Raw genomic sequence first — 63,576 nt, forward strand, 5'->3', positions numbered from 1 at the left:
AATTATTTAATGAATAAATAGTATTTTTACCCCCCCCCCCGAACTATGACCATTATATGATCGTGCCCCCTGAATGATTCGCGATGTTAAAAATTCCTCCCGAACTATGCACATTACTGAAATATAGGACTTCTGTTAGATTTCATCCTAGGTGGCTAACGAATTGATCATGTAGCATTTTGTTTGTTGATGTGGCAGTGTCATGTGAAGAATAATTAACAAATTTTCCCCACGAATTTTGACCACTACCAAATTGTGCCATTTTTATTAAATTTAATTTAATTTTTTTTCTTTTTGAAATTAATAATCAAATAATTAAAAATTTAAAAAAAAATCATTTTAAAAGATTAAAAAAAATAAACAATACTAAAAGTTTCAAATAATTTAATAAAATTTCAAATACTCAAAAATTAAATATCTAATTAATAACAAATCATTTTTTTACTTATTCTTTTCTTTTACAATATAAAATAAATATATCTTAGAATAAAAATTACAAATAAATCCAAAAATAAAGTTTTTTCCCCTTTGCCTCCTCCTCTTTAATTAAAAGTTATTTCTTTGTTTTAGTATTTATTTTAAATGCTCATTAAAAAATAGTTTTAATTAACATTGCAAAGGAAAAATTAAAAATGATTTATTTGTTGTTGATTAAAATTTTAATTTTTTTTAAAGATTTAATTATTATTTTTAAGAAAAAAAAATTGATTTTTTTTAATAAAAATGTATTATTTGGTAGTGGTCAAAGTAAGGAGGACAAAATTGATAATTATTCTACACATGGCACTGCCACATCAACAAACAAAATGTTACATCATCAATCTGTTAGCCACATAGGATGAAATTTAATATAAGTCTCATATTTCAGTAATGTGCATAGTTTTGGGGGAATTTTTAACATCGCAAATCATTTAGGGGGCACGATCATACAATGGTCATAGTTCGGGGGGCAAAAATACTATTTATTCTTATTTAATTAATTAAATCAATAGAAAATAATACAAGCCTTGATTTTAAGTCCAACGAGCTTATAATCAAATGGGAAATTTCACGGGCCTAAAGCCCATAATAATTTCGACCTAGGGTTGCTAATTGGCTATTATTTGATTGATTTTTTAATTAAATAAATGACCTAATTGAGTCTATAAAAGGAATATTAAGAGAGAGTTGAAAACACAAGTCAAGTCAGATTTCAGATGACAGACACTGGTTTTTGGATAGGTTTTAGATTCTCTCTAAACATAAGTCATTTTCTAAGCCTTATTGTTCTTTTCTCTTCTTCTCTCTGTATCTATCTCATGTGTTGAGAATTTCTCACTCTAGTCTAGGTGATTCTAAGGATACTTTGGAAGGCTATGAAGAAAATTGAAGATCGGTTCAGTTTCTTGGTAATACTCTGCGACAGAAAGGATACAAGGTTTAGAGAAACTGAAGGAAGGAATCTATTATTTCGCCGTGTATAATGTGAGTATTCTTATCATTATTTATCTTTGAATTCAATTTTAGAAACATGTTCTAGGTTATCTCATATTAATTTGTTTAATATTAGATCTACATGAAAATAAATAAAGATCCTGTATAAGTTTTCCCAACACAAGGTACACGAGGGGTTTTGTAGAGATCACGCTGGGGGGGCAAAGCCTATTAAAGAAAATCCTAAGACAAGGATACTTTTGGCCGATGAGGAATGATGACTCGATGGAGTATGTCAGAAGATGCCATAAGTGTCAGATGTTCTCCAAGATACCCCGGGCGGCACCTAACAAATTAACACAAATGTAAAGCCCTTGGCCCTTCGCTATATGGGGGATCAACCTGATCGGAAAGCTACCTACGAGAAAGGGAGGAGTCCAATTTTTTGTTGTAGCCGTGGACTACTTCACCAAGTGCACTGAAGCAGAACCGCTCGCTACCATAACCTCAAAGAAAGTCTTAGACTTTGTGGTGAAGAATATCATATGTCGAGTTGGCCTACCAAGGAAGATAGTCTCAGACATTGGGACTCAATTCGACAGTGATATGTTCACCGACTTTTGTACAAGGCATGGAATCACAAAGATCTTTTCCTCGATAGCACACCCCCAAGCTAATGGTCAAGTAAAAGCAGTGAACAAGACTATCAAAGACACTCTGAAGAAACGCCTTGAACAAGCCAAAGTAGCCTGGCCAGAGTTATTTCTGGAGGTCCTATGGTCACATCGAGCGACGGCAAGAACTGCGACAAGTCATATGCCATTCTCTTTGGAATTTGGGTATGAAGCCATGTTGCCAATTGAACTCACTCCCCCATCGCATAGACAGGATACATACGATCAGGGGAGGAACCATCAACTGATAGAAGAGTTACTCTATTTAATCGAAGAAAGACAAGAAAAGGCAAGTCTCAGAGTAGCAGCACATCAACAAAAAGTGGCCAGATACTTCAACTCCAGAGTGAAAGATAAAAAATTCCAAGTTGGAGACTTAGTGCTAAGGAGGGTGTTCCTAAACACTAAGGACATTACAGCAGGAGTACTAGGACCGAATTGGGAAGGGCCATACCTTGTGGAGGAGGTGATCCCACCAAGGACATACAAGATAGCTTGACTGAATGGAGAACTAATCAAAAACTACTGGAATGGTGAACACCTCTATCGATACTATCAGTGAAGGACTGGCCACGGTGAAAGTAGACCTCTGCTGGGTATGAAAAAAACTGAACATGTCTGAACCTGCAAAAAATATCAAATGTTAGAAGGATATTAAGCACAGACGAATCATAAAATAAAAATGATAAAGTGTTGAACCTTCTTAATGATATTGGGGCTCAGATGTAGTCTCATCAAAGTCGTCTGAAGCAAGCAATGAGTACAAGACATCTTCACCCACCTCATCACCCTCTTGTCCAGCTAGCACAGGCAAATAGGGTACCTCCTCGACAAGAATGGATCTCGGGGAGTCTATGGCATTCACAGGCTCGGGACTATCGTCATCCGAAACATCGGCTATAGTAGGAGCCCGACCTTCCTAAGGTTCTCTGAAGTAATGAGGGTATTGACATTTTTCTCCTCAGGGGTCATGGCCATTAATATCTTAGCCCTAATTGTCATAGACTAGGTCGAGAGCGGTCTATAAAAAGGCCCAATGTGCTTAAACTTGGAGCAGTTGGCCTCGGCGTCCTTAGTGAAGAAATACTTGTTGGCATATCTAAACGCCTTGCTATTTCCAGAGATCTCTTCCAAGAAAGTGTTGGTACCCTCGCTCATATAATGGTGGGAGTGGAAATACCTCGAGTTGCGCTGAGAAGGGTTCGTCTTCGGGTCAAATAAGTAGTGGATCTCGTGAGGTACTGGAGTAGCCCATTTTCTACGATAATAGATAATGTAGAACACATATAACACCAAGATCGCATTAGGACACTACACCAAAAACTACTTTCCACAACACATAATTATAAGTCTTTTGAAAATGTATTATAATATATACTATGTACAGAGTGGTAAAGTAATAGAAATAAAAGAAAAAGCAGCAAATGAAAAGATGAAATTCCAACAACAAAAAAAAAGACAAAAAGTGACAAATGAAAAAATAAGCCACAAATTTTAATATTCCACTAACTCTCTTTTCCCCACTTTTGATCATTTCCATTTGACCACACAAAGAAAACCCTAGTCATTATCTCTTCAGTCTTTTTCCCCATCGATCATTAGTTCTCTCTTTTCTATCATTTCCCACCGATGGTACACAAAGAGTCATAGCCTTTCTTCTTTTCTTTCTCTAACTTTCTTCTGCTCCACCACCACCTCTTCAACATGGATAGGGCTTTAATCAAGCTTGATTTCTTCAGCATGGAGAAGAATGAGTCCTCTTCCAAATCTCAATTCCAAAAGTTTCTTCATCGCCAACTAAGCTTTCTAGGTCACTATCTCCTCTTCCTCTTCTCCAATTTTTACTTTCCTTTTATTATTTTTTTTATTTCTGGCATTCATAGAGCCATTTCCTTGATTATTCCCGAGGTTCTGAAATCTGGGATTTCGAACTGGAAATTGGACATTAATGACCTTTTTATTTGATATTTTAAAGAAACCATTTTGGGCCCTTTCTATCACCAAATCAGATCATATATTTTGTGTCCTCCTTTGACTTTTGTTGTGCCTAACGCTACGAGGTATCAATTCATTCCTTCATTCGCATATAAAAATGCACACACACGCATATATATATATATATATATATATATATATATTAGCCCATAATCAATAATTAACAAGTGTTGTTCTATATATGCGTATCTTTATAATGGAATATTTTAAGTGCTTTGATTGATAGTGCTCAATAGCTTTACATTATTCTATTAATAATTACATGGAGCTTAGAGCCTAGACAACTTGCATCCCTAAAAATAAATTAATAAAAAAATTATTGAGTCAATATAACAATGGTGTCTTTTTGTTCTATGGTTTCTTTTATTTTTTAATATAATGAAGAAATCTATTTTTAGGTTGGTGATTTATGACGTGTTTGGATGTTCAAATGGCTGTAAAAAATGAAGATTATGTAACTATATGGGTGGCCAAGATATGGAAAGATAGTCACTTAACGTTTATAGTATGCGACTTCTAGGGGCTGGGGTTTGTTTTCTATATACTTAATTTCTCTGCCAGAACATTATTTTGTTATAGGACATAATTTATTTTAGGCATATAAATCTGTTATCCAAAAAATTGGCATTGATGACGTGGCAACTGATCCCTGGACACGTGGCTGACATCTGGAGGAACTCTGCTAGTGCATCGACCAGAAGACGTATTAGAAGCAGTAAGCAGCCCAATCTTACCTGCGACCAGTCTGGTCGATGGTTCCGCATGCAATGTAACATTACTGTGAAGATCTTTGTAAATCCCGAATTTAACTCGCACAATCTCCTGAGTATCCGATTATTCAGGAGAGAATATCTGTAACGATCTTATGTAATTCCCCTTGAGCATATAAATAGAAAAAGAGAGCTCAAGGAAGGGACTTTTGGGCTTTGGAATTATTGAAGATTAGAGTAATTCTCCTTGGAATATTGTATTTTTCTTCAGAGGTTAGTGAAACTCATTGAACCCTTGTTCTTTGATCACTCCTTTGATTCTTATATCAATAACAGTCTAAGTGGACGTAGGTCATTACCAAATCCTCGGGCCGAACCACTATAAAATATCATGTTCTTATTACTTTTTGTCATGGATTCTTCTCAACATATTCATTCACATCAAGCATATTCCGACTCCGTGTCAGTTGACCAAAATTTGGGTCAACATTCTGGTGCTTTTTTTGAGAGCTTAATTTATCTTTGCTGAGAAAACTAATGGCAAAAACTGGAAGGAAAGCTGGACAGGCAGCCGCTGCTGCGCCATCAAACCCACCTCCTCCTCCCCCTGCGAGCGTGGCGGAGGATGAACCACATCTGGACTTTGAGGAAGAAGAGATGGATGATGCAACGCTGAAGAGTACCCTGGGGGCGGTGCAAGAGGAGCTGGCTAGTCTGAAAGCCAGTCAAGAGACTGCTGCCGAAGTTGTGGCGCGGCAGCAGCAGGAGATTGAACGACAGCATGTGGAATTAAGCCAAAGGCAGGCGGAGATGGACCGCCACCAGAGCAAAGCCATGGCAGCCCTTGAGGCGGCCTTGCAACTGGCAAGGAATCAGGCCGCACCTGTTTCGCAGCCTGACCAACCTGTCAATGGGCCACCCCAGAGGAGTCCTAATCCTAGCCCACCGATCCAGCCTTCGAGTCCGCAAAGGCCCGAGCAGCCTCAGGTGCCCCATGACGATGTCTCGCTGGACCCTGAGGCGCAGCCACCATCCCAAGCTGGTCTCGGCAATCCCCTGCAACAGAGGCAGAATGGGGCCGAGCATCAGCCTCGTAGTCCTAGACACCGTAGGGGCGATGAGCCAAACCTACCGAACAGAGGTCAGTATCCCCCTGGTAACAGGAGGGACTCAGAGTTAGGCTCTACGGTCCGGGGTCCCCCACGGCATGATAATGCATGGGGACGCCACGACCAGCGCAGGCCGCCCTCTAACGTTCGGGACGTTTCAGCTAGGGATGGAAATCGAGGGAACAGTCAATCCCACCATAGCCAATCAAGGTTCAGAGATGGCCATGGATATAATGAGACCGACTCAGGCAAGGGAAACGCTAGCCGAAGGAATGAAGAAAGAGGTAAAGGCAGGAGCCAGGTACCTCAAGATGACCAGCCCAATAGACGGGACGCTGGGGGGCAGCCCAAGCAAAATAATGTCTTCAACCAGCTCGGGGGTAGCAAGCAGCGGAGAAGAGACGAAGATTTGCATGACGTACTCAACGATCGCCGTGAGCGGCATGGCGAGAATGTCCCCCCAGCAACAGAGGCCACAGGGATTCCTGCCGCTGTACAAGCCCAAATAGATGCCCTCAACCAAGCAGTGCAGCAACTGGTCGGTGGAAGGACGTCTGACATCAACCATGATAGGAGGAAAGGCACTTCTTTTGTACAGAGGATAGCTAATGCAGAAACTCCGAGCAAGTTCAAAATGCCTACACTTCCAAATTTTGATGGGTACGGAGACCCAGTATCTCATGTCAATAAATTTGAGATACAAATGGACATTCCGAAAGTGTCCGAAGACACTCGGTGAAGGATCTTCCCTGCAACACTTTCTGAAGCCACGCAGGAATGGTTTTTTAAGTTCCCTCCCGCAAGCATAGTTTCCTGGGAAATGTTCGTAAGGGAGTTTTACGGACAGTTCTATGCAGGACGTGTGCATCCGACCGAAGCAAACCAACTGGTTGAAATTCGCCAGCAGGATGGAGAATCAGTGAAGGACTACATCCAGCGCTTTATGCGAGCGGCAGCTGGAGCGAAAACGGTGGGGGATGAAGGAAAAATGATGGCCATAACCGCAGGGGTTAAAGTCGTTCTCCCCTCTGGAAAAGTCTCTGAAAGGAAGAAGTGAGAACTACCCAGGAATTTTTGGACCGGGCTGATCGCTACATCAAGCTCGAAGAAGCCATTGCCGATGATGGAAAGCCCTCAGGCAAGGATAAGAAGGCTTCCGAAACCGCCAAAGCCGCCAATGGGTCCAAGCCTAATGGCAACGGGAACGGCAACGGCAATGGCATGAATGGTGGAAAACGGCCGTATAATGAGCCTTCCACCTCCGACAATAAACGAGCCAAGGGTAATCGTTATGAACCTCGGTTCACTAACTACACTGCCCTCATTGAGTCACAGGGAGAGGTTTATCAGGCCACAAGTTCTAGTGTGCCTTACAAAAAACCTGGCCCCATTCGAAAGGATATTTCGAAGAGAGACACTACCAAGTTCTGTTGTTATCATAACGACTACGGACATGACACCAATGAATGCAACCAGTTGAAAGACGAAATCGAGTTCCTTATTAGACAAGGACATTTGAGAAGATACGTACGGGCCTCGGGAAATTCCCAACGAGAAGCTCCGGGTAGCAACGAGCAGGCGCCCACGCACCAACGCTCGCCACCCTTACAGCATGCCCCCGTGACTGGCAAACTCTTAACCATCTGTGGAGGCCCGCACCTCGCGGGAAATAGCGGAAAGGCCAGGGAACGATATGCTTGGACTCTGCACCACGACCAGGACATCGAGATGATGACTGTGGAGGACCGTGCACCAAAAAAGGCTCGGGCAGAGGAAGGTGAAATAACCTTCTCTGATGGCGATGCCCAACATGTCCGTTTCCCGCATTCCGATCCGCTGGTCGTGGACATCCAGATGGCCAACATGATGGTGAAGAGAGTGCTGGTGGATACACGAAGTTCAGTCAATATCCTGTATAAGTCTACACTGGAATGCATGAAATTGTCCGTTAAGGACTTGGAGCCCTGCCACCAAATGATATACGGCTTCTCTGGAGAAGGACTCGCCCCCGCCGGATTGATCAAACTACCAGTGACGACGGGTACGGCGCCTGCAACAAGGACATTACTCGCCACTTTTGTAGTGGTCGATTGTCCTTCAGCATACAATGCCGTCATTGGAAGGCCTATACTAGTTGATCTACGGGCCGTCATCTCTATGTGGCACTTGGCCATGAAGTTCCCAACAAACGCGGGGGTAGGACGCGTGTTGGGGAACCAGAGAGAAGCCAGGGAGTGCTACAATGCCTCAATCACAAAGGCGAAGAATGGAACGCCGAAGAGCACTACCTCCGATAGGTTGCAGATGACAGTTGATACACAAGCCCAATCCGGTGATGAAGTCACCAAATAGGGTGTTGCCCAAAGTGAGGATAGAGACTTAGATCCTCGCTTTGGGGATTTTGAAGAAAATGTTGGACCCGTTGAGGACCTTGAGGAGGTCCGACTCGACGAAAAAGACCCGACCAGAGTCGTGAAGGTTGGGAAAAACTTAGAGCCTACCACGAAGCATGCACTGGTGGAATTTTTGCGAAAGAACCAGGAGGTTTTCGCCTGGTCTCATAAAGACATGGCTGGGATAGATCCTGTAGTCATTAGCCATGTCCTGAATATAGACAAGACCTTTTCACCCGTGCAACAAAAGAGAAGGCTGCTCGATAAGGATAGATCGAGAGCCTTAAACGAAGAAGTTGAAAGGTTAAAGGAGAATGGGTTCATCAGGGTGGCGTTTTATCCATCATGGGTCTCCAATCCAGTGCTGGTTCCCAAGCCAAACGGAAAATGGCGAACCTGCGTGGATTTTACAGACCTCAATAAAGCCTGCTCAAAGGACTGCTTCCCACTCCCAAGAATCGACCAGCTGGTCGATGCAACTGCAGGGCACGAGATCCTCTCATTCATGGATGCGTATTCGGGCTACAACCAAATTAGCATGCATCCCCCCGACGAGGATCACACCAGCTTTCGGACCTATACGGGTTTATACTGTTACAAAGTAATGCCCTTCGGACTGAAAAACGCAGGTGCGACTTACCAACGGCTAGTCAACCACATGTTTAAGGTGCTGATCGGAGTAAACATGGAGGTATATGTGGACGACATGCTGGTAAAGTATAAAAAAGGAGAAGGACATGTAAGGGATTTACAAAAGTGCTTTGATGTATTGAACAAATACCAAATGAAGTTAAATCCCCTTAAATGTTCCTTCAGAGTTGGATCAGGGAAGTTTTTGGGGTTTATTGTAAATTCAAGAGGAATCGAGGCCAACCCCGACAGGATAAAAGCCCTGATCGATATGAAGTCGCCAGAAAGGATCAAAGATGTACAAAGTTTAACCGGGAGAATCGCAGCCCTAGGTAGATTTATTTCGAAATCAACAGACAAGTGCGTCCCTTTTTTCAATCTACTTAGGGGAAATAAGAAGTTTGAATGGACAGGAGACTGCGAGCAAGCATTCCAAGCCTTGAAAGCCCATATGGCACAACCTCCCATCTTATCAAAGCCGATCAAAGGAGAAACTTTGTTTATTTACCTGGCGATTACTGAAGTTGCTGCTAGCGCGGTACTAGTGCGAGAGGAAAAAGGCGTACAAAAGGCAGTCTATTATGTCATCAAGAGACTGATCGGGGCAGAATTAAGATATCCACCAATCGAGAGGTTAGCATATTGCCTAATCCTGGCCTCTAGAAAGTTACGTCCCTACTTTCAAGCCCATCCTATTACAGTTCTAACTGACCAGCCCCTTCGACAAGTCCTCCAAAAACCAGAAGCGGCTGGACGATTATTAAAATGGGCAGTCGAACTGGGGCAGTTCGATATAACTTATTCACCGCGAGTAGTAGTCAAGGGACAAGTCTTGGCCGACCTTATTGCGGGGTTCACCGAACTCCCAGACAGCGAGCAGTGCAAACAGCCTAGTGCGCCTAAGCCTCAAGAGAAAGCCCCTTCGTGGAAATTATTCACGGACGGGTCATCTAACGAATCCCACACAGGAGCGGGAGTGATATTGATAACGCCAGAAGGGCATCGATTTCACTGCGCTATTAGGTTCGACTTAACCGCGTCAAATAATGAAGCCGAATACGAAGCACTCCTCGCTGGATTGAGGATGGCGAAAGACATGAGCATAAAGACGCTTGATATTTACAGTGATTCACAGCTGGTGGTGAATCAAGTTCTAGGAGAATATCAAGTGCGAGGCTTAAAAATGGTGTCCTACTTGAATAAAACAAAAGACTTGCTAGCCCAATTCACGGAGTACACCCTTCAGCAAATTCTACGAGATCAGAATTCAAACGCAGATGCCTTAGCCAAACTCGCAAGCGCGAAGGATGCTGACACTTTGAATATTGTGCCAGTGGAAAGACTGAGTAAGCCAAGCATACAAGCGGTCGAATCCAGTATGGAGATTCGAATGGAGGATACATGGATGGCACCTTATTTGGAGTATCTGACGAACGGTACGCTACCAACGGATAGAAACAAAGCCAGAACTCTACAAAGACGAGCTGCTAGGTACATACTGGTCGTTGGTGTTATGTACCGAAGAGGATATTCCTTGCCACTACTTAGATGCGTTACACCAGAAAAAGCTAAGGAACTCATGAAAAAGGTGCATGAAGGCTTCTGTGGGGATCACGCTGGGGGGCAGAGTTTGGCGAAGAAAATTCTAAGGCAAGGCTACTTTTGGCCAACTATGAACAAGGATTCGATGGAGTTTGTACGAAGATGCGATAAATGTCAAAGGTTCTCCAAGATTCCATGAGCAGCTCCAAACGAATTAAAGCAGATGCAAAGTCCGTGGCCTTTTGCAGTATGAGGGATAGATTTGATTGGATCCCTACCTACAGGGAAAGGCGGAGTAAAGTACGCAGTCGTAGCAGTCGATTACTTCACCAAATGGGCCGAAGCTGAACCGCTCGCTACCATCACGACCAAGAAAGTTCTTGACTTTGTTATCAAGAACATTGTCTGTCGATATGGCTTGCCTAGAAAGATAGTTTCAGATAACGGAACCCAATTTGACAACAACTTATTCACCGATTTCTGCGAAAGACATGGAGTTATCAAAAGCTTTTCTTCAGTTTCACACCCCCAAGTGAATGGGCAGGTCGAAGCCGTGAATAAAACTCTTAAAGATACCCTGAAGAAGAGACTTGAAGAAGCTAAGGGAGCGTGGCCAAAGCAACTGCCTGAAGTCCTCTGGTCGTATAGAACGTCTCACCGAACAGCGACAGGACATACCCCATTTTCCTTAGCCTACGGATATGAGGCGATGTTGCCTGTCGAATTAGATCCCCCCTCACATCGACGATTAACATACGACCAAGACCAGAACAGCCAACTGATGATGGAATCCCTAGACTCAATTGAAGAGATATGGGAGAAAGCCCAACTCCGAGTTGCTGCGTACCAGCAAAAAGTCGCTCGGTACTTTAACTCCAAAGTTAAAGAAAGAAAATTCAACGTCAGAGATTTGGTGCTACGACGAGTTTTCTTAAACACCCGCGACCCCACTGCTGGAGTACTCGGACCTAATTGGGAAGGACCTTACCAAATTGAAGAAGTCCTTCATCCGGGCACCTACAAACTTGCACGCTTAAACGGAGATCTTGTTCCGCGTTATTGGAATGGAGAACACCTGCGCAAGTACTATCAGTGAACAATCCTTTTTAAAGGACTGGCTTGTATTAATTTTACTTTTTACAAGTTTTGCAAAGAGGGTTAGCCACGCTGTATGGCTAATCGCTCGTATATGTAAGATTCTATTTTAGAATCACTCGTAAAGACATGTTTAGTCCATTATTAATACGAGATTATAAGGGACTGTGCACAGCCAGTCATTCTTGCCAACCTTTGTGAATTTATATTTACAAGTATTTGTTCATTACGTATGTTGTTTTGCTGTATTACAAGTATTACTTTTTCTCCCGAGCAGAAATGTTCGAACAGGTCGTGGTCAAGGCAAGTGACCAAGGACCTAAAGCTCCTCGATCACTTGGGGGGCATATAAGGCACATCGATAGCAAAGCATACCATGAGGTATGTAAACACATGAACAAAATGAGTGAAAAAATGCTAAGGTACTTAGAGTATTTTTCAAAATTTATATTTTGTTAAATCAAGCCAAAGTATTATGCTAAGTTCGGTCATACGGACAAATGTTATAATAAATGAAAATGTTATAGCATCATGATGTAATCTTTTACACCGCAAGCATCACTGCTTGGATGTAACTGTTCAAATAAAAGAAAAAGGTTTGCTGCCCATGCAGCAAATTCAAAAAAAGGAATTGTCTTTACATCACGACCCGTGGGTCGTATAAACAAAAGAAAGAAAAAATATTAAAAAAAAAGCTCAAGAGGCATTGGGAGCAGGAGGGTCTATATCAACATTCTGGTTGGCAGCATCCTCAGCAACTCCTTCTTCCTCTATGCCAGCAATGCTTGGGGAAGCAAGGACCCTGGCTCTTGCCTCCTCTTCAGCCAGTTGGGTAGTGCAGCGAGCCAGCTCAGCAGTCCTGACATCTTCTGAAAGAAAGCTGAAGTCAGCACCCTGATTGTGTTTCCAGAAATTGTAGAAACACCGGAGCATCGTCCTCTTATATCTTTCCAGATTCTTGGAGTTGTCAAGCTCCAGCTACTTTAATTTTCCCTCAAGAGTAGCAATGGCCTCGTCTTTGGACTTATGCTCCTCTTCCAATCTCTTGACTTCGCAATACTGGGTGCGGCTGGCATCTTGATACTCCTCCCTCTGCTTTATTATAGCTGCCTTCGTAGCTTCAGCCTCTGATAGCTTTGTCACCGCGGCATCCCTCTGCTGAGCCAGTGCCTCCAACTCCTTTGCGTGCCTGGCCTCTGCAGCCGAAAGTTCCTCGGCTGCCTTCACCTGGTGCCTCTCGATAGCCTTTGCCCGAGCCTGTTCGATGGTGGCTTGGGTGTGGGTACGAGCAGTAGTGGCAGACAACAAAGCCTAAGGATAGAGGATAAAGTTAGAACCTGTGGCAAAGACTAAAAGACTAAGGCCGAAATGATAAAGAAGTACTTACGCTGGCTATTTCATTCAGGGTCCTGTTCAGAATTAGGCCGACCATCATACTCTCTGCCTCAACCATTGCATCCTTGATGGGGTCATTTTTCCTGATGTGCGCAATACGGTCTTTGGCAGCTCGTACGGCACGGCTCGAGAGTCTGGCCCCAAGAGTTTCTTCCCGTTTGTCTTGTTCCCTGCTGGGCGCAGCCGGAGGAGGATTCATTGGAGCAGGGGGAGTCTCCTTCTCAGCAGGGGCCAGAGGATGAGCAGAAGTTTGCCCAGTTGGCATGCCCCTAGGAGGTCTTCTGTTCGACTCTTTTTGGCAGGCCCCTGGCTCGTCTCGCCATGGTGTCTCTGTGACGACTTTCGCCGAAGCTGAGGAACTTCCTCTTCCTCCTCAGCCTGGTATAAGTCGAAGACGTTGGGAGTGGCCATATATGCACACAAGTAAAAACGTGCAAAGGGTAAATATAAAAGCAGATGAAGACTCTTTATCAAAATGGAAAAGAAGGTCACAAAGTTAGTACCCGAGCTACAACTACTAGTCGCTATACTATTGACTCTATTAGTCACACACTCACTATATGGCATGAAGAAGTCTGGCCCTAGATTTGGAGTATATGTAAAGTTGCCCTCCCCGTCAAACAAATGACAGGGAATTGGCAAGCTATCTAAAAGCAAAATAACTTTACCATTTTCATTAGAGGATTCCCCCAGGTCCACAACTGGCTCTTTGGCCTTTTGTTTCCCCTTGCCTTGGGGAGCAGAAGGCCTTTCTACGAAAGGATTGCCCGTGGGCTCCCTGATTGTAACCCCCGTCGCCCTCCTTCGAGGAGGGAACGCAGGAGGTTGCTGCTCGGGAACCCCCTCGGCAGTGGCATCAGCTACCACGAACCCTCTTGTTTCATGGCGAGGAGCCAGGAGGCCAGACAGCCTCAGGTTTTCATCAGTAACCAGGGACTTGACGCTTTTTTCTGCGTCTGTCATCCTGGCCAGTCTATTGGACCTCAACACCATGTCTGGTGTTGGGGTCGGACGTAACCATGGGCCTGAAAGACAAAGTACAGTTTGAGAAAAATGAAAGGAAACTCCTTGATTAAAAGTATCGACCAGTCAAAGACTATACTTACCTCCTCGGGTGAAGGCCAGGTAGTTGCTGGTTATGTCCGGAGTAAGGAAGTACTCCTTACTGTATTGCCCCACGTTAGAAATGTGCGTAGTGTCACTCAGGAACGTCCGGTTTGTCTCCTGGTGACAGAAGTGGAAGAAACCCGTCCCATATTGTTGCGGGTTGGATTTAAGGTCGAAAAGATAATTGACCTCGTGGGGAGTAGGTTCTGGCCATTTTTTAAGTTTGTACAGGATATAGAGTGCGGCCAGCATTCTATATCTATTTGGAGTAATTTGGAAGGGGGCGACATCGAAATAATTAGCCACCCCCTGGTAAAAAGGATGTAGAGGGAGGAAAGCCCCCGCCTCTATATGATACCGAGACCAGGCGCTGTTGTTATCCAATAAGTTAGCATTGGTGACGTGGCAAGTAATCTCTGGACACGTGGCTGACACCTGGAAGCGTCTGCTAGAGTATCGACCAGAAGACACAGTAGAAGCAAGGTAAGCCCGTCTTACCCGCGACCAGTCTGGTCGATGGTTCCATGTACAAGGCAACATTTATGGGAAGATCTTTATGAATCCCGAATTTATCTCATACAATCTTCTGGGTATCCTATTATTCAGGAAAGAATATCTGTAGCAATCTTTTGTAACCCTCCTTGAGCCTATAAATAGCAAGAGATAGCTCAAGGAAGAGGACTTTTTGGCTTTTGAATCATTCGAAACTATAGTAATTCTCCTAGTAAACTTGTATTGTTCTTCAGAGGTTAGTGAAACTCATTGAACCCGAGTTCTTTGATCACTCTTCTGATTCTTATATCAATATCAGTCTAAGTGGACGTAGGTCATTACCAGATCCTGGGGCCGAACCACTATAAAAATTCTTGTGTGTTTTCTTTACTTTTGCCATACGTTCTTCTCTATACATTCATTCACATCATTCACATTTTGACTCCGTGTCAGTTGGCCAAATCTTGGGTCAACAGCTGTATATACCTCCGGGGAGGTTAGCCCTTTGGTCTGCGGCAGGAATTTTGATGGAAACCCCTGTGAGGGGATACTTCCTGAAATAGTTAGCAACCATCCGAAGGGTCACTATGTTGGTCGGGGAAATATACCACTCGACATCAGGCAGATTCTGATGGCGAGGGCGGGCTCTAATTTGGATATTAGGGTCAGGAACAGGATTGTTTCGACCGCTGGTCAAGGGAACCCTAGCCTGCGAATCAGGCTAAGCAGGAAGGTTTGGATTATCGTCGGAGTCAGGTCTTTTCTTGCCTACGGATTTGGAACGAGTCATTTGAGGAGGAGAAGGACGAGGTCTGGATGAGGATCGAGAAAAAGGAATCTCGTGAATTCGGGCGGCCGGTTGTTCTTCGCCTTCGAGCAGCTGGGCGAGAAGATCGTCGTCGATGGGTCGTTCACCTCCCCACAAATCTGGCATCAATGTCTGCAAACAGAAGAATGGGGAGGTGAGGATGGAGAATTTTTAAAGGCTTTTTAGAATAACGCTGGTCGAGTATAAAAGTCAAACTTTTATACAACAGCATTCTAACAAAAAGATAAATTTTTCCACACGAACAGTTTGAAAATAGATCAAAGGGTGAAAGTAAAAAGTTTTTCAAAAAAGCTTTTTCAACTCCCCTTAGGGCGAGAAAAACCTATTTTCCAACTAGCCTAAAGATCGAATTTTTACTTCGATTTTACGTCCTAAAAGTATGATCCTAACTATCAAACTAACTCGTAAATCTTTTTACCCACAAGCATCTCAAACCAGAAACAGATGAACTCAAACAGTCGACATACAGAAGCATGCATTGCGAAAATACAAAACATAAAAATTCGAAGACTTACCAGAAAAAAGATCGTTGAGAAGGGTAGAGAGTCTTCAGAAGTCGAGCTGCTTTCAAGATGAACTTGGAAGGTGCAGAAGGACGGTTTCTGGGAGAAGACGAGAGCTCTGGTTTTAGGGTTTCTGGAAAGAGTAGTGGCGTGCGTAAAAAGAAAAGGAAGATTTTGAAGATATTATATAAGTTTGTATGTGGCATTAAAAAGGTGTAATCATCAGTTTCCCTTTTTCGAAATATGGGGAAGAGGAATGGCCGCCGAATTATTACTGGGGAACCGAAAGGTCATGATTAGACAGGAGTAGGTTGCTTTTTCCAAGAACACACGAAGGGTTCTGACACGTAAGGCAGGGTTACCGAAGGGTCGTTCGCTCAAAAGTTTATTTATTGCCCGTAATAAATAAACTTGGGGGGAAAATGTTATCCAAAAAATTGGCATTGATGACATGGCAATTGATCCCTAGACACGTGGCTGACATCTGGAGGAACTCTTCTAGTGCATCGACCAGAAGACGTATTAGAAGCAGTAAGCAGCCCAGTCTTACCTGCGACCAGTCTGGTCGATGGTTCCGCATGCAATGCAACATTACTGTGAAGATCTTTGTAAATCCTGAATTTAACTCGCACAATCTCCTGAGTATCCGATTATTCAGGAGAGAATATCTGTAACGATCTTATGTAATCCCCCTTGAGCCTATAAATAGAAAAAGAGAGCTCAAGGAAGGGACTTTTGGGCTTTGGAATTATTGAAGATTAGAGTAATTCTCCTTGGAATATCGTATTGTTCTTCAGAGGTTAGTGAAACTCATTGAACCCTTGTTCTTTGATCACTCCTTTGATTCTTATATCAATAACAGTCTAAGTGGACGTAGGTCATTACCAAATCATGGGGCCGAACCACTATAAAATACTGTGTTCTTATTACTTTTTGTCATTGGATTCTTCTCAACATATTCATTCACATCAAGCATATTCCGACTCCGTGTCAGTTGACCAAAATCTGGGTCAACAAAATCAATATCATTAATTCTCAATGCCTTAGGTATACAAATGGGTATATATATAAGAGAAATTTTAATTGAATTAAAATATATCAATCAGAATTTTGTTGTTGTAGATGAGAATGCTTGATTTTTTTTTTTTTTTAATTTTGGTAATTGGAAGGATGTGGTACATTTTAAGATAATATGTCAATCAGAATTTTGTTGCTATAAATGAGAATGCTTGACTTTTTTTTTTTTTTACTTTTGGTAATTGGAATGATGTGGTACATTTTAAGATGTGGCTTACAAATGATGGAAATTATATAGAGCTTAGATGGCTTACAACTTGGAAACAAAGACAACAGATTGTTGACTTTCAATTTCCATTTGAGGTTTGTGGGGTTGTGCAACAAAAGTGAGCACCATTTTGTTATGACTTCATTCAATTTCTTGATGCATATGTCCAAACTTAATCTAATATGTTGAAAAAATAACTTCTTTAAGTTCTTACTTGAAAACTTGATTATGAGATTGGATTAATAGTTGAGTTGCTCATTTTAGTTTGAAACTTTATGAAGTTAAGAATAAGTTTTATACAACAATGCTTATGGTTTAAGACAATTAAAAAAAATGCACTCTATATGTTTTGTGAAATGCCTTAGAGACATAATACACTACACCAATAACCCTTTTTTATAATACATGAATACAAGAGTAACAAAGAAGTGTTATAATTGACTTAAAATTGAGTTATAAGAAATAGAAAATTCAGAAAATGAGTTAATTATGCTTTCAAAGTTCTCAGAAAACTGTTGAACAGGAAAAAAGAATGAGAAAACAACAATGGAGATCTTCTTTCTCAGCTATGAATGCTTTGGCTCTAATGGATTGATACAAATATCAGTCTCAGCATCTCCATTCTCTTGAGCATTTCACTACAATTAGGTTTTGTCTATATTATTATCTTATCTCCATATTTTTGTGCCATAGAAAATGATTAATATCTGAGAAAAATCTTTGAGTTTCTTCTATACATCTTTCGTCAACTTCCAATGTTACTATGTTTTGCATTTGAATCTATTCAATGACATATACTTTGCTATTATTAGTTCAATCTTTCTTTGTTGTAGCCAATCGAATCATTTTCTTGTTGAGATTCATTTTTTGGTTTTTAGTGAAAGGGCTTTTAATTCTATATATGCAGATTTATATAATTAAAGTCGCGTGTATTGAAGTTGTTAACATTATATATATACCTTTTTGGAGTAAAGCATTTGATGTAAGTTTTTAAAGTATTTATTGGACTTTATTAGAATGTTCTACTATATGAGTTCAAGCTTTTACCAGACATAGCCATTAGTTATGTTTTAACTGTCATTAGTGATACATCTTTTGCTGTTGGTTAATACATGTGACAGTGAGAATTCATTTCTTAGTGCTTTGGCTTCTCTTTTGTGATTTCTTGCTATATATAATAAAACTTATAGGGTAACTCTTGATGGTATATTCTGTTGTGCTATGTGTTTTATTTCTACTGCAATTGTTGTAGTAGTTATAACATATATATCATAGAAAAAGTAGTGTTCTAGAGGGCAAATATGTTTTGAAAAAAATTATGTAAGTTTGGTTTGTTTTCATTAAGCAAAAAATTCCTAAATGGAAAACAAAATTTATGTTAGTACCCATCAAAAGCTACGGATAGATCCAACTAAGTTTTATAACTTCCATGCCTAGTTAGTTACCTCATTTTCTAGTTAATTTCATATTGAAGAATAAGTTGAACAACTCTAAATTAATGCATGCATGAACCTTGTTTTTTAGTTCTCTCAAATTTTACATCCTTGAAAGAATGGGAAGATGCTAGTTTGTTTAAAATGAACATTAAGTTAGGTGATTAATTTTCCTCATCTTGAGTATTTATCTGGTATTTCTATTTTTGCATCAAATAGTCTTGTAAACAAATTTAAAAATCAATATTCATTTGTCCTTATCTTAGTTTGAGTATAATATATGTTTGCGTCATATAGGCTTTGTCTATTTAATGCCTATTAGATTTATGTTTGTGTTTATATTCAAATTTCTTTCAATATTTAATTGTAGTTGGAAGTACTGGCTGCACTAAGGACCTTGATAGTGAAGTCAAAGAGGTTGCACAAATTTTTGCTTGAAAATGTTATTGTTTTTTTTTATTTACTTAAATTGCTTTGTTTAAGAACTGTCAGCCTTTAGATCTATTTTGTTGAATGTTTGTAGCTGAGATTCTTTGTGCTTATTTCGTATTCTCTTTTTCCATGTAGAATTATCATTTATTTTAATCTTTTTTCTATCTAAAATGCCAATCATTATAGTTTTTCGTAGTTTTTGTATCGGATCATGTGTTGTTACTGTATCAAGTGGAAATTTTTAATTGTATTACAATCTTGTTTTGCACATTCCAACCTAAGATACATGAGGAAGCATGGTGGTTGTATAGCAATTCGAGTAGAAAATAAGCATGGTTTTGTTAACTCATGAGTGTATCTTTTGAGTGCTTCTTCCATCATAAGACTTACAACTATTATTATTCTTCTTTGTCCTTTTCATTTGAAACCTAGTAAAAAGGAATAATTTGTTATCATTTGTGATGCAGGATATATTTGATTCTACCCAATGGCTACCAGACAGCTGTTCTCTCGCACTACACAAGCACTGTTTTACAACTATAAGCAACTTCCAATCTAGCGGATGCTGGACTTTGACTTCCTTTGTGGTATGTATAGGGATATATAATACAGTTAACTATTTATTATGTTGTCTCTATTGAATTATAGTTCAGTAGTAATATAAATTTTTTATATTCTTGTGTACGTAGGGAGGGAGACACCATCAGTTGCTGGAATCATTAACCCAGGTGCTGAGGGATTTCAGAAACTCTTTTTTGGTCAAGAAGAAATAGCCATCCAAGTCCATTCATCGTATGCCTTTTTTTCTCATGTTCTGTTTTATGTTTCATACATCTTTATTTGCTTTGATATGATTCTTAGATAGTCATAAATTGAATAAATGTTCATGAACGTCAATTGCAAAATGAAAGTGTACTGTTGTGTTATGCTCCTCTAAGTCCATGTACACGTATTTTTTATGATTTTGTTTGATGCCAGTCTCAAAATTTGTTTATAACGGACACATTAAACTGATTAACCATTTCAATTAGCTTCCCTTGAACATAGATGCACAAACATGCACATGTGCGCACTAGCACGTGTAAATCTATTGATAACTCTACAAAATAGAGTTATTTTACCATATTTTATATGTTAAATGTTGCTTAGTTCTTGAGTCTTTAAGTAATTTTGAATTTAATGGGTTTGTTTTGATTTTATATATTTTTATGTGTTTTTATAGTTATTTTGTTGTAAAATGTTATAGTCAATTATTTGAATTATTATTGTTTAGTTTGAGGTAAAAAAATGTTGTATTATTGAACTTAAATGTTTAATATAAATTAAGTTATAATTAATATTTTCAAAGAATTAAATTGATTTATTTTATAGTTGAAAATATTTTATTATGATTTAATTTATGTTTATTTTGTAGGGAGTATGTTGAATTATTGGTGTTTGAAAAGCCAAGAAAAATGAAGAAAAAGTGTGGCATTTTCAGGAAAGAAAAGAAAAAATTGGCAATGCTAAAAACTAAAGGCCCAGACTTGCCTGCTTTCAGCCCAACTAGCTCCCACCACGCCAGCTTCTCCTTCAGTAGCCACCCAGAGGGGATCAAATTAAAAGATAACCAAATTAAATTGAATAGTTTTGAAAAGTATGATATAATTTAATACTAGGAGGACTATGACCAGTAGCTTAATTTGTATATTATTGTCAATAATTTAGATCACAAACTTTTTGGCAGTAACTACAAAAAGATATATTCCAAGAAGTTGGTCAAGTCAAGATTTGTGAAAATCTTATCAAGATTATAAAGCCAAGGCCCATCACCTATTCAGTTCTCCCAGCCATCGTGGGCTTGGACCCTCACGCAATCCCAGGCCCATGAAGCAAGCTGCTCCCAACGAAGCCCCCAGCCAACTCTCCCAGCCGTGCTTCCTCCTGGGCCCGTGCCTCCAATCCACCCACTCGGCTCAGCAGCAACCTCCTTCAGCTCACTCCACACCAGGTCAGCGAGCAGCTTCCCAGGCCCACGCCTGCCACCCAGCACTCTGAAACCCACTCTGCTAGCAAGCAGCCCCAACACCCCCAAGCCACCCAACCAGCTGCTTTATCCCACTTATTGAGCCCAACAAAAATGCTTTTGTACCCTTGTTCCCTTATGTCTAAAAATACCACTTTTTACCCAAATTTTTCTACACATTTTACCCCAAAACATCATTATTACATTCTATAATTTACCCATATTTGCCTTATTATAATTAATTTAATCAATTTAATGAATTTAAATTGATTATTTTAATACCTCATTTTGGTTATAAATATGGAGTTTTGAAGACCATTTAGGGTGTCCATTTTGGGAGAGGAGGTTATCATACCAAAAATTCTACACATTTCAAAATCTCTCTATTCTCTTTATATTCTTCTTCTTTTTGGTTATTTTTCTATGTATTTTTAGAGGAAATTTTGGGGGTTTCTCCTCCAAATTTTCCTATCTATGTTTGTAATTTTTTTGTTTGTATTTTCTATTCTAGTTATGAGTTTCTAATCTTTTTAAGATTATTAAGGTGATGATGAAACAATATGTAACTAGATAGTGTTTATTTTGTATATTGATTTCCCATTTTGTGCAACAAAGTTTATGGATTTTTCTTGTTCAAATATCTTATTTCATCTTAAATATCATGTATTTTGGATTGTTAGTACATATTTACACTTTGTTCTTCATTAGTGCTAAAACATAATATTCTTTGTGTAAGATGTGTCATTAAATTGTACACATCCATGCTTAGAACAAAAATATTATGTTTTGCCTTATAAATAATGTTCATTGATTTATTTGTTATTTCATTAGATTGATTTACACTAAATGCTTTGAAATTATAATTTTGAAAAGTGAAGAAAAATCCTCTCTTTTTAGAAGTAATTTGTGCTTAAAATTATAAATCTATTTGGAAAATGATAGTTTGATTTATTTTAACTATCACTAAAACTTGGGAATCAATGTACTTATAAATATTATTGAAATTATATTTTGTGGATTCTAATTGTAATCCAAAAAACAGGCATGGGTGACATGGCAGGCGTTTAGTACATGTGGCTGACACCTGGCGGAAGTCTTGTTCGACCATCGACCAGAAAGATTTCTATGGCGCAACGCTCAAACGTTATGCACGACCAGCTTGGTCGTATACTCACTATATTTGGAGAAAATCTTGTGCAGTTATGATCATATCCGAGATTGTCTCCCATTATTTCCTGAGTATTCGATTATTTAGGAAATAATATCTGTAACAGATTCTTGTAATCCTCCTTGAGCCTATAAATAAGAAAAGGATGCTCAAAGGAGGGGACTTTTGCTTTTTGATTACTGGAGATTGTAGATTTACGAGAGAGTTAGAGCTAATACATTAGGATATATTGTTGATTCTTCAGAGGTTGGTGAAACTCATAGAACCCTAGTTCTTTGACCACTCCTTGGAGATCTTATATCAATAATAGCTCAAGTGGACGTAGGTTATTACCAGCTTCTAGGGCTGAACCACTATAAATTCTTGTGTGCTTTACTGTTTTTGTCATTATATTCATTCCAACATATCTTTCCACATCAAGCATTTTGACTCCGTGTCAGTTGACCAAAATCAGGGTCAACATTCTGGTGCTTTCATTGAGAGCTTGATACGATATTGCTAAAATATAAATGGCGAAAACAACAAAAAAGACTGGGCAGGAGACTAGCGCTGCACCATCTCAACCGCCTCCTCCTTCAATCGTTACCGAAGATGAGCCACATTTGGAATTTGATGAGGAAGAACTGGATTCCAAGACGCTGAGGAATACCCTGGGGGTATTACAGGATGAACTGGCCAATCTGAGGGCCAGCCAAGAAAGTGCTGCTGAGATCATGGCACGACAGCAACAAGAAATTGAGCGACAGCGCCAGGAATTGAGTGAGAGACAGGCGGAGATGGACCACCATCAGAGAGAGGCCACGGAAGCCCTCGAAGCAGCCCTACAATTGGCTAGGAATTAGGCTGCACCTGCCTCACAGCCTAATCAACCTTCAAATGGGCCACCCCAAAGGGGTCCCAATCCTAGCCCGCCGATCCAGCCCTCGAGCCCCCAGAGGCCCGACCAACCACCAATGCCTCAGGAGGATGTCCCACCAAGGGATCCTGAAGCGCAGCCTCCATCCCAGGCTAGTCGTGACATTCCCCCGTAGCCTAGGCAGAATAGGACAGGGCAGCAGCCCCGCAATCCTAGACGCCATAGGGGCGAAGATCCAAACCCCCCGAGCAAAGGGCAGCGTCCTTCTCACAACAGAAGGAACTCAGAGATAAGCTTTGCGGTCCAGGGCCCCCCACGACATGATAATGCACGGGGACCTACCGACCAACGCAGGCCACCCTCTAACGCTCGGGAAGTTCCAGCCCGAGGAGGCAACTGAGGGGACAATCGAAACCACCATAGCCAATAGAGGTTCAGAGATGTCCATGGTTACAATGAGGCCGACTCAGGCAGAGGAAATGTCGGTCGGAGAAATTAAGATAGAGGTGGGGGCAGAAGCCCACCACCTAGAGATGACCAACCCGAGAGACGTGACGTTGGGGGGCAACCCAGGCAAAATAATGTCTTTAACCGGCTCGGATCAAGCGAGCAGCGGTGAAGAGACGAGAATTTAAGAGACGTACCCAACGATCGCCGGGAATGGCACGACGAGTACCTTCCCCCAGCACCAGAGGCCCCAGCAATTCCTGAAGTCGTGCAAGCCCAAATAGATGCCCTGAACTAGGCAGTACAACAACTGGTCGGGGGAAGGACGTCTCATATTGAGTACGACAGAAGAAGAGGCACTCCTTTCGTTCAAAGGATAGCTATGGCAAAAACTCCTAGCAAGTTTAAGATGCCCACGCTTCCGAACTTTGACTGGTATGGTGACCCGGTATTTCATGTCAACAAGTTTGAGATACAGATGGACATTCAAAAAGTGTCTAAAGATGCTCGGTGCAGGATCTTTCTTGCAACACTTTCTGATGCTGCACAGGAGTGGTTTTTCAAATTCCCTCCTACAAGTATTGTTTCTTGGGAGATGTTCGTAAAAGAATTTTACGAACAATTCTATGCGGGTCGTGTGCACCCAACTGAGGCAAATTAGCTAGTCGAGATACGCCAGTAAAAAGGAGAGCCACTGAAGGATTACATCCAGTGTTTCATGCGAGCAATGGCTGGAGCCAAAACAGTGGGTGATGAGGACAAGATGATGGCCCTAACTGCGGGAGTTAGGTGCCGCACGCCTTTGTGGAGTGGGCTCAGGAAGCATGGAGTTAAAACTACTCAAGAATTTTTGGATAGAGCTGATCGGTACATCAAGCTCGAAGATGCCATCGCTAGTGAAGGAAAACCCCCAAGCAAGGATAAGGGGACTGCCGAGCCTGCCAAAGCCGCCAATGGGTCAAAACCCAACGGCAATGGCAAAGACAACGGCAATGGCACTATCAAGAATGGGGGGAAACGGCCGCATAATGAGCCTTCCACCTCTGAGAATAAACGTGCCAAGGGCAATCATTATGAACTGCGGTTCACTAACTACACTTCCCTTGTCGAGTCTCGAGGAGAGGTGTATCAGGCCACGAGTTCTAGTGTGCCTTATAAAAAACCCGCTCCCATTCGAAAGGATATTTCAAAAAGAGATACTACCAAGTTCTGTCGTTATCATAACGACTACGGACATGATACAAATGAATGCAATCAGCTGAAGGATGAAATCGAGTTCCTTATTAGACAAGGACACTTGAGAAGATATGTACGGGCCTCGGGAAATTCCCAACGAGAAGCTCCAGGTGGCAACGAACGTGCACCCACACGCCAACGCTCGCCACCTTTGCAGCCTGACCCCGTAGCTGGCACTTTACTCACCATCTGTGGAGGCCCGCACCTCGCGGAAAGTAGTGGAAAGGCGAGGGAACGATATGCTCGAACCCTACGTCATGACCAGGACATCGAGATGATGACTGTGGAGGACAGGGCATCAAAGAAGGCTCGATCAAAGGATGGTGAAATAACCTTCTCTGATAGCGACGCCCAGCATGTCCGGTTCCCGCATTCCGGTCCGCTGGTCGTGGACATTCAAATCGCCAACATGATGGAGAAGAGAGTAATGGTTGATACAGGAAGTTCAGTAAACATCCTGTACAAATATTTGCTGGAATGCATGAAGTTGTCCGTCAAGGACTTGGAGCCCTGCAACCAAATGATTTACGGCTTCTCCGGTGAAGGACTCGCCCCAGCAGGGTCAATCAGACTTCCAGTAACAGCAGGTACAGCGCCTGCTACCAGGGCATTACTTGCTACTTTTATAGTTGTCGATTGTCCTTCGGCGTACAATGCTATCATTGGAAGGCCCATACTGGTTGACCTTTGGGCCGTCACCTCAGTATGGCACTTGGCCATGAAATTCCCGACAGACGCAGGGGTAGGACGCGTGTTGGGAAATCAGAGGGAAGCAAGGGAGTGTTACAACGCCTCAGTCACAAAGGCGAAGAAGGGAACGTCGAAGAGCACTCCCCCAGATAGGTTGCAGATGGCTATTGATACATAAGCCCAATCCGGTGATGGAGTCACCAAATAGGGTATTGCCCAAAGTGATGATAGGGATTTAGATCCTCGCTTTGGGGATTATGAGGAAGATGTCGAACCCGTCGAGGACCTAGAAGAGGTCCAACTTGACGAAAAAGACCCGACTAGAGTTGTAAAGGTCGGGAAAAATTTAGAAGTAACAACAAAGCATGCACTGGTGGAAGTTTTGCGAAAGAACCAGGAAGTTTTTGCCTGGTCACAACAAGACATGGCTGGGATAGATCCTGCAGCTATCAGCCATGTCCTGAACGTTGACAAGAGTTTTCCAGCCGTGCAACAGAAAAGAAGGTTGCTCGATAAGGATAGATCGAAAGCCTTAAAAGAGGAAGTCGAAAGACTGAAGGAGAATGGGTTCATCAGGGTGGCGTTTTATCCATCGTGGGTCTCTAATCCAGTACTGGTTCCCAAGCCTAACGGCAAATGGCGAACCTATGTGGATTTCACAGACCTTAATAAAGTCTGCCCAAAAGATTGCTTCCCACTCCCAAGGATCGACCAGCTGGTCGATGCAACTGCAGGACATGAGATCCTCTCCTTCATGGATGCATACTCAGGATACAATCAGATCAGTATGCATCCCCCTGACGAGGATCACACTAGCTTTCAGACCAATACAGGGTTATACTGTTATAGAGTAATGCCCTTCGGACTGAAAAACGTTGGTGCGACTTACCAGCGATTGGTTAACCACATGTTTAAGGAGTTGATCAGAATAAACATGGAGGTATACGTGGACGACATGCTGGTAAAGTCAAAAAAGGCAGAAGGACATGTAAAGGATTTGCAAGAGTGTTTCAACATTCTGAACAAATATCAGATGAAGTTAAATCCTCTCAAATGTTCTTTCGGAGTAGGATCAGGGAAATTTTTGGGGTTCATTGTTAATTCAAGAGGAATCGAGGCCAACCCCGATAAGATCAAAGCCCTGATCGACATGAAATTGCCGATGAAAATTAAGGATGTGCAAAGTTTAACTGGAAGAATTGCCGCACTAAGTAGATTCATTTCCAAGTCGACAGATAAATGTGTCCCTTTCTTTAATCTACTTAGAGGCAACAAGAAGTTCGAATGGACCGGAAACTGCGAACAGGCTTTCCAAGCCTTAAAGGCCCACATGGCGCAGCCTCCTATTTTATCAAAACCCATAGACGGAGAAACTTTGTTCATTTACCTGGCGATCACCGAATTTGCTGCTAGTGCAATACTAGTACGAGAAGAAGAAGGCATACAAAAGGCGGTTTACTATGTAAGCAAGAGGTTAATCGGGGCCGAATTGAGGTATCCTTCCATCAAAAGATTAGCCTATTGCTTAATCTTGGCCTCTAGGAAGTTACGTCCTTACTTCCAAGCCCATCCCATCACAGTCTTAACTGACCAGCCCCTTCGGCAAGTTCTGCAAAAGCCAGAGGCAGCTGGGCGCTTATTAAAATGGGCAGTCAAACTCGGGCAGTTTGATATCACATATTCACCGCGAGCAGCAGTAAAAGGACAAGTCTTGGCTGACCTTATCGCTGAATTCACTGAGCTCCCAGACGATGAGCAGTGCGAAAAACCTAGTGCGTCTGAGCCCCAAGTAGAAGTTCCTTCGTGGAAGTTATTCATGGACGGATCGTCCAACGAATCTCACGCAAGAGCAGAAGTGATATTGATAACGCTAGAAGGGCATCGATTTCACTGCGCTATTAGGTTCGATTTCACCGCATCAAACAATGAGGCCGAATATGAAGCACTCCTCGCAGGGCTAAGGTTGGCCAAAGACATGAGTATAAAAGTGCCTGATATTTACAGTGATTCATAGCTGGTAGTGAATCAGATCCTAGGGGAGTATCAAGCACGGGGCCTCAAAATGGTGGCCTACTTAAACAAAACTAAATATTTGTTGGCACAATTTGAGAAGTGTACCCTCCAACAAATTCCCCGAGATCAGAATTCAAATACAGATGCTTTAGCCAAACTCGCAAGTGCAAAAGATGCTGACACTTTAAATATAGTGCCAGTAGAAAGATTATGCGAGCCGAGCATACGAGCAAACGAAACCAATATGGAAATCCGGATGGAAGACACATGGATGGCGCCGTATTTGGAGTACCTCACGAATGGTGTACTACCAGTAGATAGAAACAAAGCCATAACTCTTCAGAGACAGGCTGCTAGGTATATACTGGTCAATGGTGTTCTTTACCGAAGAGGATACTCCATGCCACTGCTCAGATGTATTACACCATAAAAGGCTGAAGAACTAATGAGGGAAGTACATGAAGGCTTCTATGGGGACCACGCTGGGGGCAGAGCTTGTCGAAAAAGATTCTGAGGCAGGGTTATTTTTGGCCGACTATGAACGAAGACTCAATGGAGTTTGTGCAAAAATGCGATAAGTGTCAGAGATTTTCCAAGATCCTACGCGTAGCTCCCAACAAGTTGAAGCAAATGTAGAGTCTGTGGCCCTTCGCAGTATGGGGTATCAATTTGATTGGATCCTTGCCAACGAGAAAGGGTGGAGTAAAATACACAGTCGTAGCAGTCGACTACTTCACCAAATGGCTCGAAGCTAGGCCGCTCGCTACCATAACGACCAAGAAAGTTCTTGACTTTGTCATCAAAAACATTGTTTGCTGATATGGTTTGCCTCGGAAAATTGTCTCAGACAACGGCACCCAGTTTGACAATGACTTATTCACAGACTTCTGCGAAAGGCATGGAATCGTCAAAAGCTTTTCTTCAGTTGCACATCCACAAGCAAATGGACAAGTCGAAGCAGTGAATAAAACACTTAAAGATACCCTGAAGAAAAGGCCCGAAGATGCTAAAGGAGCGTGGCCAGAACAACTGCCCGAAGTACTCTGGTCGTATATAACTTCTCATCGAACAGTGACAGGTCATACCCCGTTTTCTTTAGCATACGGGTACGAGGCTATGTTGCCCGTTGAGTTAGATCCGCCCTCACATCGAAGAATCACATACGATCAGGACCAGAATAGCCAACTTATGATGGAGTCCCTAGACTCGCTTGAAGAGAAACGGGAAAGAGCCCAACTCCGAGTAGCTGCGTACTAACAAAAAGTCGCCCGGTATTTTAACTCCAAAGTGAAAGAAAGAAAGTTCAGCATCGGAGACCTAGTACTTTGACGAGTTTTCTTTAACACCCGCGACCCAACTGCTGGAGTACTCGGACCAAACTGGGAAGGACCTTACCAGATTTATGAAGTCCTTCATCCAGGCACCTACAAACTTGCATGCTTAAATGGATATCTCGTTCCACACTATTGGAATGGAGAACACCTGCACAAGTACTATCAGTAAACATTCCTTTTTAAAGGACTGGCTTGTATTAATTTTTACTTTTTACAAGTTTTGAAAAAAGGGTTAGCCATGTTATATGGCTAATCGCTTATAAGTGTAAGATCTTTTTAAGATCACTCATAAAGACATGTTTAGTCCATTTTAATACGAGAATTATAAGGGACTATGCACAGCCAGTCATTCTTGCCAACCTTTGTAAATTTATTTTTACAAGTATTTGTTCATTACGTGTGTTGTTTTGCTGTATTATAAGTGTTGCACTTCCTACCGAGGAGTTTTGTTCGTACAGGTCGTGGTCAGGGCAAGTGACCAAGGACCTAAAGCTCCTCAGTCACTTGGGGGGCATATAAGGTACACCGATAGCAAAGCATACCAAGAGGTATGTAAACGCATGAACAAAATAAGTGAAAGCATGCTACGGTACTTAGAGTATTTTTCAAAATTCATATTTTGTCAAATCAAGCCAAAGTACTATGCTAGGTTCAGTCATGCGAACAGATATTATAGTAAAGAGAAAATATTATAATATCAAAAGGATTTCTTTTAAACCGCGAGCAATACTGCTCGGATGTAACTGTTCAAATAAAAGAAAAAGTAACTGCCCTTGTAGCAACAAAAACAAATTGTCTTTACAGTACGGCCCGTGGACCGTGTAAATAAAATAAAAAAGAAAAGAAAATTCTTAAGGAGCTGGAGGGTTGTGAGGAGTGCCTTGGTCGGCCGAAGGACCAGCTTCAGCATCCGCACCATCAATCCCCCCTGCTAGGGAGATCTCTGGAGAGGCAGGCACTTTGGCCTTTTCTTCTTCTTCCAGCCGGATGGCGCACTGCGCCATCAAAGTCCTCTTCAAACTTTCGGACAGGTAGTTGAAGTTAGCATCCCGGTTATGCTTCCAGAATTCGTAGAAGCGGAGGTGAGTAGCTTCCTTGTACTTCTTCAAATCACTGACCCCGGCCTCCTCGAGCTCCCGCACTCGTTTTCCATGCTTCTCCGTCTCCTGCCTGCTGGCGATTAGATCAAGCTCAAGCTGAACACATTCTTGATGGTTGAACTTGGCGCTTTCCTTGAACTTTTTCTTGGATTCGTTGGCTTTCCTCAAGGTCTCCCGAGTTGCCAGCAGCTCCTGGGTCAGATTAGCTTTGTCCTCGCACAATTGTTCTTTCTGTTTGGATAGCTCCTTATTCTCCTCGAGCTGCTCGTTGTTGGCGGCCTCGAGTGCTTGCTTACTCTCAGCAAGCCTGGAGTCAAAGTTCTTTCCCCGAGAAACCAATGCCCCAATACGGTGCCAACTTGCAGTTAAAGTCAGCAGCCCCTGAAGACAGAGAATAAGATAAAGTAAGGACGAGGAATCAAAAATAAATGCTAGGGCAGAAGGAGTTAACTTACGCTGACTATCTCGTTCAGCCCTCTATTGACAACTTGATCAGCCTCCATGGAGACAGTTTCAGTAATGGCTGCCTGGCTGCGTTTGTGCTTGGAGATCTTGTATATCCTCTCCCTGGCTGTAACGACCCGAATTTGCTAATCAGGCTTAGGGCCCTGATTAGTGTGCTTAGAGGGCAATAAGTGGTTTAATATGCTTATATGTGGATTTATGTGTATATATGATTGTGATGCATGTTTAGTTAAGTTAAATACGCATGTGGACCACATCTGGATATTAGGGGTATAAATGTGATAAATGTTATATATATGTGATATGTCTATGCAGCACAATCCGAGACAGCCCTGGGGAGCGCTTAGCCAGAGAGTCACAACAGGGTTGAGATTCGGACTCAGGGTGAGTCGAGGGGTAATTTGGGTACTAGGTGTGTTATGGGATTATCGGGACATGAAAATAGATATTTGGAGATATATTTGAGGATAGAATGTCTAGGCGGGAATATTTGGGAAATTTACCATTTTGCCCTCGGGGACGTTTTGGTACCCCGAGCCTTGAGGTAACCCTTTAGATTTAAGTCAAATAAAACAAAAAGGGGAATTACTTAGAAACTCTAGGGAAACCGACTTACTCTCTCTTCTTTCAGCTAAGGATAGTTTTATCTCTTCCTTTCTCATTCACTCTCTAAGATAAACACAAGGGAAACTTAAGGGAAATTAACTTAAAGCTAAGGGATTTCAGCTGGGGAAATCTAAGGGAACTTAAAGCTTGAAGATTGAAGCTTAGGGGGGACTGGTTCAGAAGCTTAATTCAGCAAGAGGTAAGTTCTAGCTATTAAGGTTTGGTCTTGAATTTCTACTGGTTTTGTGGATTGCATGTTAGTCAAGCTTAATCTGTTTTTGGGTATTCTAGTAGGATTTTAGAGCAGATTTCTGATGGGTTTTAGTGTTGATATTGAGCTAGTATACATGTGTTATTTATCTGGGTTTGTTAAGTAGGCTTTGAGTGAGTTAGCTTGAGGAAACGGTAGGGAAGAAGATGGAAAATTATGGGTTTGGAGGTGAGAGCCGCGGCCCTAAGAGGGGTGCGCCGCGGCCCGTGTGCGCGCGCGGCCATGGGAGGCCGAGAAGCTCATGCGCGCTGCGGCGCTTGGTGGGCGCGCCGCGGCCCGTGTGGGGGTCAATGTGGTGCTAGCCTCTATTTCGAGGCTAGTCGCGACTCTTGTGGGTGGGGCCGCGGCCCTTAGTACCAATTTGAGTTTTTAAGGGTGTTTAGGCTTGGGAACTTAATGGGTAAGGCTCGGGATGGATTTTATCACCCGGATTGATAGAATTCAAGGTCTCGGAGGTTAGGGTTATGGCTCGAAGTTATTTATTGGATTAGAATTTGATGGATGGACATTGTTAATGTGTTGTAACTAGGGTTTCGGTGAGGCTCACGTTAGAGGACTGTGCTCGGGGCATCGATGCTCAGAAAGCTTGGAACTCAGGTAAGAAAACCCTTGTTCCCATAGAGCTTGTGTGCAGGGCTGAGCCCAATGTATTTGAATAGAATTGATATACAGGGTCGAGCCCAATATGTTAGAACTGCAGGGCATAGCCCTTTAACTGAATATGCTAGAATTCTATACTTGCTTGCTATGCTATGTATATTGTGGTGTGAATGGTCGGCTTGAGCTGGGAATAGTGTAGACCGAGAACGGCGAGGGGCCGGGAACGGCATTGGGCATGTTGAGTGCAAGGCTGAGAATGGCAAGGGGCCGGGAACAGCATTGAGCACGTGGAGTGCGAGTTTCCAGGGCGAGTCCCTAGAAGGATACCTGGGATATCCTCACGACATGGTCCGCGAGCCCAAGGCCTGGTAAACACCTGGAATGGCTAGGCCGTATGTGTTTAGCCTTTGGTGGCCTGTTTATATGCTTGATATATGTGTTGCATATGTTATCTGTTCGTGGGTTTTCTTGCTGGGCTTCGGCGCACAGATACTCTGTGGTGCAGGTAAGGGTAAAGAGAAGATCAATCAACCATGAGTACAACAGGCGTGAGGTGGCGTGTACATGTTTGGCCAGCCTGGCTGCCACAGCCAGAGGATTTTGGGAGATGCTTGTAAATGAACTTAAATTTTGTCGTTTAGCCGACTTAGTACAGTTTTTATGTTGTAAATATTTCTAATCTGTGTTTTGGGATCCCAGGTGTCAAACTTTTACGATCTTCAATGATATGGAGTTAATTCTATATTTTTCCTCTGTTTATGGCTTAATTACACTGTTTGATTTAAAAACTCGATTAGCAAGTTGAAAGCACGTGTTTTTAAACTCACTTGGTAACGGCTCTAAGGAGGTAGGGCGTTACACTGGCTGAGCCAACCACGAGGCTGGGCAGGGAGCCTTCGGGCGGGGTGTTCAATGCCTCCCTGTTTGGAGCCTTAGAAGAAGGCTGGGGGTCAGCAGGAGTGGGAGTCAGCTACTCGGGGGAGGGCGGAGGTGGTGAGTTCTCCTTTGAGGGGTCGGTGGTTGGAGCATTGTCTGTTCAAGCCTTCTTCGAGGGAGTCTTGCTGCTTTCCCCTCGAGCCCTCTTGCTATCCTTCTTTGGGACAGAAGAGGCAGCGACAGCCTGGTAGTGCTCAAAAATGTCTTCAGAGTCCATATTTGCACAAAAGGAAGCAACGCGAGCAGTGAGACTAAATGGTCATGCAGGGTAAAAAAATGAAAGTAAAAGGATTACAAGTAGAGTACCCACGCTACAACTACTGGTCGTTACATTATTTACTGAACTACCTACTGCCTGGAAGAAATCTGAATTTAAGGAGGGAGCATTCTTAAAGTTGCCATCCCCATCAAATAGATGAGGGGGAATTGGTAAATGGTTTAAAAGCGAGATTTGTATACCATTTTCATCCAATGAGTCATCAGAGAGTTCAATAGGCTCGGCAGCCTTTTGTTTTCCTTGGCCCACAGGGGCCAAGGGTCTCTCTGTTCGGTGGGGGACAGCGGGTTCCCTGATCGTGACCCCATTTGTTCTCCTCCGCGGAGGAGACGCTTGGGGCTGCTGCTCGGGTTCCACTTCGGCATGAGCATCTTCTGCCGAAGGTTCACTCGTCGCTAGTTGGAGATTCCAAAGGTCGGCCAGCCTAAGGTTAGCCTCTGTAACTAAATTTTTGACACTCTTATCAGCATTCGGCATGCTAGCTAAGAGTTTCGCCCTTGACTCCATCCCTGGAGTTGGGATTGGACACAACCATGGGCCAGAAACACATTGAAAATTCAGGACATTGTGGAAGAAAAACACCAAGTGAAGAAGCTGGCGACGTGAGAATTTTTACCTCCTCGGGTGAAGGCCAAGTTGTCTGCAACCAAGCCGGGTGTAAGGAAGTATTCCTGGTGATACCTCCCCACATTGGAGATGTGGGTAGTGTTAGTCAGGAAGGTGTGCCCGGTTTCTTGGTGGCAAAGATGGAAAAACCCCGTGCCTTCTTGGTTAGGGTTGGACTTAAGGTCAAAAAGGAAGTTGACCTCGTGGGGGGTGGGCTCTGGCCATTTTTTAAATTTGTAAAGGATATAGAGTGCGGCAAGCATTCTATATCCATTTGGGGTAATTTGAAAGGGGGAAACTCCAAAATAATTTTCCACCCCCTGAAAGAATGAGTGAAGAGGCAAAGTGGCAACTGCCTCAATGTGAAACCGCGACCAGGCGCTGTAGGCCCCGCTTGGCGAGTTGGCCCTTTGGTCGAGGGAAGGTTTGACCAAGGTCACCCCTATCAGCTTATATTTATTTAAGTAGTTGGCGATCATCCTGATCGTCACTCTACTCTCAGGAACAACATGCCACTCGACATCCGGTTGAGCAGTGTGTCAAGGACGGGCATGCCTTTGCACATCGGCGTCAGGAGCATTTTCGCTTCGGCCACTGGTCGATGGGGCATCAGCAGTAGGCTGGCAAGAGGTGTTAGGGATTTTTCTTTTTCGAGCTTTGGTTTTGGTACGAGCCATCCTTTGGGTTGGAGCTGGAGAGGTATTTGGGCTAAGACGAGAGAAAGGAATCTCTGGTATCAAAGTAGAAGGGTGTTCTTCACCTTCAAACAGCTGAGCTAGGAGGTCGTCTTCAATGGGTCTTTCTCCTCCCCAAGGGTCTTGCATATGAATTGCAAACAGACAAAGGAAGAGATAAGACACGTAGCCTGGGGATTTATGTGGGAGATTGGGATAACATTGCTCGTGTCTATTGACCAAGAGCATCCTATCCATACACTAAATTTGGTGCTAGCAGTTTGAAAAATGGATCAAAAAGGAAATAAAACGTTTTCTGAAAAGAAACTTTTTCAACTCCTAAAGGGCGGGAAAAACCCAGTTTTTCGACTAGCTTAAAGATCGAATTTTTACGCCCTAAATCTATGATCCTTACTATCGAACTAACTCCTAACTTATATAAAGCAGAAATACACTCTCTTATCAAGCATCAGACAGTTTATACAAGATCCTCACCAATTTCTGCTCAAGAACGCAAGAAATCACATAACACAGTATCAACATGCATGGCATCATGAAAAGTTTAAAAGACTAAGAGATTACCTGGGTAAAGGTTGGAGGTTCAGAAAAATAAAAGCTTTGAGTCGGAAAGGTCTTTGGCAGGACGTCTGGATTTTTTGAAATTCTGGGCTCCGGAGCAAAGCTCTTGGAAAAGTTCTTGGCCGAAAATAGTGAGTAAAGGATTATAAGAGAGATGAGGAGGTTACTTATAATGGCTAAAATATAGCAAAAAGTGGCAATCATGACTTTCCCTTTTTCGAAGCGTGGGGGAGTGTATAAGCCATCAAATTGGTTTCTTGAAAACCGAAAAGGCTTGATTAGACATAATTAAGTCACGGTTTTCAAAAACGCACGAAGACTCTGATAGATTTCGTGGGTTACATGAACGGTTGTTTCCCTAAAGTTTCTTTATTGCTGGTCGCACTAAAAAAACTTTGGGGGAAAATGTTATCCAAAAAACAGGCATGGGTTACATGGCAGGCGTTTAGTACACGTGGCTGACACCTGGCGGAAGTCTTGTTCGACCATCGATCAGAAAGATTTCTATGGCACAACGCTTAAACGTTATGCACGACCAACTTGGTCATATACTCACTATATTTGGAGAAAATCTTGTGCAGTTATGATCATATCTGAGATTGTCTCCCATGATTTCCTGAGTATCCGATTATTTAGGAAATAATATCTGTAACAGATTCCTGTAATCCTCCTTGAGCCTATAAATAAGAAAAGGATGCTCAAGGGAGGGGACTTTTGCTTTTTGATTACTAGAGATTGTAGATTTACGAGAGAGTTAGAGCTAATACATTAGGATATATTGTTGATTCTTCAGAGGTTGGTGAAACTCATAGAACCCTAGTTCTTTGATCACTCCTTGGAGATCTTATATCAATAATAGCTCAAGTGGACGTAGGTTATTACCAGTTTCTGGGGCCGAACCACTATAAATTCTTGTGTGCTTTACTATTTTTGTCATTATATTTATTCCAACATATCTATCCACATCAAGCATTTTGACTCCGTGTCAGTTGACCAAAATCAGGGTCAACACTAATCCTTAACAATCTTATTTTACCATCTTGTTTACAATTATTAATTTATGTTTATATATTGTCTTTAATTTCTTTATTATTATCTTTTATTTTATTTTTATTGTTACAAATTCTCATCAATCTTTGGAACTGGGTTAGAATTTATTAATTTTGGTTTAAAATAGTTTTCTTTTCGATTTTAGACAACTCCTTTAGGTTCGACCTCATGCTTACACGAACATTATTCTATAAATACGATTCATGCGCTTGCGAGTATAAATATTTAAAACATACCCGTTTTGGGTTCATCATCTATATATTTTTATTTTTAATGTATACTGATTTTTAGGAGACTCACTAGAGTCTGTTGTAAATATCTTTATAATTTACTAAACACAGAAATAGACGAAACAAGTTTTTCATCCTTTTACATGCACAAGATTGTAATACCATTACTTGTGGACTTCGAAGATGGAACATTAGGGCTAGTAAACAACATCTAAATTGGACTATACTATTAGTTGGCCTTTTTTTCTTCTCTTTTTATGAGTTTAAGATTGACTTACCTTCATATTGACTATTGATTACTTTTGTAGCATTGAAGCAGCTTGTGTCGCACTCCCTACTGCTGATGTCTTTATTAACTTTGCTTCATTTAGAAGGTGGGTACTTGTTATGCTCACTAACAATTGGTATTTTGAACTCCTACACAAGTACTTTTTAATGAACATGCATTATTTATTTCTCATTTTCAATGTTGATGCCTCTTCAATGTCTACACTGAAGCAGTCAACCATTCGAGTTGTGGCTATCATTGCTTAAGGTGTACCCGAGTCAAATGCTAAGTAATTGATTGCTTATGCACGGTCTAACAATAAGGTGAGAGAACTATTGCAATGCCATCTGCAATTAGCTGATTATGAAGACGTTGAAGCTGAACTAATTAGCTATCTATGGTTTTGCAGGTTGTTATTGGCCCAGCTACTGTTGGAGGTATTCAAGCTGGAGCCTTTAAGACTGGTGACACAGCCAGAACAATTGACAACATAATTCAGTGCAAGCTATACATACCTGGATCTTTTGGTTTTGTCTCCAAATCTGTGCGTATACACTCTGAATCTTCTTTATCATTTTTGTTTCATTATGATTTTGCTGACCTCAATGTTTTGATTTTCAAACTGATAACTAATTGTTTGAAAAAGCATCTCAAATTTTTCCATAAAGTTTACACATGATTTTCTCTATAGATATGCTCTTATAAGAAAGTTTTGAAATCCATGTAGTGCAAGTGACAAGTTTTGTATACATTGTCCTGGAAAATAACTCTCTTTTCCATTACAGGGTGGAATGTCTAATGAGATGTACAATACCATAGCTTGTGTAACAGATGGAATCTATGAAGGTAGACATATGTGCTTGCTTTTCGGTAAAGTTTTTCTTCCCCTACGTTGTTATCTATGCTCGCAAATGGAGGATGTAATAAAATTTGAATTGTTGGACCATTGTAGGCATTGCTATTGGAGGTGATGTGTTTCTAGGCTCCACTCTTTCTGATCATGTTCTGTGGTTTAACAATATTCCGCAGGTACTTTATTGCTATCATTTGCTCCTTCAAAGTGCATGCCTGTAACGACCCGAATTTGCTAATTGGGCTTAGGGCCCTAATTAGTGTGCCTGGAGGGCAATAAATGATTTAATATGCTAATATGTGGAATTGTGTGTATATATGATTATGATGCATGTCTAGCAAAGTTAGATAATCATGTGGACCCCATTTGTATATTAGGGGTATAAATGTGATAAATGTTATATATATGTGATATGTCTGTGCAGCACGATCCGAGACAGTCCTGGGAAGCACTAAGCTAGAGAGTCACAACGAGGATGAGATTCGGACTCGGGGTGAGTCGAGGGGTAATTTGGGTACTAGGTGTTATGGGATTATCGGGACATGAAAATAAATATTTGGAGATATATTTGAGGATAGAATGTCTAGGCGGGAATATTTGGGAAATTTACCATTTTTCCCTCGGGGACGTTTTGGTACCCCGAGCCTTGAGGTAACCACGTAGACTTAAGTGAATAAAACAAAAAGGGGGAATTGTTTAGAAGCTTTAGAAACTGACTCATACTTCCTCCCAACTGAAGATAGCTCTTACTTCTCTTTCTCTTTCACTCTCTAAGACAAAACTCAAAGGGAAACTCAAAGGAATTGGTTAGGAACTAAAGGGAATTCAGCTGTGATATCTTAGGAGCTTGAAGCTTAAGGATTGAGGATCAACCCAGGGATTGAGTTCAGCAAGGTAAGCTCTAATTATTGGGATTATGTTGAGAATTGTTGGTGGTTTGCTAGAGCATGCATGTTAGTCAAGCTTAATCTATTTTTGGGTATTCTAGTAGGATTTTGGAGCAGATTTCTGATGGGTTTTAGTGTTGATATTGAGTTGGTATACATGTGTTATTTATCTGGGTTTGTTAAGTAGGCTTTGAATGAGTTAGCTTGAGGAAAAGGTAGGGAAGAAGATGGAAAATTCTAGGTTTGGAGGTGAGAGCCGTGGCCCTAGGAGGGGTGCGCCGCGGCCCGTGTGCGCGCGCAGCCATGGGAGGCCGAGAAGCTCATGCGCACCGCGGCGCTTGGTGGGCGCGCCGCGGCCCGTGTGGGGGTCAGTGTGGTGCTAGCCTCTGTTTCGAGCCTAGCCGCGGCTCTTGTGGGTGGGACCGCGGCCTTTAGTGCCAATTTGAGTTTTTAAGGGTATTTAGACTTGGGAACTCAATGGGTAAGGCTCGGGATGGATTTTATCACCCGGATTGATAGAATTCAAGGTCCTGAAGGTTAGGGTTATGGCTCGAAGTTATTTATTGGATTAGAATTTGATGGATGGACATTGTTAATGTGTTGTGACTAGGGTTTCGGTGAGGCTCACGTTAGAGGATTATGCTCAGGGCATCGGTGCTCAGAAAGCTCGGAAATCAGGTAAGAAAACCCTTGTTCCCATAGAGCTTGTGTTCAGGGCTGAGCCCAATGTGTTTGAAAAGAATTGGTATGCAGGGCTAAGCCCATATATGTTAGAACTGCGGGGCGTAGCCCTTTAACTGAATATGCTAGAATTCTATACTTGCTTGTTATGCTATGTATATTATGATGTGAATGGTCGGCTTGAGCCGGGAACAGTGTAGACCAAGAACGGCGAAGGGCCGGGAACGGCATTGGGCACGTTGAGTGCAAGGCCGAGAACGGCAAGGGGCCGGGAGCAGCGTTGAGCATGTGGAGTGCGAGTTGCCAGGGCGAGTCTCTAGAAGGATACCTGGGATACCCTCACGACGTGGTCCGTGAACCCAGGGCTTGGTAAACGCCTGGGACGGCTAGGCCGTATGTGTTTAGCCTTTGGTGGCCTATTTATATGCTTGATATACGTGTTGCATATGTTATTTGTTCGTGGGTTTTCTTGCTGGGCTTCGACTCACAGATGCTCTGTGGTGCAGGTAAGGGTAAAGAGAAGATCAACCAACCATGAGTACAGCAGGCGTGAGGCGGCGTGTACATGTTTGGCCAACCTGGCTGCCACAGCCAGAGGATTTTGGGAGATGCTTGTAAATAAACCTAGATTTTTTCGTCTAGTCGACTTGGTTCAGTTTATATGTTGTAAATATTTCTAAACTGTATTTTGGGATCCCAAGTGGAAAACTTTTATAATTTTCTATGGAAATTACTATTTCTCAAGTATTTCCTTTACTTATGGCTTAATTACATTGTTTGACATAAAACCTCGATTAGCGAGTTGAAAGTACGATTTTAAACTCACTTAGTGACGGCTCTAAGTAAGGCGTTACAACTTGGTATCAGAGCTAGCCAAGGTTATTGGTTCTGGTGATTGACCGAACATGTACACACACAGTCAGTGACAGGCTTAACTTAGGGTTTGTTGGTAAGATTGGCTGATATGTCTGAAAATGTGGTTGCATACCCTGTTTGCCTGCTTATTTTGTATAGAGCATGATGAATGAAATAACATATGCATGACGTTAGGGCATGGCCCGTTGTGTGTTATATGCTATATGAGTTATTATGTGTGGAGTACTGATGTGCCTGGGAGGTGTTTTTGGATGTTGTTATCATGCCTAATGAGCGGCATCGTTGGTTGCAGGCATATTTGTTGAGATGCCTCGACAATCAGCTAGACTCCGCGGCAGTAGGGCCAAGGATGACAACCAGGGTTAGGACCCTCCACCTGCCCCACAGAACTGGCAAGAAATGTTTGCTGAGATGGAAGTGAGACTGCAGCGAACAGAGGAAGAGTTGCGACAGATAAGGCAACAGGCCCCGCCTCAGGTTACTGGGCTGCCAGTGCAGCAGGTTGCAGCGCCGGTGCCAGTTCAGTCTGCTTTGGAGAATAAGTGGGAACCTTTGTATGAGAGGTTCAGGAAGCAACAACCTCCTACCTTTGAGGGTGGATCGGACCCACTGCGGGCAGAGCAGTGGATGAACATGATTTCCTTGATCTTAGACTTTATGAGGGTCGAAGGAAGTGAAAGGGTTGCTTGTACGAGCTATATGCTTAGGGAGGATGCCCACATCTGGTGGGATGTGGTGAGTCAGCGGAGGAATGTTGCAGTCATGACATGGGAGGAATTTAAGAGTATCTTTAATGAGAAATACTACAGTATAGCAGTTCGAGCTGCGAAGGTTGATGAGTTTATCAACCTAACTCAGAACAGGTTATCAGTTACTGAGTACGCCTTGAGATTCGACAGACTGGCGAAGTTTGCGCCAGACTTAGTTCCGATGGATGTGGCCAGGAGAGATATATTTATACGGGGGTTGAATGTGATGATCGCCTGTGATGTGAATATTACGTTGATTCTAGAGACTATTACTTATGCCCAAGTGGTGGATAAGGCCCTAACTGCAGAGAGGGCTGAGGATCAGATATGGAAGGACAGCGCTGCAAGGCGCAATGCCAGAAGGACAGTGCCTCCTTTTGTTGGGTCTAGACGGGGCAGTGGCCCCAGTGAGCAGAAAAGAAGGGTTCCAAATTCATTTACTCCTCCTAGTTCTGATAGGAGAGTGCGGGGTGTTTCTATTGGCCGTCAGGGTGGCAGTGATAATTGGAGGAGTTTTCCTATGTGTCCACGGTGCAGGCGCCGACACCAGGGTGAGTACAGGATCAGGGCCTGCTTTGTTTGTGGGAGTGCCAGCCATCTGAAGAGGGATTTCCCTCAAGTTAAGAAGGAGGAGCGGAAATAGAGTGGCAGCCTTGCCCCTGCCAGGGTATTCACTTTGACACAGACTGAGGCGGAGGCTAGCCCCTCAGTTGTGACAGGTCAGATCTCTAGTGCTGGTTCTTTGTATACTGCATTGTTTGATTCAGGGGCTACCCACTCATTTTTATCTGCTAGGGTGATAGATCAGCTTTGTAGACCTAGTGGTGTGTATGCTAGGGGATTTCAGACCTTGTTGCCAACAGGAGAACTGGTAGTCTCTAGGAAATGGATTAGGGCATTTCCAGTAGAGGTAGATGGTAGGGAGTTGTCTATTGATTTGATTGAGTTAGAAATGGATGACTTTGACATGATTTTGGGAATGGATTAGCTATCCAAGTATGGGGCAACGATTGACTGCAGGCGCAGAATGGTGACTTTTGAACCAGAAGGGAAGGTACCCTTTGTGTTTGTGGTGTCAGTTAGTAGACCGTGTGTGCCAATGATTTCAACCCTAAGGGCTAGGGACCTGATGCAGGAAGGTTGCATAGGATTCCTGGCAAGCGTTGTGGATACTTCTAGGGTGGTGTCGGTTGGACCGGGTGAGACAAGGTTGGTGTGTGAGTTTTCGGATTTGTTTCCAGCGGATTTGCCAGGGTTGCCACCTCAGAGGGAGATTGACTTTGTTATATAGTTGGTACCAGGAGCGGAGCCAGTATCTAGGACACCTTATAGAATGGCTCCAAAAGGAGTTGAAGATTCAGTTGCAGGAGTTACTTGATTTGGGGTTCATCAGACCGAGTTTTTCGCCATGGGGTGCACCAGTGTTGTTCGTTAAGAAGAAGGATGGGTCCCTTAGGATGTGTATTGATTACAGAGAGCTGAACAAGTTAACCATTAAGAACAAGTATCCACTGCCTAGGATCGATGATTTGTTTGATCAGCTACAGGGAAGAACAGTGTTTTCCAAGATAGATCTCCGATCAGGTTACCATCAGCTAAGGATTAAAGAGGAGGACATACCAAAGACCGCTTTTCGAATGAGGTATGGACATTATGAATTCCTAGTTATGTCCTTTAGATTAACCAATGCCCCAGCAGCTTTCATGGACATGATGAATAGGGTCTTCAAGGATTATCTGGACAAATTTGTGATTGTATTCATCAACGACATTTTAGTGTACTCTCAGTCAGAGATGGAGCACGAGCAGCATCTGCGATTGGTTCTACAGCGGTTGAGGGAGCATAAGTTATATGCTAAGTTCAGTAAGTGTGAGTTCTGGTTGCCACAAGTTACATTTCTAGGCCATTTTGTCAGTAAGGAGAGGATTCTGGTTGACCCAAGTAAGATTGAGGCGGTCAGAGATTGGCCTAGACCGAGCAATGTTCCTGAAGTGAGAAGCTTCTTGGGACTAGCAGGGTATTATCGGCGGTTTGTTGAGGGGTTCTCCAGAATAGCTACGCCATTAATAGAACTGACAAAGAAGAAGACAAGGTATGTTTGGACGGATAGATGTGATAACAGTTTTAAGGAACTGAAGCGGCGACTGATTACTGCGCCAGTGTTAAGCTTGCCGACAGAGAATGAAAAGTTTGTGGTCTACTGTGATGCATCCAGGCAGGGTTTGGGGTACGTGTTGATGCAAGATGGCAAGGTGATAGCCTATGCATCGAGATAATTGAAGGAATATGAGCAGAGATATCCTACGCATGACTTGGAGTTGGCAGCGGTGGTATTTGCACTTAAGATTTGGAGGCATTATTTGTATGGTGAGAAGTGCGAGATATACACTGACCATAAGAGCCTAAAGTATTTCTTTACTTAGAAGGACCTGAATATGCGCCATAGGCGGTGGCTGGAGTTGGTTAAGGATTATGATTGTGATATCCTTTACCATCCTGGGAAGGCTAATGTTGTGGTTGATGCATTGAGTCGAAAGGGCCCAGGACAGTTGTTTAGCTTGAGGCAAATATCTGATAAGTTAGCTGAGGAGATGACCAGAGCTGGTATAGAGTTGGTGGTTGGTCAGTTGGCCAACATCACTCTTCAGTCTACACTCCTTGAGAGGATCAAGGAAGCACAGGGGAAAGATCCTCAGTTGCGGGGTCATAGAGAGAGTGCCTTATTCGGAGCGACAAAGGACTTTTCCATTTCAGAGATGGGGTTATTAAAGTACAAGGGTCAGATCTGTGTTCCAATGGATTCTAATATCCGGCGAGATATCTTAGATGAATCACATACCACTCCCTATTCTTTGCACCCGGGTTCGACGAAGATGTACCAGGACTTGAGAGTTCTATATTGGTGGTCAGGCATGAAGAGGGATGTGGTGGATTATGTGGCTAAGTGCTTAACTTGTCAGCAGGTTAAGGCTGAGCACCAGAGGCCAGCGGGGTTGTTGCAGCCTTTGGGGATTCCAGAGTGGAAGTGGGAAGATATTACTATGGATTTTGTAGTTGGTTTACCGAGAACGGTGGGCCAGCATGACTCAGTGTGGGTGATTGTGGATAGGTATACCAAGTCTGCCCACTTTTTGCCTGTTAGGAAAACTTATACTATGGAGCAGTACGCTGAGTTGTATGTGAAGGATATTGTTCGACTTCATGGGGCTCCGAGGTCGATAGTGTCAAACAGAGACCCCACCTTCACTTCCAAGTTTTGGGAGAGTCTGCAGAAGGCTATAGGCACGTAGTTACGGTTTAGTACCGCTTCTCATCCTCAGACGGATGGGCAGTCTGAGAGGACGATTCAGATATTGGAGGATCTGCTTCGAGCCTGTGTGCTTGACTTTGGGGGATCGTGGAGTAAGTATCTTCCTTTAATCGAGTTCTTGTACAACAATAGTTATCAAGCGACCATTGGTGTGGCTCCGTACGAGATGCTTTATGGAAGAAAGTGTAGATCGCCTATTCATTGGGATGAGACAGGTGAGAGAAGGTATTTGGGTCCAGAGATGGTTTGGAGGACCAATGAGGCAGCTGAGAAGATTAGAGCGCGTATGCTCGCCTCCCAGAGTCGACAGAAAAGTTATTCAGACCTGAAACGTAGGAGCGTGGAGTTTCAGGTGGGTGATCATGTGTTCCTTAGGGTTTCACCCATGAGGGGTGTGAAACGGTTTGGTGTTCGGGGCAAGTTAAGCCCTAGGTTTGTTGGCCCCTTCGAGATTCTGGAACGGGTTGGAGAGGTAGCTTATAGATTAGCGATGCCTCCAGCTTTATCAAGGGTTCATGATGTGTTCCATGTATCTATGCTCCGGAAGTATATGTCAGATTCAACGCATGTTTTAAGTTTTGAGAATTTGGAGCTTGATCAGGATTTATCCTATGAGGAGAAGCCAGTTCAGATTCTTGACCAAAAAGATAAGGTCTTGAGGAACAAGACCATCGCCTTGGTGAAAGTGCTGTGGAAAAAGAGCAAGGTTGAGGAGGCGACATGGGAACTTGAGTCAGAGATGAGGGAGCGGTACCCCAAGTTGTTCAGGTAATTTTGAGGACAAAATTTCTGTAAGGAGGGGATAGTTGTAATGACCTGAATTTGCTAATCGGGCTTAGGGCCCTGATTAGTGTGCCTGGAGGGCAATAAATGATTTAATATGCTAATATGTGGAATTATGTGTATATATGATTATGATGCATGTCTAGCTAAGTTAGATAAGCATGTGGACCCCATCTGAATATTAGGGGTATAAATGTGATAAATGTTATATATATGTGATATGTCTGTGCAGCACGATCCGAGACAGTCCTGGGGAGCGCTTAGCCAGAGAGTCACAACGGGGTTGAGATTCAGACTCGGGGTGAGTCGAGGGGTAATTTGGGTACTAGGTGTGTTATGGGATTATCGGGACATGAAAATAAATATTTGGAGATATATTTGAGGATAGAATGTCTAGGCGGGAATATTTGGGAAATTTACCATTTTTCCCTCGGGGACGTTTTGGTACCCCGAGCCTTGAGGTAACCACGTAGACTTAAGTGAATAAAACAAAAAGGGGGAATTGTTTAGAAGCTTTAGAAACTGACTCATACTTCCTCCCAACTGAAGATAGCTCTTACTTCTCTTTCTCTTTCACTCTCTAAGACAAAACTCAAAGGGAAACTCAAAGGAATTGGTTAGGAACTAAAGGGAATTCAGCTGTGATATCTTAGGAGCTTGAAGCTTAAGGATTGAGGATCAACCCAGGGATTGAGTTCAGCAAGGTAAGCTCTAATTATTGGGATTATGTTGAGAATTGTTGGTGGTTTGCTAGAGCATGCATGTTAGTCAAGCTTAATCTATTTTTGGGTATTCTAGTAGGATTTTGGAGCAGATTTCTGATGGGCTTTAGTGTTGATATTGAGCTGGTATACATGTGTTATTTATCTGGGTTTGTTAAGTAGGCTTTGAATGAGTTAGCTTGAGGAAAAGGTAGGGAAGAAGATGGAAAATTCTGGGTTTGGAGGTGAGAGCCGCGGCCCTAGGAGGGGTGCACCGCGGCCCGTGTGCGCGCGCGGCCATGGGAGGCCGAGAAGCTCATGCGCACCGCGGCGCTTGGTGGGTGCGCCGCGGCCTGTGTGGGGGTCAGTGTGGTGCTAGCCTCTGTTTCGAGCCTAGTCGCGGCTCTTGTGGGTGGGACCGCGGCCCTTAGTGCCAATTTGAGTTTTTAAGGGTATTTAGACTTGGGAACTCAATGGGTAAGGCTTGGGATGGATTTTATCACCCGGATTGATAGAATTCAAAGTCCTGGAGGTTAGGGTTATGGCTCGAAGTTATTTATTGGATTAGAATTTGATGGATGGACATTGTTAATGTGTTGTGACTAGGGTTTCGGCGAGGCTCACGTTAGAGGACTATGCTCGGGGCATCGGTGCTCAGAAAGCTCGGAAATCAGGTAAGAAAACCCTTGTTCCCATAGAGCTTGTGTTCAGGGCTGAGCCCAATGTGTTTGAAAAGAATTGGTATGCAGGGCTAAGCCCATATATGTTATAACTGCGGGGCGTAACCCTTTAACTGAATATGGTAGAATTCTATACTTGCTTGTTATGCTATGTATATTATGATGTGAATGGTCGGCTTGAGCCGGGAACAGTGTAGACCGAGAACGGCGAAGGGCCGGGAACGGCATTGGGCAGGTTGAGTGCAAGGCCGAGAACGGCAAGGGACCGGGAGCAGCATTGAGCATGTGGAGTGCGAGTTGCCAGGGTGAGTCCCTAGAAGGATACCTGGGATATCCTCACGACGTGGTCCGCGAACCCAGGGCTTGGTAAATGCCTGGGACGGCTAGGCCGTATGTGTTTAGCCATTGGTGGCCTGTTTATATGCTTGATATACGTGTTGCATATGTTATTTGTTTGTGGGTTTTCTTGCTGGGCTTCGGCTTACAGATGCTCTGTGGTGCAGGTAAGGGTATAGAGAAGATCAACCAACCATGAGTACAGCAGGCGTGAGGCGGAGTGTACATGTTTGGCCAGCCTCGCTGCCACAATCAGAGGATTTCGGGAGATGCTTGTAAATAAACCTAGATTTTGTCGTCTAGTCGACTTGGTTCAATTTATATGTTGTAAATATTTCTAAATTGTATTTTGGGATCCCAAGTGTAAAACTTTTATAATTTTCTATGGAAATTACTATTTCTCAAGTCTTTCCTTTGCTTATGGCTTAATTACTGTTTGACATAAACCTCGATTAGCGAGTTGAAAGCACGATTTTAAACTCACTTAGTAACGGCTCTAAGGAAGTAGGGCGTTACAATGCCTGAGCTCTCATTTCTGTTTATGTGCTTATAGAAGGATCTGTGTCCGATGCCAACTTGTATTTTGATATGTTGCATGATCAATTAATGAATGCCCTATAAAATATTAGACTTTTATTTCTGCGGGAAAATCCATCATTTAAATTGTTTAAAATAATAATTATTGTACTAATAATGATAAAATTATGTGCTTTTAAACCTTGTCAATGCTGTTGTTTACTTAAATCTACGTACATATATATGATTGTCTAGTTTTATTAGTTATCTTAGAGAGAGTGATCAACATTTTATGCATCACTTGTAATATATATCTCACAAGCTGGGATTTCTAGTGACACCTTATTTATGATTTTCCCCTTTCCCTCTTCAGCACCCCAGAGCCTTATTGTCCCTCTGTTATGAAATTGATGTTTCTCCTCGCCACTCCATAGACAGCTCACTGAAGTTATTTTCCTGAGACACATAATCACGCACTCACACCTCTCGGCTTCTCCTCATCAGTCCCCGAACAGCTTAGGCTTCAGATCTTTGGATGGTAAGTCTTCTACGCTTAGAGTTTCAGTTTATATATATATATAAATAAATCTTTAGTTCAGTTTCTAAAGAATCTTTATTAATATGGCTCTAAGAGAAAGAAATAAAACTAGCAGCGGCAGCAGCACTGTTTCACTATTTGGCTTGTTTAGTGGTGCTGATAGAGTAGACTATGCTTTGATGTTTTTTTGGAAGTGTTAGTGCCTGCGTCCATGGTCTCTTGAACTAATATTATGCACCATTTAATTAAAGTTCTAAGGTCACTTGAGTATAGATAGTTGTAGTAATGTGTGTAATATAATAACTTGTTTATTATTCAAACTCAATTATTGTAAATTTGGTTATGCGTCATGATATTATTGACTATTTTAGATGAATGATATGATATTTCATGACCTCATTAGTTTTTCTTTTATGTTTTATTTACCAGATTCAACAAGTGAAGTGCAAAAGAAAATCTGATTTGGAAGGCTTTGGTGTGCTGACATTTGGAAGATTATGAATTCCTACCTTTACTTTTGAATATGCAATTGTTTAAGACTATTTTGTTGACTATTGTGAAAATATTTTGTTTATGTTAATTAGGCAGTGTTGAATATCTTAAGACTTTTGGATTGTTTTTTAGATAATCTTGAATGTATTTTAACACAATTATTTGGTTATATGTTTTATGAACCATATAATTGGTACTCAAAAATATATTTGTACAATGTTAAGGGTGTCTTAAGTATATTAAATGAAGCGGGTTTGAATTAAAGCAATAAAAAATAATTATAATGTACAGATTTATATAATAATAATAATTCATTGTATCTTTTACAATATCACTGGTTTATAAGCATAAAACTATGTTATGCAAACTATTTTCTATAATGCAGAAAGTGTGTTATTATAAAGTGTATCATAACACTACTTTATAAGTACAAAAAATTGTTATATAATCTATTTATAAATAGCATAATGAAATACTTATCTAACTATTAAAATAACACAACAAAAGTGTTATTGGAGGCTATACCATCACACATGTCTATACCAACAAAAGTGTTATCGTAGGCTATACACACATTCCATTAAACAGACAGATAAGGCATTTATATTTCATTTGAGCAGTTAAAACATAATCACATATATAGTTACCGAACCCTGAGTCGAGCTTGTCTTTAGCGGAGAGTGTACATGCCCAGCCAGTCTTCAAGAACCTTTAAACCTAGACCGCTTTGATACCAAGTTGTAACGCCCTGGATAACCAAGACCATTACATTGTGTATTTTAAATAATGTTGGACTTTCTAATCAAGTCATTTGGATATAAACGTGTAACTAAGGACAATTAGTGGATTAAGGTTTAAAAATTTTGATCCTAGAAATAGTTTTTTTCATTAAAAGTTTAAGTTTGTACATGGGATCCCAAAAATAATTGTTTACAAGGCATTTACAAATTCAAAATAAATTACAATATAGATTGATCTAAGAGAAAAAAATTAAGTTTTTGGCTCTAGTCCCTGTTGATCCCTCAACCATGGTGGTCGAGCAGCTGCAAATGTACATGCCTCCCTTAAAGCTCTCCAACTCATGGCTGGTCCAGCTTTCCATTTCCCTTACCTGCACCACATAGCACCCGTGAGCCAAAGCTCAGCAAGAAACCTTAAATCAACATATTCAAATGAGCAACAGTATATGCACAATAGGGTTAGCAGTAGAAATCTACTCAACAAACACATAATCAAATCTTAACAATCAATACAATTAGACAAGTGCAATCGACACTTCTGTTTACTTAAGTGACGTTCAGGCTCGGCGCCCTTAGGTCGAGTCCTTTAGTCTTATGGTCGACCCCAGCTCGCTTAGGTCGAGCTGTGTTCCACACGCTTAATGTCGACCCCAGCTCCCTTAGGTCGGACTTTCAGATTATATATAATCAAATGTATAGATCGTACTGTACACAGTCAAATGCATCATATACAAGCATGCCTAAACGAATAATCACATTTATATCCATAGTCATATCCATTTACAGGGGTCCAAGCCCCGTCCACAACCAAGGTGCAGTTTTCTTACCTCGAGTCCCGAGCGAATAAGGTATGGCAATCCTGAGCATGATCCCTATTCTTGAGCCCTAGCGGCATAACCTAGTCACAACGCAATAATGGATAACCATCAATTATTTATACTATTTAAGAGCTTCAAGGTAAATTTCTAGCCTTCAAGACCTCGAATTCTTCTAAACCGGGTAGTAGAACCCTTCCTGAGCCTTTAGGTTTGAGTTCCTGAGCATAAAAGCCATAATTGGCCAAAAATCTCTATTTGAGTCGCGGTGCTCCTCAGAGGCATTGCGACCCTCTACAAGTTAGAGAGCCTCCCAAGTCCTTTTCCTGGACACGTGCTGCGGCGCGACCTACCCAGCGCCTCAGCACTAAGGTGATTCAACGAACCCCTAGGCCTCTGATTTCATGCTGGCCGCGACGACCCAAGAACAGCATTGCGACAAGACCCTGCAAACTCAAACTTTCCACCATTTTTCCAGCATTTTCCCCGAGCCAAACCCATCAGAATTCACCCTAAACATAACTAAACCCAAAAATTTAGTCTAGACTCCCAACCACAGCATAGGCATCTCAGTTACCCCAAAACTAACCACAATCTAACCCCAACTCAACAACCAAAGCTAGCATCAAAAACTCAGTCAAAACCTAAACTAATCAGCAAATTCACAATAAAAATCAGGTTATAAATCTTACCTCACTAGTGATTTCGACCCCAAACTTTCTCTTGATCTCAATCCCAGCTTTAATCCCTCAATTCATAGCTTCAAATTTTAGAAAAACTCTGCCTTCCCCTTCAATTTTCCAAAGTCACAACCAAAGCTATGTGAGAGAGTGAGAGAGTGAAAGAGAGAACTAACGAGAGAGAGAGAGTAACTGAGTGTGTTTTGTTTCATGTTGTCTTCCTTCTACAGAGTCCTAGTGCCTAAGTCTATACCTTGACACTAAAAGACCAAAGTGCCTCTAAATCAAAGCCTTACTCTTTAATGCCCCCAAGGGCGATACCGTCATTTGCCACATTTCCTGCCAATCCTCAAGTAGCCCTATAAATTCCCAATTAATCCCGACATACTCAAATAATCACCAAAAAACTACCCATTACCCAATAAATTCCGTCTACGTACTAAGCTTGCCAAAAATACCCCTAGGCTCACCCCGAGCGAGGTATTTGACCCCGCTGTGACTTTTCTGCTAACTCGCTCACTGGGATTGCCTCGAGCCAAGTATTGCAAATATATCCACCTAATAATGTGGCCTCAATCATATAACACATATAATTACATTTATACCCTCAACGGATCAAAATTACAAATATGCCCTTATTAACAAGAACAGGCCCACATGCATATTTAATACACATAAACATGCCTATATATATTCATATAACCATATAGTTCACTTATGTCACATAATCACACATATGTTCAATTAATTCCACATATAATTCCAAATATGCCCTCGGGGCACGGTAATCAAGACATTAAGCCTTATTAGCAAATTTGGGACGTTATAAGCTAATAGACTTAGGGTTGATTAGATTTAGCTTCTCACCATGGGGTGCGCCAATACTATATGTTAAAAAGAAGGACAAATCAACGAGGTAGTGTACTGAATACCAAGAGCTGAAGAAGGCGACTATCAAGAATAAGCAGCCACTGCAAATGATTGGGGACTTGTTTAATATGTTGCAAGGCAAGACCGTGTTCATAGGAACTGATCTTCGATCAAATTATCACTAGCTGAGGATCAAGAGAGAAGACATTTTAAGGACTATCTTCAGCATAAAGTACTAACGTCGTGGATATTTCGGTATTGTCTTTGAACTGATCAATGCTCCAGTGGCTGGCATGCATCTAACAAATAGAGAGTTTGAGGTATTGGAACAATTGGTGATGGAGTCATCAATAATATATTGATCTCAAGGTTTGGGAAGGATGAGTTTTGAATTTTTTGTGTGATATTGTTGAGTCACGTTATGAGAAAGAATGTGTTTATATTTGAACCATGTTGAATAAGTTAGGATAATATCATAAAGGGATTGGCCTAGGCCAAGGAACGCTTCAGAATTAGAAATTTCCTTGGGTTGGCAGGACATTGTCAATGTGTTGACGAGGGATCCTTGAGGATTGCAACACCATTGACTAAACGAATGCGTAAGAACTTGAAGTGGGTGTGAAATGACAGACGTAAAAAGAACTTCCAACAATTAAAATAGAAATTGATTATTGCATCAGTGTTTAGTTGTCGTCTGAGAATGAAGAGTTTGTTGTATATTGTGAGTTGGAGGGCTTTGGAGAGGCGCGTACATATTCGACCGGCTCAGCTGCCAAGGTCAAGTTATTTTGAGGGATTTAGGTTATGAGTCTGATGTTGTCGATTAGGCCGACTACTTTTGTAACTTTAATTGTAAATGCTTTTCATTTAAAACTCGTTTTGGGATCCCATGTAATTATTTAAAGTTTCAATGAAAATTTTATATCTTTGACCAAAGTTTTTAACACCTAAACCTTTTATTAGCTTTAATTACACTTTTGAGTTCAAATGACTCGCTTAACAAGTTAAGCACTACTTTAAACACACAGTGTAACGGCTCTAGAGTAGTAAGGTGTTCCAAATTTTCTCTGAGATCACAAAGCAATACTATAGACTCGTGGACTAGGTGAATTCTAATCACTGAACCATGTAAATTCTTGAGTGTTCTTATTTACAGTTTAGATAAAGCCTAATTCCTCATTCTCGAACTTCTTAATTCATTGTTGGCGATGAACTGCATCAACAAGATCCACACCATGATCTTCCAAGTCAATTTTTAACACACTAGGACGTGTGTGGGTGCGTAGGATGTATAGGATAATTTTATGTCTCTTGATGTACTCAACACATAAGATCAAGAGAGTTGAAGGAGAAGGCTAAGGGAATGTTGGAAGAAGAAGAAGAGAGAAAAGTATCGCTATATTTTTCAAACTTTTCTTGTGTATTGTATCTTCTTTTTTGATAACCTAAAAGATATCAAATGTATATTCTATATCAAAATTGATTAAGTTTGAGTTTTATTTATTTAATAAATATTTTAATTAAATCAAAATATCTTTTTAAATAATTAATAGATAAATGAAATAAAAATTCAAACTTATAATGGATACATTTGAACGGTTCAAATTTGGGATTTTAAACTCTGACGTGTAGCACATGTTGTGCTCCCCAACCTTTTCTCAATTATTTATTCAACCAATTAATACAAATATTTATGTATTTAAAATAACATAATATCAATTAATTCAAAAATTAATTTTATCTTCATATAATAAATTAATATAATTCTATACCTATATTAATTAATTAAAAACTAATTATTATTATGCTTAACTAATATATAGTTTAAATAAAAAACATATAAGTCAAATTAAATAACCAATTCATAATTAGTTAATTACATATGATTATATATTGCCTTGAAAAATTAATTCTCTTGCAATTTAGTCCTTTCTCAATCTATCTTTTCAATAACATCCATACCCTAGACAATGTTGAATAAAGGTTACTTGGGGACCATGGACCTATAATTCTAAGCTCCAATAAATCATATTATTGATTAAACTCTTTATTAAATAATCTTATTTATTACTCTACTACAAATATGGAATTGCACTCTCAGTAATTATAGAATTATCTTTACATAATTATCTCGTCCAGTCCATTGATATAATCACATCATGTAGTTTTGTCCACCAATTATTCATTCATAAATTAAAGCTGGTCAAAATTACTGTTTTACCCTTTAAATTACCTCTTGTCTCTTAAGTGTTAGGATTGATTAAACACAAAGTCTAAATGGGTTTACATAAGGTGGTGTAAAATCCTTAACGATTTCATATAATGGAGGTGTGAAATTTGAGTTTGAGTTGTAGGCATTTAAAAAATTGTCTTTGTGAGTCTAAGGGTAATACAGTGAGGTATCTAAGCATGCCCAGAAAGTTTAGGAACAATTGGAGTTGTCTACGGTCAATTTTGATAAACTTGACCAGAGGTTAGGCGATATGTCGCAGGTCATTAGGCGACATGTGTCCAATCTCATGCATAAAACACATGTAACACCTAAAAAACAGCAGGTCATATGTTTCTTGTTGCTAGGCAATATGTTTCCTGTTGCTAGGTGATATGTCGCATGTTTCTAGGTGATATGTCGCCTATGACCATCGGCATGTCGCCTATTTTTGACATGGCAAAAACGTTTTTTGGCTCGAAATTTAAAACCCAAAACCTCTAATCTAATTGGTTAGAGTTAATGACAATGCTTACAATATAAAAAGGGGAAATCAAAGTTGTGAGGCCTTGATCATACCTCTCAATTCTCTCTCTAACCACTAGTTCTCTAGCTCTCAAGAACACAAAATTTCTCCATGAAAATCACCAAGAATTGCTTGACTTGTGTAATTTTTAAGGCTTGTTGAATCTCAATTCTCATTTCACTACTATAGAAGCTTCAAGCAACTTGGGAAAGGCTTGGAATAGAGAATTGGAACAAAGATTCTCATCGTGACAAGCTTTGTTGCAAGGATTTCTGTATTTCTGACATAGGAAGTTTTGATTTCATTTTTGAGTTTCCCATCTTCTTTTTTGTTATTAGTTTTGATATTTACATTGTACTTACTATTTAAAGTTGTAAAATTAGAATGGTGATTAATCACTTTTCCAACATTAAGTACCATTAATTTATTAGTGAATAGTTAGTTTATGTTATACCCAAAATTCGACATTACCACATGGCGGCTCGTGAAGTGATTACGTGTCAAGACAAAGTGGCAAGACGCAACAGTCAGTACCAGTCTCCGTGAGAAGCGGCCCTCGCAATTCTCCCAACACTTAGGAAGATGTGGAACTCACAAGAGCCAACCTACTTCTCCAACTGCGTGAAGCCAAATGATCCCCAGATGGTTGCACTGACACCAATCGTAAGAAGAAAATGGCCCTAGCCAATCGCCCTAGCCAGTCGCACTAGCCGAACGAGTACACACCACAAGCCCCAACTAAGTTATCACGAGCCCTAGCTGGTCATTGTTCATTTTTGGAGAGAGCTCCTACTCTCCATTACTGTAACTGCCCTAAGGACAAGATCAAACTCAATGTACCTGTTCTTGAGGGTTCAAAGTTCATCACAAATAATACTGACTAAAGTGGACTTAGGTCATCTTTTTTCGAGCCAAACCACTACAAATATTTGTCTTATTCATTTATTACCGCATTTACTTCTCTTTTATTTGTCTCATTGTTCATTACTATGTTCACTTTGGGATTTACATACAAAATAACTCTTCATTTATTGCTCTGTGCAAGTTGACAAAAAAATGAGTCAACAATTTATAATCATATTATAAATTTGAGCTCAATAACTATTGAATTTCATAATTAACTCTTAAGAAACTAATATTTGATATGTTAGGAAAGCTTGGATTCCATTCTTGTAAGATCATGCTCCCAACCATTCATAATATTGAATCTCTAAAACAAAAGTCGCTAGCCTCATTATACTAAGAGACCTTAACGAGTGAATCAAAATACCCAACAAACAAGATTCAGATGGATCTACATATGATCATCGTGTTGATATGAATTAAATCTTTATGACAAATGACATGTTTATAAATAAATTAATTCACATCGGTTATGTCATATATAATTTAACTATATAAAGTACCTTCACTAAGATGTCTATCCACATGAGCAATCCAGATCTAGATAGCATGCATTAAAAATCTATAGCAAACCATACTTGTAATGCCCTACTTCCTTAGAGCCGTTCCCAAGTGATTTATAAATGTGCCATTAGCTCGCTAATCAAGGTTTAAGATTTAAAAAGTGTGTTTGGATAAAAATAAAGACTCATTTAATAAACACTAAGAATAAAAAGTTGTCTTTCATTGAAATTCATAAAAATATTACATTGGGATCCCAAAACACTGTTTTAAAATACATTTACAATCCAAAGGTACAGTACAGTCGACCTAAGCGACAAAACTGAACGTTTACCACATGTTCCTTAAAATAACCCCAACCGTGGTGGCCAAGTAGGCCAAACATGTACACACTGCTCCATGCCCTCCAACTCATGGTTGTAAGATCTAGCTTCCTTGCTCTTACCTACACCACAGAGCACCCGTGAGCCGAGGCCTAGCAAGAGAACTTCAAGCACAGTATGCAATAAAAATATATCTCAACAACTCATATTCAATCAGAGCAACAAACAGATACCAGATCCTACAAGCATGCTCAATAATACAGCATCTAGACCAGCTCAAAAGCACAATGGCATAACAACCTAATAGTACAGTAGTGCAATCACACATTAGCACTATAACATGACAACATAATAATACAACAGTATATTCACACAGCAGCTCAATACTACAACAACATATAACAAAGCAGCCAACAAGCTAAACACATAGCGGCCATACCGTCCCTGGCGCTTTACCAGGCCCTGGGTTCATGGTCCTTACCAAGAGGATAACTCTAGCATCCTAGGAGAGTCTCGACATAACGGCTTGCACTCCACGTGCTCAACGCCGTTCCTGGCCCCTTGCTACTCCCGGCTTTGCACTCTGGGTGCTCAACACCATTCTTGGCCCCTTGCTACTCTCGGCTCTTGCCTCTCCCGTCTTTTGCTGCTCCCGGCCCTTGCCTCTCCCGGCTTTTGCCGATTCCAACTCTTGCCGCTCCCGGCCCTTGCCTCTCCCGGCTTTTTTCGATTTCGGCTCTTGCCGCTCCCAGCCCTTGCCTCTCCCAGCTTTTACCGATCCCGGCTCTTGCCGATCAATCATTATCACATGTATGACATAACAACATAAACAATACATACAGTAAAACACACCACATAGCTCTACGGGTACAAACAATTCTTTTACCTGGTGTCCCGAGCTGACAATCCAAAGCGATCCCGAGCACGATCCTAATCCCGGGCCTGAGCGGTAAGACCTAGTCACAACGTATTAATAAATATCCATTATGATCTAAATCAATTAAAAGCCTTTAGAATTACATACTAGCCTCTGGGACCTTGGATTCTACCAAACCGGGTAGTAAAATCCTTCCCAAGCCTAACGTTTGAGTTCCTAAACCTAAAACCCTCAAATGACCAACATTGAGAACTTGGGTCACGGCTCAGCCCCTTAAGGGCCGCGGCGCACCTGGAAGATAGAGGCTTTCCAGCCTCTTCGAACACACGGGTCGTGGCACCTGAAGAACAAGGTTGCAGCTTAAGCCTGAAACCCAGAAATCCCACCATTTTCTACATTTTTTCTGAACTCAATTCAACAAAATTCCACCCTAGACATGAACTACAACCATAACTAAGTCTCTCAAGTATTCCCAAGTACCTTAGACAACACCATCACAGTAATAGCTAAACCAAAACTCCATCACAATCCAAAATTCAAACCTTGAGTTTGAAACTCAAGAACATCAATATCAAACTCATAACTCAACAGAGAAGCATAGGAAATTACTTACCCCTTCTGCAAATGATAACCCTGAATCAATCCTCAACTGGTCCTAGCTTGATTCCTCAGTCTCCAAGCTTCCACACCTTCAATTCTCAGCCAATTCCTCAAAGAATCCCCCCTTAGCTCCAAGAACACCAAAGAGAGAGGAAGGAAAATGTGTAGGGAGAGAGTTCCGTCTACTTCTGGTGGGTTCTACTATCTAAGGCCATCCAAACCTATCCCCAAGTGAAAAGTCCAAAATGCCCTCTAGACATAACCCTATCCTTTAATAGCCCCAAGGGCTAAATCGTAATTTGCCACATCCCGATAGTTCCTCGAGTGTTCCTAATAAATTCTCATTTAATCCTGACATGTCCAAACCATTGCTAAACTACTACCCATTACTCGATCATCCCCAAACACATATAACATACCCAAAATACTCCTGGGCTCCTCCTGAGCCGGGTATTTGACCTCGTTGTGACTATTCCGCTAATCTGCTCCCTAGAATCGTCTCGGATCACACATCTCAAATATATCCCCATAACACTAGGGTCTCACTCACAACATATGCATATTTACATTTATGCCCTCAACGGGTCAAAATTACAAACACGCCCCTAATCACAGATATGAACCCACATGCATATTTAATACGCACAATTATGCATGTCTAATCACATTACCACCTAATTCATATATTATCATAATTAAATCAATTATCGCCCTCCCGGCACGTTAACAAGGCCTTAAGCCTTATTAGCAAATTTGGGACGCTACAATACTAGCAACCATTGATTAAAGATTACTTACTTTAATATGTTGCTGACTATTTTATTCATTATCTATGATCTTAATCATCTCGTACTCATACAAGATCATACTCTCGTTAATGAAGATAATTTTTTTTTATATTTATTCAAGCAATAATTCAAACATTCAATTTTAATTAAAATGTAATTTTATTTAACTTGAGAATAAATTTCTTTACACATGTTGTTAGGGCATAAACCCTAACACTAGTGATATGTCGCCCGACGCACAAAGTCACGTTTTGGTGTTCCTTCAAGTGGCGACATGTCGTGTGAGTTCTGTCACATTTTCCTTCTTATTTGTCAGTGATATATTGCCTCTTAACTTGCGATATATCACTTCCCAAATCACTTTAATGCTCTAATTTTACTCCAAAATCGTTAACTAACACTACAAGAAAAGAAAAAGCCATATTAATGACATTAGATTTGGACATTTCATAAAAATGTTATTAATGGTCATGAAAAAATAGGTGGGGCTGGCTAAAATTAAAGCGCCAAATAAGTATTTTTTTCCAGCAAATAGAAAATCTCCCGCCTATACACAATAAAAAACCCTGCCTTTCCTCTTTACCTCTTTCTCTCTCTTCAACACCAAACTCGTAGCTCATCTCCTCCCTAAAATTAGGGCCTTTCCCTTTTTTTTCTTTCCTCTTTAATATCTCTTAGCCTATGTATTCTCTTCCATGAAATTTGTGTTTCTCTTCATGTAATTTGTATAATTTTTTCCTTAAATTGATCCATCTGCTCCCTACTAGACACCCCTGCACAAGCTCAAAGACATACTATCAGCTTCTTCTTTGTATGGGTAAGTTCTACACTTTTCAGATCTTTAGCCATTGCCCCCTGAAGTTTGTATGAATCTACATCATATATATATATATATATTTATATATATTGAGTGTTGTCATTACATGGTATTTATATATGGAACTAAATCAGTACCAAAGTATGTTTTAATGGTGAGAATATTTTGTATTCTGTTTTATATATAAATATGTTTCATATATATATGATGAAGAAATTCAGGGTTTCGCTTATTTTACTTCATTCTCTTATTCATGGTGCTTTCTGTGAGTGTTGATGATTTTCTAATTTAGAAAAAAAAAATTGCTTCGGGACCCTATTATAGTTTCCTGTTTATGTATGAATTATATTTTGCTTGTTTGAGAAGAAAAAGGCCAATTTTTACAGCCAATTCAATTTCGTCTTCTGGGAAATGTTTCTTTAATTAGAAGAATATATCTTGATATATGTATGTATTAATATGTTTTTTAAAAAAATGGCTTTGATAGTTGAAGGAATCATACTATTGTTTATTTTCGTGTTCTTTCATTAGGCTCTACTTTGTGTTTATTTCTGTTGTGATTAAAGTTATTAGTAACTAATATATTTATATATATATAGGGGAATTCTCCTGTGGGGGTTTCACTTTAAGCCCTACTGGTAGGGCTCTCACTGTTTACAATCCATGAACAGTTTTCGACGCGATTTTTTTTATGACTATGTATATTGTAGCTATTTAGAGCATCTTGCAAATTTTCAGAAAATTCTGAATAGTTTACAGTACCGAAAATTAGGTTCAAACATGTTGTTGCACGCGTGACTAATTTTTTTTATGCGTGTGAAAAACAACATGTTTAAATTTAGTTTTCGGTACTGTAAACTATTCAGAATTTTTTAAAAATTTGCAGATGCTCTAAATAGTTACAATATACACGAACATAAAAAAAAGTCGCGCCGAAAACTGTTAACGGGTCGAGAAACACTGAAAGCCCTACCGGTAGAGTTTAAAGTGAAGCCCCTGTAAAAGAATTGTCCTATATATATATATATATATAAAACCAATGGTTGAGTAACATCTCTTGTGTATTCTTGACTCTTTATGTTTTGGGTTGTTAGTTTGTTTTATGGGTTTTATTGTTAGTAAAATATACTTACTCATGGGTTGACTAAGTTCATATCTTTCCTTTTTGTTTGTAGGAGTAATAAGGATGGTTTTGGTAAATTACTATATTGGTGGAGGTGGTTTTGTTGTACCAATAGCTTGTTGAACCAAATATATATATATATGTGTGTTATATATGCATAAATGTTGTTTATTCCTTTCGATGTTACTAGCGTAATTAGTAATCATATGTAGAACTAAACTTACTAAGAAGAAAATTTACGGTATGTTGCAGCATTAATATTAAATACATGTTAAGTTCTAGAGAATGCTTTAGTTGATAGTACTTGTTCTATGTCTCTTCTTGGTTTTCTTCTCTTTTATCTTTTAATTATTATCTATTCCTCTCTTCACAATATGTGAGTACAAAGGCCAAGTATAATATAAAACAGATATGAAATCCACCAATGATTAGGTCACCACCAGCTTATTTTATGTCCATTGAAGTTGATTATGATGATGCTAGCTTGTTTAATGATTTGATCATTATGAAAGTACTCAACACTTCTTATTGTTGGTTCAGTTATTGGTTTATTATGTGTTATTCTCTGGTTTTGAATTTATACAAGAATATGATGAATCGCATTAAAAGTATAACAAAGCTCGGCCTAACCCGTATTTGATGTTTTAATTATGATCGTTTTTATTTTATTTTGCTGAGTATATGATTTGAGTTTTGACGAATGGCTTTAATACTGCTTGGATTTACTTTGCATCATTTATTTTGCTTTTATGTTTTCATCTAGCGTTTATATTATCTTCTCTTTATGTGGCTTGAATATGTTTGAGTAAAGGTTACATGCTTCTTTCAAAACCACCCACTCATTGTCTTCAAATATTCTTTTCTAACATGAAACTTGCTATATATAATTTGTACCTTGCACAAATGCACCGACACTGTTGAAGCTTTTAATTTTGATCTTTGATATGTTAATTAATTACTTACATTGCTGAATAATTAATTAGGTACGTGGTTGATCATAATTTGGATACAGATGATAAAATTATATTATTCATGCAAGTATTATTCTACATACTTCATCGTCTAGGAAACAACCCTTTCTCATTAGAATTATCTCTTACCTTCATATCTTAAAAATTAATATAATATGCCATTTTCCATCTTCCATTCTAGTGTTTTATCTGAATAGAAAATCTTGCATGTTTGTATTTTTGGTCTAATGTAAAATTTAGTGATTGTATATACTATTCTATTTCATAACTTTTATGTGTTTATGGTCATTTTATTAACAATGTCAATCGTTGGGATTACATGTAGATTCAAGGGGTCACAATAGCTATAAGCTTGGTTGCCCATCGTTTATCACAGTTTGAGGTATTGGTTGTTTGGTTAATGAATTCATTTTTTAAGTTGTGATAAAAAAAAAAAGTAAAACTTTGAATAGATGTATGCTTCTCATAATTGTTCTATTCTTCATTATTTTGGTGGTTTGGTGGCATTTTGTTATTCTGAAATATCCTCATAGTAATGTAGCGCAATACATTTTTTATTTTTCGTTTCTTGCATGATCTGTAATTTGTACTTGTATACAAACTTCATACTAGCTTACTTCAATACTTGATATCTGACATACATATATATATATCATTGTACAACCCCATTGAAAATAGATATCACTATTCTTAGCATTAGATCAGTCATGTTGGCCAGCTTAGTCACATTTTGTTTGCTAAATCAATTTTTTAATTCTCTTCCTTTGTGATTAAAAAAATGGTTGAAAGAATATAGTCTATAGAACTGACTAAGGCTATATGGTCTACTATCCATATGGTTTTTTTGTTTAGATTGTTTGACCAGCCTTTGAAACAAAAATTGAGTTTTTTAATCTAAATTTTGATGCTCTCGTTGGGTCTCATCAATATTTAGCGAAAATAGAGTTTTGTTTACTCCTTGAAGGCGTTAATGACTTCTTTTGTTGGTTTTGCATTTTGTGGTAATAAAAAAAAAGTAAAACGTTGTCTTTTTTTATTTAATTTTAACTTAGTGTTTTTTTTTTTTTTGAAGCACTAAAATGTCCTATTGATAATCAATTATGCAAAAAAATATATATTAATATCATTTATTGAGAAGATGAGCATAATTATACTATACATATGGTTCAAATGAAATGGGTAGGTTTAATTGTCTCCTATCTTTTATTCTTTAATTTAATTAGTATTTTTTGTATTAAATATTAGATTTATTATTTATCTAAATTAGTTTATTATGTTCACTTTGATTAGGCTTTTATTTGGATTGGTCCTATAGCATTGGATAAGTAGCTCATTGCGACAGGTATGCTCTATTTGATATTTATTTTTTAGTTTTGAGCTTTTAACAATTTTGAGTCGAATTTGTATAAATTTAGTGGAGCTTGAATATCTTAAATATTCATCCATAGTGAAGTATGTTATGAGAATTGTGTGCTGTGGTGATAACAAAAGATTGAGAACTTGTATGTCTCTGAGAATTTTTTGTGCTACGTTGATATAAGGATAGAAACTTGTGTGTTGTTTGAATTGTTTGTGACAAATGACTAGATTTTTAAATTTTAGAAAATGTTGTACAATATTTTATTTGATGTATTTGCTATTGCATATGATTCCTAAAGGAGTCATAGGAGTCATCCACAACTTATTTAGTTGTATGTGAATATTATTTAGTTTTTTTAGGTTCACAAACTAATGTGTAGTGTTTTCTTATATAATTTGTTCTAGTACATTAAAGTCGTATTACAGAGTAGAAGGTGAGGAGTACCTTTCCTTACACTAGATTATGTTGAACAAAAAACGGGTTAATCTAAATAGGTATTATTTCATAAAATACTTTTAATTATTAGTAATTTTTTAATATATTATAGGTAATTTTTAAAAAATATATATGTAGAGCTACAAAAGTATACACGGATGAGGTATGGGACTTTGTAAAAACACTAGAAAGAGATTATGGTTTTCTAGATAAAATTATTTGTCTCTGCAAGAATTTTTGAAATTTATACCATCATCACATTGATGATGTTTTTGAGCACTTAGTCTTAAAGGGAATGGAACCAACTTATTGCACTTGGGTTCATCATGGAGAGCATCCCATTGAAACATGTATTGAGAAAGTTTCAAATGATATGGATGCATTTAATTTATACATGGCTACTCGCATGGATGGTATGGACAATGATATAACTTGTGGAGGTGATGAAGGTGGGGAAGGTAGACAAGTTGATGAAGATCTTCAAAAGAAGTTGGAGGATGTTGAAACTCCTTTATATGAAGGATGTAAAAAATATAAGAAACTTTCATCAATTGTTGTTTTATATAAGTTGAAGAATCAAAATGGTTGAACAGATAAAAGTTTTACTGGACTATTAGAACTTCTACATGACATCTTTCCAAAAAATAAGGTACTTCTTGATATAATGTACTCAGTTAAGAAATTTTTGAGAAGTTTTGATTTGAAATATCAAAAGATAGATGCTTGTGTTAATGATTGTTGTTTTTTTTCATAGGAGAAGGCTCAAATGGAAGTTTTCCCTAAGTCTAGATGAAAAGTAGATAAACACACAAAGAATGTTAGAGTTGGTGAGGCTGCCAAAATTTTAAGGTATTTTCTAATAATACCTAGATTTAAAAGATTGTTTATATCAAAAGAAATGCTTGAATACTTAAGGTGGCATTTCACTCATAAAATTGTTGATGGTCCAGTGGATACATCAGCTTGGGATGCAATTAATGAAAGATGGTCAGATTTTACTCTTCAACCACTCAACCTTAGGCTTGGGCTAGCTACATTATAATTGTATCTATTAATATTATATTATAATTGTATCTATAATTATTACAAATTATTCTAACCAATAATATTATTGAATAATAAGGTTTTATAAATGTTATGCTATATGATTTTACAATATGCAAACTGTGTTATCAAATTATTAACATT

General features: G+C 40.5%; 1 protein-coding gene and 1 long non-coding RNA gene across 3 annotated transcripts; both read left to right on the forward strand.

The window, feature by feature from the left end:
- Window positions 1-3,372: 3,372 nt before the first annotated feature.
- On the forward strand, window positions 3,373-36,554 carry LOC133777405 (uncharacterized). 2 transcript variants are annotated; one of them, XM_062216973.1, is made up of 5 exons: window positions 3,373-3,897; window positions 18,976-19,022; window positions 19,505-19,624; window positions 19,727-19,829; window positions 36,489-36,554. In XM_062216973.1, the coding sequence occupies exons 1-4, from the start codon at window positions 3,792-3,794 to the stop codon at window positions 19,808-19,810; spliced, it is 357 nt and encodes a 118-aa protein (XP_062072957.1). In that variant the 5' UTR covers window positions 3,373-3,791; the 3' UTR covers window positions 19,811-19,829; window positions 36,489-36,554. The 2 variants fall into 2 exon arrangements, with proteins under 2 accessions (XP_062072957.1, XP_062072956.1); XM_062216972.1 differs by lacking the exon at window positions 36,489-36,554 and adding an exon at window positions 20,452-21,640 and having other exon boundaries at window positions 3,375-3,897.
- A 99-nt stretch (window positions 36,555-36,653) lies between these two features.
- On the forward strand, window positions 36,654-37,519 carry LOC133780438 (uncharacterized). Its single transcript, XR_009869314.1, has 4 exons — window positions 36,654-36,771; window positions 36,858-36,992; window positions 37,234-37,294; window positions 37,401-37,519. It is a non-coding gene; the product is annotated as an uncharacterized LOC133780438 (long non-coding RNA).
- Window positions 37,520-63,576: the final 26,057 nt, after the last annotated feature.

This window comes from Humulus lupulus, chromosome 5 (assembly GCF_963169125.1).
Source record: "Humulus lupulus chromosome 5, drHumLupu1.1, whole genome shotgun sequence".
Lineage (NCBI taxonomy): Eukaryota > Viridiplantae > Streptophyta > Magnoliopsida > Rosales > Cannabaceae > Humulus > Humulus lupulus.

Coding starts and splice junctions, on each gene's coding strand:
- LOC133777405 (XM_062216973.1), top strand. CDS start 3,792: ATGGATAGGGCTTTAATCAAGCTTGATTTCTTCAGCATGGAGAAGAAT. Junction 3,898..18,975: donor TCGCCAACTAAGCTTTCTAG/GTCACTATCTCC, acceptor ATTTAATTGTAG/TTGGAAGTACTGGCTGCACT. Junction 19,023..19,504: donor TTGATAGTGAAGTCAAAGAG/GTTGCACAAATT, acceptor TTTGTGATGCAG/GATATATTTGATTCTACCCA.